At 40.9% G+C, this 57,386-nt stretch overlaps 2 protein-coding genes across 12 annotated transcripts; one reads left to right on the forward strand and one right to left on the reverse strand.

The window, feature by feature from the left end:
• The first annotated feature begins 493 nt into the window (after window positions 1-493).
• ECHDC1 (ethylmalonyl-CoA decarboxylase 1) lies at window positions 494-42,792 on the forward strand. 7 transcript variants are annotated; one of them, XM_066179225.1, is made up of 6 exons: window positions 494-576; window positions 8,386-8,607; window positions 13,423-13,565; window positions 18,520-18,572; window positions 20,519-20,599; window positions 39,492-42,792. In XM_066179225.1, exons 2-6 carry the CDS (start codon window positions 8,388-8,390, stop codon window positions 39,895-39,897), a joined length of 903 nt encoding a protein of 300 aa, XP_066035322.1. In that variant the 5' UTR covers window positions 494-576; window positions 8,386-8,387; the 3' UTR covers window positions 39,898-42,792. The 7 variants fall into 7 exon arrangements, with proteins under 7 accessions (XP_066035322.1, XP_066035321.1, XP_066035325.1 ...); XM_066179224.1 differs by lacking the exon at window positions 494-576 and adding an exon at window positions 703-1,215; XM_066179228.1 differs by lacking the exon at window positions 494-576 and adding an exon at window positions 703-976.
• A 1,987-nt stretch (window positions 42,793-44,779) lies between these two features.
• Window positions 44,780-55,845, reverse strand: RNF146 (ring finger protein 146). 5 transcript variants are annotated; one of them, XM_066179234.1, is made up of 4 exons: window positions 55,734-55,845; window positions 50,998-51,102; window positions 50,103-50,260; window positions 44,780-46,554 (listed from the first exon to the last, which is right to left on the reverse strand). In XM_066179234.1, the coding sequence occupies exon 4, from the start codon at window positions 46,551-46,553 to the stop codon at window positions 45,495-45,497; it is 1,059 nt and encodes a 352-aa protein (XP_066035331.1). In that variant the 5' UTR covers window position 46,554; window positions 50,103-50,260; window positions 50,998-51,102; window positions 55,734-55,845; the 3' UTR covers window positions 44,780-45,494. The 5 variants fall into 5 exon arrangements, with proteins under 5 accessions (XP_066035331.1, XP_066035330.1, XP_066035329.1 ...); XM_066179233.1 differs by lacking the exon at window positions 55,734-55,845 and adding an exon at window positions 55,199-55,318; XM_066179232.1 differs by lacking the exon at window positions 50,998-51,102.
• Window positions 55,846-57,386: the final 1,541 nt, after the last annotated feature.

A 57,386-nucleotide genomic window follows, 5' to 3' on the forward strand; every position in this document is an offset into this window, starting at 1 on the left:
ATACAAAGTTGAAAGTATCTGTTCAGCGTGAAAAACTTTTGTTTATCCACATAAATGATTAACTGAAATCCCCTTCATATTCAATCATAATTTTTAATAAACCGGGCCAAGTTTCAAACATTTGTATTGACAGCTGGGTTGAAAAACAGCTTTAATAAAGGTGGAGAAGATGTATTTCCAGACACATTTTTCAGTCATGCTACAAATACCTAAAATTGAGCCATCAGTTGATGATGACATCACATGTATGTGTCTCAACAAGGACACGGAAAGAAAGTCTGGCTCATATTTGCATATTGCTTTCAACATGCAAAGTACTAAGTGATCTTCATTGAAACGATTTCTTCCCCTTGGTCTGGCTGCTGGCGAAACCGAGGGCAGGGCTGTGTGTGACCGGGCCATTTTATGCCAGCCTCAAGTTTACACAATTACAGTTTGATGCCAGGGCAGTTTGTGGCTCGCTCAGCACTTCGGCCCAGCTGCAAGAGCTGGGTACAGGTGAGCGGCACCTGGAGCAGGGGAGGCACAGCGGCCAGGAACAGGACAGCTGGAAAGAGCTTCTACTTAGGCTGACAGGTAAATCAGATGGATGTGCAAATGGGGAGCCCAAGTCTCTCCTTGTGGCGACGTGGACAGGAGCTAACATCTCTCCTGCCTGCTGCGCAGCACCAGGCACAGCAAGTGGGGCCGCCGCTCCAGGCTGGATCCTCCCGGCAGTGAATCGTACCCTGAGCCACCCGAGGCGAGACCTTGTCCCGAGACAGAGAAAAAACGAGGATCTTTAATTACCCTGACTTGGATAGAAACACAGGGCTTGGTTTTTAGAGATGGAGGCGATCGGTGCGGAAAACAACAATAATGACGACCTGCTGATGTAGTATTTAGCAACCCTGGAGCTGACAAGAGTCGTCTGCTTCAAAATTGCTTAAATTCAGGCAGAGTTCTCTGTGCTTGGGGTCATCTCTTCATGGATGTGGTACGAATGCCTTTCCTGCCGGCCCCAAGTCAGCCCCGAGCTCCCTGGGGGCTCAACAGGCTTTTTCCATCCCCTTGGCTCGGCGCGGGGCTGCCCCGACACCGCGGGGCCCCGACACTGCGCCCGAGGCGCGGGCAGGCGGCTGCGGGCCCGGCCCGGAGGCCGCGGCAGCTGTTCCCGGCGGGGCCCTTTCCCCGCAGCACCGCTCACCTCCGCTGCTCCGCCGGCGCCGGGCCCAGGTCAGTGCCGGGGCCAGGCCAGTGCCCGCGGCCCGTTGGGGGAAAGGGGCCCTCTACGGGGAGCCGGGCTGCCGAGGCGGCGCGGGCCCCCGGCAGTCCGGGGGAGGGACAGGCGCGGGGCGTCCCGCTCCCCGCGAGGCCTCGGGGCGCCCGGGGCACAGGCGAGGTGTCTTCGGCGGTGCTGGAGAAGGTGTCTTCTTCGGCGGTGCGTCTGCTTGGCCCTCACACCTCGAGTCTCGCTTGGGGAACAGCCGGTCACCGCCCACTTCGGCGCTGCTCGGCACTGAGCCCTGCCTTGACGGTTGATCTAACATAAGCAATCTTGGGGAAAAAAAAAAAAAAAAAAAAAACAAACAACAACAACAACAAAAAACCCCCACAGCTTCCCTAGGTCAGACCACGTGCAGCAGCGCACTGGTCGAGATTTTGGCGTCGCAGGTTAGCAGCAAGAAATGTCTGCTGAGGAAGTAGCTCCCACCCCTCGGTCCCTCGAGTCTTCACGTTCCTCCCAGGATGATACCGTGCAGGGAGGTTGCTTCCTGCTTCCCGAGCCAAGGAAGCAGGTGACAGGCTGTCCTGGTGTGGTGTTATTGAAAGTTAGTTCCCAGTGCTGTTAGAGGAGGACAGGAGAATCGTGGCTGCGTGGCCAGTTCAGACTTTGGTACATGATTTTTGGTGTTGCTTTTGCCAGGAGCATTTATGGGTGGTGGTGGTGGTAAGGAGAGAATAGTAAAGAACAGTGAGTTAAGTGGAATTCAGAATACTTCTTGACTACAAAAGTTACATTTTTCAAGGCAACCATTGGGAAAGCATCAGTATTAGTGGTTACAGCTAGAATTGAATTAATGCTTTTATGGTACAGGATTTGGTGAAGGAAAGGCAAATGGTGGCTTGGTTGTGGTTGTTTCTGTTCCCGTGAAGTTGTGTGTCTGCTCTTCTTAAAGGTCTCTAGAACACACCTAGTAGGCAGTGAACTTAAAAGTTTTCTGTCACTGCTAGAAAAAACTCCTTTGATGACAGGTGTGAGGAGAACCGCTTCGGATCAAAGCATTAAAAAATAAAGAGCCCAAGTGCTTTTTGCAGATAACAGATTCTTGCCCTCTGCTGTGAAACTCAAAATCTTTTACTCACCATGGGACCAAAATCAAATGTTTTTAGATAGTAGTGTCATCTGTATTTATGGAAAGGCCTCCTTTGTTGTCTGTTTTGCATCCTTAAATGCCATTATTTTTCTGTGGACTTCAGTATGTTTCTTTGTGATTTGTATACTATTCTTCAAAATAATTAAAATGTGATTAAAAGAGAATGTAATTGTTTAGGGATAGAAAGACAATTCACATTTAAACTCTAGCCTACAGAGATCATTTAAAAAAATACAAAACTAAACAAAGAACAAATAGTTTGGAAAGCTATAGCTTGCTATCCCCAGAATTGGGCCACTCAGAAACAGTGAAAATAACAAAAAAAAAAGAGAGATAACGGCAGAAATGAGGTGTAAATGGTCCGCTAGCTTAAAACTGAAACTACAGACAAGGGTTTATTTTACTTACAGTGTTAAAAGGTTTTTCTTTCCCCGAGTTAGTTTTTATTTCCCATGTACCTTATTTGATGCCATTTCAGTTAGTTAATTTGGGCATGTTCTCACTTCTTGTTCTCTCAGCTTCTGGATAGATAAACTTTGTTTCTTATGCTGGCATCTAGAAAGTAGGAGGCCCAAATCATTTGTTCTCTGAACAGTAATATAGAGGCTAAAAAATTGTCCTTTAAAATACCAGCTACTTTTAAAGCCTGTTTTTAGAGGAGTCTTAAAGCTTTTAAAGTAACTTGCTGAACTGGAGGGACTTTTGATCCCATCTAACTTGTTTACAGTGCAGGTACAAGAGACAATGTACTAAAAATTTGAACAGGGCAAGTTTGAAAGCCATGACATTTTAAGAAAGGCATGAGTCTCCTAGCTGGGGAGGCAGAATCTCCTCAGCTCCCCAACTTTGTTTAGTTTCTGTGTTTTCACATCATGTTTTCTCAGTAGGTTTTCTGCTGCTGATCCCTTAGCATGCTTATGATGTGCTCACTGCTTGCTTTCAGCAGTGAGAAAGCTGGAGAAGTGATTACCCTCAGCTTGCTTCATCTGGCAATTATTAGAGTGGGAGAACCTGTTGGACAAGGCGTTTAAGTTAACCTAACCCACGCATCATGGAAGGAAAGTAGAGAGATGTAAGTGGATGAGGTGGGTGGAGGGCTCTGTAACCTTCAGGTCAGGGGTGGTGACAAGCAACTGGCAACAGGAATCCTGTATACGTCCTCCCTACTACACCTTTCTTGTGTCTGAAGGCAGGGTCTAGTGACTCCACTGTGATGCCAAGATGGCCTCCTTTTGTTTTTGAATCTCTTCTCTTTGTCCAACATCAGAATTCTTTTTATATTCCCCATAATCAACCACCAGTCCACTGTCCAGGGTTACAGTCAATTGTTGTTTTCACTCATTTTCAACCTTTGTTTCTCCATCACTCTGCCTTTTCTTCTGCTTTCATACTATAGGGTCAGTTGTGCTGACCCTCAGTACTGGTCCACCACTTGCTTTCCATTGATTGTCCAGTGCAGGAACCTGGTGAGGCATCTGCCAGTCGTGGTCACTGCTCCCTAGTACAGGTGAATGCCTTCTAAAGTGACCGGTAAGCCACCCATACAGCATTGAGTTGTGAGTCATCATCCTCAGTTCACATCTTCTAACCCTTCTTCCCTGCCTTTGCACTTCTGTGCTTGTCACTGAAATTGCAGCTGCCAAAGGTCTTCGTCAAGTCAGCTTCTCTTGTTCTTCTTCACCAAGTGCCTGTGATGCCTTTGGCAGTGTCACAAAAGTGCCTAATTGGTTTTTTATAATGCCATTTGAATATTTTCTCCTCCCTGAAATGTATTTTGTGGATTTTTTGTGTTGAATCCCTTTTTTTCTGTTATGCTTAATCTCAGTATACCTTCATCCAAACCCCAAAATTCAGCTGATGGGGTTTTTTTTTCCAGTATCTATAGCTGCACATCACACCTGTCACATTCTCCCCCAGGTGAAAGGGCCTGCTTATTTGTATTGAAAACACATCCCTGCATCTTTTTTCCCCATTTTCTTTTTCCCTGACTTGTGTCAATAATTCAGGCACCATTTTTGTACTGGAGTTTTCCTTGCTCATGTGTTTTAACTTGCTGATTTAACTTGCTATGTAGTGCAGTGTTTCTTGTTTGAGCATACAGCTCCTAAGATTTAGTTCTCTGGTTTGTCTTAGTTCTTCTGCCCTTTCTTCTAGAAAGTTGCTACCTACAGCAACTTTGGCCAGATATCTTTATGTTCAGTGACAATTGCAACTTGCAGCATTGCTGGAGGATGCTGTTTGATACGTCATATGTTACAACACAAATTTGGGTTGCAACAGAGTAGTGGTAAATGACAAGGGCAAGCACCCTTGTTCAAGACTTACTAATTTCCCAAAGAATCTACCCAGTCAGGGAGTACTGATGTTGGTGTCCCTATTGTTACTGTGTTTCATTAACATTATGAGGTCTGAATTTTACCTAGGCAGTCACCAGAGGCTGTCAGAAGGCCTCTGATACATCTCTGTGCAAAAAAATACATAGACTGTGAGTGCCTGCATGTAGATACAGGTACTATCCTTGTAAATACATGTGCTGCTCTTGCATAATGTGTGTCAGTCCTTTGTCCTGAGGTGCTGGCATTCGATGTGTTTGTATGAACCCACAGTCTGCTACCCCACAGGCAAGGGTGTTACAAAATCACTTGAGTGTCAAATGGGATTTAAAATGTTGCTTTATGTAAGAGGTACAATAACTGTGGAGTGAACAACTATTGATGTCCATACTGTTGGCTTCTCTCTTAGTTGTCACCAGTGATATATAAAGCTGTAGCACTTAAAACATATGGAAGATGCTAATTCACCACTTTTACCTGTACTGTCAGGGGTTTTTTTGTTGGTTTTTTTGGTTTTTTGGTTTTTTTTTCATTGTAGGTACTGTGCATAAACTACCTTTGCTACAGATGCTAATGGGAGTAGCATGTGGCCTTAAAATTAGTCTAAGACTTGATTTCTGTAAGTATTTATAAATGTGATTATGTTAAACTGAAAATCTGAAAATTTTGGTGTTAATAAATATCTCTTGTCTGGTCCTCCAACATCGTAAGTGTTACTGCAAAATCTTTCTCTCACTTCTTTCTTGGAAAATACAGAAATAATCAATCTCGGTCATGCAGTGGATTGTGAGTGGTCCATACTGATTGAAATTTTGGATGTTGTTTGTCACATATCAGCAAAAATCTTTTTAGACTGAGAGAGCTCTAGCTCTTCCTATTATGCTTTTCCTGAGTGGTTAGCTCAGTCAGACTGAACTGTTAAAACAATCTTATTTTTATTAAAAAATAGCATTGGGCACTGACCAGTGCTGTAGGAGATGGTTGTAAAGAAAATAACTCAAAGATTAAACCTTGCATGAGTCATTAATCATGAGTCATGATCAGCAGGCAGTGGTGTCCAATTTGTTTTCTAATCCCACACTTGCTGCTGTTCTTTATTACCATAGTGATAATATTAAAGAGCTGTTAATGCACATAACCACGCAGCTGAAAATGACAGACTCTTTTTTCATTGGAATAAAATTTCCATATCTTAAGCCTGTTTTGTTCAGTATATTTCTTGTCATGAGAAATTCAGTAGTGTATAAAAGTCATGAAAGAAGTTTATCATCAAGTGGTTAAGTTAGCAGAACTGCCTTTTTTCCCCTGCTTTTCTTTGCTTTCAAGCCAGTCACTGGGGCTTCCTAGAGAATTCCAGCTAGTCTGTTTTTGTATGAGAACTTGGGGTCACTTTGTAATCATTAAAAATTGGGAGCTGATTGTTCCAGATACACTTTACATGGAAAGGCTACACTGTCCATGTATTTCATGTTTGTTCTCTGCTGAGCAAAAACTAGTAGCTGGATGGAAAGTTTTGTTGCATTAATGTATGCTGAGGAATGACTACTGAGGTTTTAGAGAAAAGAGAAGGCTGTCTCTCTCTTGAGAGCCTGAATATAAAAAGAACCAATTAGGAGAAATGAGCCTTAGAAACCCATTTTCACTCTTCAAATAAAATTTTAAAAGCTCTGCAAGGTGGAAGCTGAAGTGTTGCAGACTATTAGAATGTGCGTAGATGGAGAGTGTTTGGGTGTAGCAGCAGGCAGGGAATGTTTTTTATGAAGTAGTGAATCTTCTGTACTATTGGATTTTAAACTTGATTAAATTTTGTAATTAGTTTTATTAGCTTACACTTTGGAAAAGTTAATCATGACAGATTAAAGCCTTGTTTGTCAACAGGTATTAAAGAAATCATCCCTTTCCAGTTTCTTATGTAGATGATTTTATAATGCATAGATTTGTGTAGGCCTTACTAGTTTCTTTGTGTTGAGCTTATGGGATCCTGTTGTATTGGTGGGTGCAATTTGGCAGGACAGGTATGAGTCTACTGGCATAGATGGCTCAGTTCACATTGCCCAGTATTGCTGCATGTTCCTTCACATCCCATGGTGTGGTTGCTCTGCAAATTCCTCCTCCCTTTGAATGAGGACTATACCTGCACCAACAGATGCATCTTCAAGTTTAGTGTAGGATGGTACACCCACTGACAAGATAAGTGTTCACCTGACAGGGCTGTTCACTTGTTTTATTAGGAGCTAATTGTGTGTGGTTTTTAATGTGCATTTACTTGATCATGTGTAAATAATAAAGGTTTTCAAAAATGTTGAGTCTGTAAACTATAAGATACCCTGAAGAGAGCACACAATATAGCTGTCACAAAATTCTGTCTCAGTGAGTGTGCTTGTTTTCTGAGTTCACCTTAGAAAAACTTTCCAATAGCTGCTTGCCAATTCTGAAAGTATCTTGTTTCTGCCAAATATGATTCAGAAACAAAGAAGGTCTTTTCTCAGTTATCAAAAAAATGAGCATCTACCGTGTCTTCTGAATGGCCAGGCCCATTAAAAAGTAGGCTGGGGCAAAGGTAGGACTACTCTATCAAATTGCAAAATAACAAGCCTTTTTTTTCCCCCCATGTCCTGTGGGTGTTCTTTTCATTCTCATTCTGATTGGTTTCTAAGATGACTTTATTTCCAGATCAGCTGTTTCCAGTTCAGGCTTTACTCAGTTTCTTTCAGGTCACTTGTAAACCACTTTCTCCATTTCTAAAGGGAAAAAATTAAGGCAGAGATGCAGATCAAGTGCATAATATGTGATAATTACTTTCTTGTTATTTCCTGATCTACAGTCATACACTGTAGAGCAGAAATAACAGAGGAGTAAGCCATGGGTATGCTGGTACACAGAAATAGTTTACAAGTATTATTACCAGTATAAAAGGCAACTGTGGCACTCAATGCATAATAATGTTGCACACTTATCATCCTTTGGAGCACTGCACAGATTCTGTGCCCAAATGAGGTCAACTCAAAGTGCTACTGGGATGACTGGGAAAAGCACAGAGCAGTCAGGGGTTAGGCAGACTAATTAGTTTTAAGGTGGGATGTGACACCTGTGTTAATAGAATTAGGTGATGGGGAACAGACTTCGATATAAGAATGATCTTCAGTTCTTAATTTTTAAGTTCCTCAGGTGTTTCTCTCGGGAAGGTCTTGCTTTGATAGTTGCTTACAGAAAAGCAGGACATCTAGATCTTGAAAGCTGTGGGATTTGGTAGGATTTTTCCTCCATTATAGGTGTGGTGTTTGGGGGGTCTTGGTAGTTTTTTAGAGGGAAGGGGGAGGGAAGGTTTGGAAGATTAGTACAGGGTAAATTGGTCTAGTGGAATAGATATGAGTCTTACTGTAGTTCTTGAGCCTCTTTTACGTTCTGCGCACAAATACTCCTTTGGTGAATTTTACAAAGAAATCTTTTAAAAGGTGCTAATATCTGTGTTAATGACTAAAATCACTCTATAAAACTCCTTCCGTTTACTTTGTGGGGGTAGATTCAAACCAAGAATTTTGCAAATATAGTTTGCAGTAATTTCTGTCAAGTGTTACAATTGTATCACCTTTATATTAGTTTCTGCTATCGTACTTCCCTTTTTCTCAGAGGTCTGCAGTGGATTTCAAAGGAAATTTCCTGATTTTTTTTCCCCTCACTCCATGTTTTTCCAGAAATGGCCCTTGCTCTGTGGAAGAACTTACTTCAGACTACAAAGAAAAGGATACTACAACAGAGAAGGTTGTCACTGTATAATGGTGCTCATGGCTATGAGGAAGAATTGATAAAGAAGAAACTTCAAGAGTTTTCTGGTGGATCCATCAACCTTTCCAAAGAAGAAAATGGCATTGGAATACTTACTTTGAATAACCCAAAGCTAATGAATGCCTTTACAGGTATTAATTACTTGATGGGATTGCTGGTTGGTTTTGGTTTTTCTCTTGTTCAGTTACCCTTTTTGATATTGTGCCTAAAGAAAGTGAAACACTCTGCCTTACTTTGCCTTAGTTAAATGAATAAATGTGTAAGTTTTATTCAGATGTGGAGCGAATGTGTCTGGTGTTTTGTGTAGTAACTTTGCTATAAATGTCATAAAAATCTGAGAAATTCTCAATGGCACAGGGACTGTCCTGCAGAACATGCTTCTTCCCATGCTAAGTGTTAGCACAATTCTGCCACTGAGCTCTTTCTCGCCTCTCCTCTCATTTTGTCATCACTGCTCTGGAAATATGGAAGGCATTTTTGTGGGCATGAGAAGATGCCACCTCTCTTTTGTAGTTGGTGTAGAAAGAAAGAAAGACTGAGTTTACTTCTTAGTTCTTTACCTAAAGCCTTCCCTGTACCTGTATCTCCTGTAGTTTGGTCTTTTCCACTCACCCAAACTGGCTTCCATTTCTTCTTCATTTGCCTTATGTCTTAAATATCAGTAACTGGTTAATTAAAGATCAGATGAGCTGGGTATTCTCTGCTGTTCCAGGTCAATGATCTATTTAATATGCTTTTACACTGGAGAATACTTAGCTGTCAAAACCAAGTGCCCTAGATTTATTAATCTTGTATTATGAGAGGTTTTTGTTCTCCGAGTTGAGTTTATTTGCTGTGTCTTCTTAATTATCTAGATTATTCCAATTTATGCCACTCTCTTCAGATATGAGTGGCACAGGTTCAGGGTGTGAATCTGCCTGAGCTGGAGCTGTGCATAAGCCTTTACTGTAAGAATGTTTTTATCTGTTAGTCTTTTGAAATGAATGCATTTGTGTAATCATGCTAATTTCTTTGTTGCTGTTCTGTCTTCCTGCCCAGTTCTGGCTGTTCTTTTGCTCTGAGCAAACATTTTGCAACACACTAGCAAAGTATGCCCTTTACATGCAGAATGTCAATCTACTCTTTCCACTAGCGATTGTTAGCTGAAAGGCGCCTAGGAGAGCAGCAGAACTGGTGGTAATGCACCTAGATGTTTCTGCATCCTCTTTTGTTTAGCTTAAAAAACTCATTACCTTACTTAAATCATAAAATCATTACCTAACTTAAGAAGTTGTAGCTAAACGATGTTAGCATAGGGATTGTCTTTCTGCATGCCACCCTGTCAGCATATGTGCTGTTATACAATCATAATTACATAGTTGTTTCTCCTTCTTCTACAGATTGGGTTCTATTTTTTGACTCAAAACAGAACTGTGCAATGTACACCTTGTAGACTTTTAACTTATTTATTGTTTAAGTTGAAAGGGGCATGAGAATTGAGCTGTAACAGCAAAAGGAGAGAGCAGACTGGGGGGTTTTTTCCCTTTGAAGATGAGGGGTAAATAAAGTCAAATTGCTAAAACCAGACTTTCATAGAAATTTGCAGATATGTTCACTGTTTTCTGTGTGCTTGGCAGGAGGGGCTGAGAAGTGATTGGTGGCAGTGCTGAGCAGGTGCAGCTGCCATTTAGGCAACTGATAGCTGTTATTTGCCTATACAACGTTCTCTTTAATGTTAATGTGCTGAAATTATATCACACATCTGGAGTCAAGCACCTAAAATTAGCATTTTCTCCCTGGCTCAGTTAGTTGTCTGTAAAATAATCTCTTCTCTCCTTACAGGACTGCTGTGAAATGACTTATTAGTATATGTCAATTAGATGCTCTAGTAGCAAAGAGGAGCTACAAAAACCACTGAGGAAATGAATAGCTTTTTTGTTGTGGATCCTCATTAGCATATAACAAATGAGCCGTGGGATCAGGCAGTTCTGTTTTACAGCAGCGTTTAGAGCCCTGGAGAGAGCTGTACTCCATTTTCCTAGGCAATAGTTACAAAAAATTGTTCTGGGAAATCTTACTGGCAGTTCAAGAGATGCTGCTTCTTTGTCCTGTACACCTCTGCTAGAGACTTTTGTTTTTATGGGAGGGAGAGTAGAAGCAAAATCAGGCTGAGCCCTTCACTGTTGCAGTGAATGGTGTGGCATCTTAATTTTTACTGATCTTAATTTCATTTTTAACATTATTGTCTGTAAAATGCAGTTACTGAGAAACTTTGCCTTCAATTGTGTATCAAATGCTCTTCAAGGGGCAGGATTGAGTGTGCTACCCCTGAATTGCCTCAGAAGAACCTGGCTGACTTCATCAGCCAGAGCCTGTAGATACAGCTACCTCCCCATTAAATTCTGTTGATTCTGTGCCTCAGAGCTTCTGAATAGTGGCAAATGTGAATTTATATATCCATGAATGCTCCCTCTAGAAAGCTGCAAAACATTAATAAACTTCTGAGAGAAATTCTGTTTTCCAGGCATTTACTTTATACAGCAGTTTTTTTATCTCAAAGGAATTATGTTTATTCCAAGCTTGAGCAACTCATGAAATCAAAAACAGAACAAAATTGTTGGCAAATTGCTAATGGGTGATATGGAGATTGTTATGCCTTTTTTTCTCTTCTTAGTTGGAGTCTGATAGCCACCTGTTTGAAATGGTTTCTTTGGAAACAAATGCTAATAATGTCAGTTTAAGCTTGGTAGAATCAATTTCAGCAACCCAGCTTCTCACTGAACTAAACTTGAATGTAGTTTGAAAGAAAAGAAAACCAGCCTGTAGGAATTAGAAAATAATGATGATAATTTTTATTTTCTACAATTTACTTGAAAACATTTATTCTCAGATTATAGTTAAGATACAAACAAATTATTATTTATTATTAATTCTGTAAAGGGCATGAATTTAGTGGTATCACATACTGAAAGAGTAAGACTGGAAGAATGAGGATTTAGTTTAGTATTATGCCCTCTTCATTATATCAAACATCAGGAACTGTATCTGTTGGTAAAATAATAGTTCAGTGTTGTCAGGAATGGAAAAGAACCACTTGCAGGAGGACAGAACAGGCTCTGGCCAGTGTCTCTTGTCCCTTGCTGTTGCATGTAGCAGGCTCATATGGATCCTGCATTTTTCAGTTAACTGGATTCTTGGCTTGGAATACTCTGTGGAAAGACTTTTCAATACCTCATTGCTTTGCCTGTTAAAAGAACCATAAGCAGTGGTTCTTCTGTGTTTGACTGTAGCAGAGGTTGGATGCCAGCCCAAATACCTTTCTGTTAAGAAGACTAAAGAAGGCAGGTATGCAGTAAGTGAAATCCACAGGGTTAATGCACACCTGTTTGAACAGCAGCATTTGCAGAAAAGTTGTTGAGTGTGCCATAAGGCTGGAAAAGCATTGCAAGTGAAGACCCACAAAAATCGCATCCAGGCCTAGTTCTGCTCAGTATTTTCATTCCTGGCTTGGATGCTGAAACAGAAGATGAACTGCTGAAATTGTTGGGTGACCCCACATTAGGAGAGCTTGCAAGAATATTTGTTGGAGTAGAGGCGAAGCATTCAAAGTGATCTTGATTAGCTGCTACAAAGAGTTTGAGATCAACAGGGTGAAATTTAGTGAAACCAGATGTAATGTGCCACATACAGAAAGCATGACCATATTATAAATACAGAAGGGAAAGCAACTGGCAGAACTGCTGGGACTTTTTAGAGGATCATACTATGAACTTGACAGTGGGTAAAAAAAAAACCCAACCCAATGCTATTCTGGTATATAATATGTAATGTCCCCTTAATTATTGACCACCTCAGAAACATTGTCAAACTGTGTTATTTCAGTGGCTGAGACCAAGCCTAAGGGGTTAGTGCTTGACTGAGTGTTCACTCTTGATGTGATACTGGGAAGCTTACTTCATAATGAACTGTAAGAAAAAAAAATAGGAAGAAAACATAAATGTCTCATGGATTGGCTGCTAATGGGAAATTTCAGAAGAGGATGAGTCCTGTGCATGCAGGCGTAGAGTTAAAAAAGCAACACTGTTTGCAGAGGAGAGTCCTTGAGAGTATGAATCGAAAGCACATTTCTATCTGAAGAATGTAGGCCTGTCCATCTAAATTCTTGTCAAAGAGGGGTAAAGCTGGGAGAGTCATCAGCCTGTATGTACCCTGCTTTCTGAAATTGGTTTCTATAAATGTTTTCTCTTAAGTATATAACTGGACAGAGTCATAGGCATTCAGAGAGGAAGAGCTTTGAATTAATGCAGATATGGTCCATTGCTGTGGCAGATGCTGCTGTTGAGGATGAGCTCTAGAAGCAGGAGTTTGTGGAGTTCCATGTCAGGAAGGGTACTTAGGCGAATATGATGTTTATGATATTTTATGATGAATTGGGTGTTTAAACAAGAAATGAAAAGCTAGTGCTCTATAATGATATACTTCGTAAAGAGCGTCTTTTTAGAAAGGAGCCTTTGTTATCTGGTTGTGCCTTGAGCCCACCTTGACCATGATTCTTTTCTATTCTCTGCCAATTGTTTGGGCAGGGAGGAATGTCAGTGACTTCAAAATGGCAAGTTAGACAGATCTGAATGGATATATATAAATTCATCTGTCCTGAATGTATGCAATTGCAAGCAGAAATAAATCAGGTAGAGGGTTTTTCTTTGTTGTGTTGTTTTGGGGCTTTTTTGAGTGTAACACAAATATCCTTAATACAGAATATCCTTCAGAATTTTAGGAAGTGCATCCTCGGAGAACAAATGTATGTCGGTGATTGTGTGCAGGATTTAAAATGATACTTACCCTTGTGATTTTAAGCCTTTCAGTTATTTACTCTAACTCAGTTTTGCTGGTGGAAAATGTAACAAAAAACATGATGGTGATAATAATTTCCTGTTAAAAATTTTGTTTCTCCCCTCTTGTGGCAGGTACTATGATGGTAGAACTCCAGGACAGGGTAACTGAACTGGAAAACTGGAAGGATGGCAAAGGTCTTATAATCCATGGTGCAGGAAACACTTTTTGCTCAGGATCTGATTTAAATGCTGTCAAAGAAATATCCAACTCCCAGGCGAGTATTAATACACATTAAGGCTTTGGAGAAAAATTAGTTTTTTGAGATTCTTTTGAGACAGAAGTGTTGCACTATGCTTCTGCAGCAATTTTACATGCAAGTCACAGAATGGAGCTTTAATGGTCAAAAATAATGCTGTCAGCCCCTTCAAGCCATGATTTAAGTGTTATTCTAAGTGATTCATAACTCTAAATTCCTACACTATATGTTCTTTTTAGCCTTTTCTTTTAAAAATGTCGTTTCATTTTCTCACAGCAGTTCATGGTGAATTTACATGTCAGACAAACTGTACTTCTGTAGTTTGACCTTTAGAAACAGATAAAAGTGATAATTTCTCATATTCCAAAGTAAAAAAAGGAAATTTAACTAGCATGGCTGCTATTACAAAAAGGTTTCTATTTTACCAAAACTGTGTTTGGACCTGCATGAAATGGAAGAACAGGTGCAATTCTTCTGCTGTACTTGATTCTTGTGAGCTTGTATGTAACTATGAAGTTGAAGAGGTTGGTGTTTGATGGCAACTATTTGCTCATGGCACCCATTTGGACAACTTTCACATGTGATACAGTTCTTTCTTTGGACTAATATGTGGACTTGGCAGTGTGTGACATAGGGCTTTCACAGCTGCCAGGGAAGAGGATCTTCCTGTGCGGCTCTTACTCCTGGTTTGCAGTTGTGGTAAGTGCCAATCCTGGTGCTTTTTTGTGGCCACTGCAAGTTTCAGGATTTAACCACATAAATGAAACATTTAATTTTCATTAAATTAACTGGCCCTTTCAGTATGAGCATGAACACAAAAACTGGTTAATCTGATATTTATCTTTAGTGATGATTTTTTTTTCTGTTGATGAAACTAAATCTGAATCATAAACCCCACAATGGCTAAGTTTTTGGGGTTTTTTTGGGGTTGGTTGTTTTTGGTTTTGTGTTTGTTTTTTTTTTGTTTTGTTTTGTTTTTTGTTTTTTGTTTTTTTGGGTTTTTTTGGCCTGATAAAATAAATAGGACAGTCCAGTTTTCAAAGGGTATAGGACACTTTGTTTCCTTTCTGGAACACCATGATGCTTTTCTTAATATGGAAATGTAATGCTTTATAGATATAAATGGATTTGGGGGAAGTTTTCATCTGGATATTTTATAAGCACTGGTAATTTTAAGAATATAGATGTATATGTGATTTTTTCCTAAATTGATTTTTTAAAAAAACTTTAATCTGCAATTCTCAACTTCTTTGGGCATTATTCCAATAGAAAAGGAGCTGAAGCCAGGCAGGGTCAGTTATTTTCTTATTTGCAGTCTAGGCTTTCCTTCAGAGTTCTACATTTCTATTCTCTTTATATGCATATACAAATTACTTGGTGCCACTGCAGAGAGGGCTCTTGCAAGGATTAGGTTTGATAACAGATATACTGGGAAGAATGAAATGTATATGTGTTAGTTATAACTTTGTTGAGAATTCTCTGCACAGAATCTAGATCTCATGCTAGTATTGAAATTAAAGCCTAACAGTCACCAGAAATGCTTCAAGAATAGTTAAACTTAGTTGCTTTTCTATTTCCTTTGGAGAGTTCAAGGTCTTTATCTTTTACTGAGAGTTTCTTTATGATAGCTCCTAAACCATCTGTTAGGTGGGTTTTAATAGTCTTCATTAAGTAAAGCTTTACTAGAATATGGACTAGCATTTTCTGTTCTTCAGTCTTACAGAACTCTTCTCTCTAACTTGATTCAGATGAGAGTGTTTTGCCTGGTTTCAGGTTAAGTTTTCTGTCCACAGGCATCTCCAAGGCAAAAATAACCCCAAAAGTGAATAACTTCATGCCTGAACTGGTATGTCTTTCACAGTATCACAGAATATTCTGAGTTGGAAGGGACCTACAGGGATGATCCGAGATCAACTTTTAAATGAACATATTGAACCCGCAACCTTGTTGTTACTAGCACCATGCTCAAACAACGGAGCTGTCCTTTACATTTATATATATGTATGTATATTTAAGGCTGCTTTAGCCCATAGCTTTCAGTAATTGCAGAACACGCTTTTATTTTATCCAGTCAGTTGGTTGAGGAAGGACCATATTTTTCATAATTTTTGATTTTGCTTTTCCCTGTGGTGCAGAATAGGCAGAATAATGGCCAAGAATGCTGAAGAATTTTCGTGCCCCCTAGTGGCTCTGTCCTCCTCTTCCACTTCATTGTTTTCCTCTGTCCACCTCCTCCCATGTTCATTTGCTCCTAACTCTGAAGCAAACCTAGGTCCTCTACCTGTTTTTCTTTTCTGAGGGCTAGCATTACATAACCAAATCACAGAAGGTAAATGAATAGTGGAATTTAAATTAAAAAAAAAAAAAATTTCCTTCTGTCTTTGTGAGGCTTTGTAAGCTGTTCCCAGAGTGAGAACCTCATTCTGGAGTGAGCTTTGAAATATTGCCTACCTGAAAAGCAAGAATAGCTCTTGAAATAACAGCTCAGAGGAAGAAGCACAAAGGAGGATTTTGCTTTCCTTGGTCCTTGTCTAGAAGCCCTAGGACAGAGGTTCTCAAGCATAAAATGTGGAGGGAGGACTTCGGAGCAGTTGGAGATAATCTGGAAATATTGTTCTGTCTGTAGTGAAAATGGATTTGAAGCTCTTGCAGCTATAAGAGCCAGCGTTACAGTTTTCCACTCTATGAAGGTGACTTTCTTCCCTGCCTCTCCTAGGCCCACTCCAAGCTATTAATCCTTTTTTTCCATATGTAGTGCATTTTACTGCTTTTTACCTCCTGTTCTCCTAGTTAGACATCTTCTTACTTCAAGGACAATATTAGAGCTGCGAATATAATTATTCTACTAGACTCTAGCGAACATTTCTTAGTCAGAGTACTTTATCTGAATAGTAGCCTTATTTTTCTTGTCAGGAAGGTTTGTAGGGTTTATTTGCCAGGACTCAAGCAAGCAATTGCTTTTGGTTTGTTGTTTTTTTGGGTTTGTTTGGTTGGTTGGTTGGTTGGTTGGGGGTTTTTTTTGTGTTTTTGTTGTTGTTTTGTTTTGTTTTGTTTGTTTGTTTGTTTTTTGTTTTTTTGGAGTGTTTTCTGTGAAGGCATTTTTTTCCCTGGGCTACTCAGTAATCTCTCTACCACCTGAGAGAATGAAAACTTTTCTTATTGTCTGCTCAGACATAAACATGTTTTTCAAGTTTGTCTGTTCTGCAATGAATCTTTAATTACCATTTTGGATTTTGTCATGAATTGAGAAGGGCAGTTTGAATGAAAGGATTCTGCTGTGATGAAGTGAAAAATCATGTTCTCTGAAGAGCTTTTGTGCAACTTCATCCTGACAGTTGTAATATGGGAATTGTGCAAGTCTGTGTCTGAGAACTGATACCAATATGTTTTTGTGGGCTTTGAACTTAGCTACTAAGGCAGCTATCATGAAGGGTTTGGATGTTCTTTAATTTGGTATGAAAATATTGCTACTGTTCTTAGACAGAGTAGATGGCTGCAGTGAAAACTAAAAGCCTCTTTATAAATCAACATGCTAAAATTTTCAAGCAGCCTTTAGTGAAGTAAAACTAAATACACTGGTTCTTTTGCAGCAATTGTCATAGCACTTAAATCTGCCAGAGAACTGTGCCTAGACATCATAAAGCTGGTTGTCTTTGGGCAGAATAGCTCTTGGGAATATATGATTAAATGGACAATAAATCACCTGAAATTGGCGAACCGTTATTTCAAGGTCCTCTTCCAAATATGTACTAGAGATTTAATGCATATCTTTTCTTTCCCTGAGGTATGAGTCAGAGGCTTTTAATTCAGGCAGATTCTCTAACTTGCCTACTTCTGTAAAACTGTATTTTAGAAGTTAGTGAATTCTGGTAAGGAGATGTTTCTTTTGGTTTGTTTGTATTTTTTTTCCTTATTATTTAAAAGATGTGCAGAAATTTTTGCACACTGTTTTTTTATTTCTAGGGTGTCCAAACATAATTCTTTTCTTTAATCTGGGATAAATAATATGTGTGGTCCAATTCAGTATGTATTTGAACGTGGTGATTCTGGATCATTTAACCCAGTTATTTGTTAAGTTCCTGATCAATTCTTGATGTCTGAGAAAGAAGATAATAACGATTTTGTCTCAAAATATTTTCTTAGCCCCCAGCAGCTTGTGACTAGGACTTCTAGAGGTGTTGCCTTCTATGTAATAACCTTTTGTTGCTCTTCCTGTTGTGAGTTGATGTAGTTGCTCTTGAATTCATGTAGAGGGTGTAATGCCCTGCTGCCAAGTGTTCCACATTTTAGCGACACGTTGTAGGAAGATATATTTCTTTTGAGCGTATTTTTTTTGGAACCCTTTAGTTCTTCTATTGGATTAGAAGGAAACAATTTTATGTTTTTCACTGTTCATTGCAAGTAGATGTAAAACATAAAGGATGAGAGATGAGAAGAATCTTCTTTCTGATTTGGTTTTTTATTTGTTTCGATATTTTGTGGTCTGGTGTTTTTGGGGTCTTTTTTAGCTGAAATGCTTTTGGCCCAAACAATAAAAGATTAAATTGCTAAATTGTATCTTGGCTAAAACTTTATGGATTTGGAACAGTAAAAAGTATGTAGCACACTATGGCTTTGTACAGAATTTAAAAATTCAGATTTATGGGTGTTCAACTTGAAATGAGAAGAGGAAATTAAGAGGAAACACTAAAATTTCACAACATGGAAATTCAGTATTGAAATTACTTTAACAGTGGCTTAATTATAACTGAAATTTATATAAGTCAATTTAGTTCTGATTTTTTTAACCTGATTTGTACTGGGTTTTCTATTTGTGCATAATGGACTTGGGCTAGAATTTGAGCAACATGAACCAGAGACAAAACCCAGATGAAGTAAATATAAAGAATGATTACTCCTGTCTACTCCATTTGTATGTTTAATTGTTTCACATTAAGATCACTTAACATTTTTAATTTCCTATTCATTGTAGGATGGGATGAATATGTGCATGTTTATGCAAAACACCTTAACCAGACTTATGAGGTAATATATTTTATTTACCCATTTATGAAGTAATTATAAGTATCAGAATGTATTTTGGCTAATCCTTTGAGATGTTTAAAGTTGAATACATAGTTTTATATATGTAATTTTGAATCCCAGACCTTGTATTCACATATGTTAATCAGGTAGGTATTTATGGATTTAAATTAGACCTTAACATTTTGCAAGTATTAGACTTTCCAGAGATTGGAACAGGAAAAAAACCCTAGGCTTGTATGTGTAGAGCTAGGAGATACTCAGAGTTAAGGAAATCTTAAGGCCTTCAAATTTTCTGAAATTCGACCTCTCTAACTCAGTGGAAATCAGTAGCTCTTAAATAACAAGCAGCAACAGGTTATGCAGCCTACATAGGTAACATTTATTTGATATATTTTTTTAATCTTCCCACTTCACAAGAGGAGTGTAGTCAGTTCTACCATCTGGTGCTTCTTTCTTCATACCTTTCCTGTAGACTTAGCTTCCCTTAAGAAGTCACGTTTCTATTAAATCCATTTGTGGTAGAGTCTGTGTTTTTCTGCTCAGAGCTCTTTGAAGGTGAATACACTTTGTTTTCAAATATTCTTTGTTTTCAAATAATATGTATGAGAAAATGTTATGAATTAACATTTTTTTCTGTAAAATTACCCAGGAGATTGGAGACCTATATTAGTAGTACTGTAAGGAATCCTTGGGATTGGAAGCCATTTGCATAAGCTGGTCCCCATATAATCAAAATGGATGGGGCAAAGCTAAGAGGAGGAAGATGTGTGAAGATTAAGCCCCCACCTCGGCTGTGTAAACTTAGTGTATCTTTAAGCCCTGGTTAAGGAGGGGCCCTGAACTGCTGTCTGGGGACATCTGTTCTAGATGGGATTAGTCTCCCTCAGAACTGAGGCTGACTGTGATCCTGAAGGAGGTGCCTCAAATGGATTAGCGTGTGGATGTAGTGTCTTGGACCCACATCTTCTAGTGTCTCATAAACCACAGGAAAAATGATATTGCCCTCTTCCAGTGGGTTCTGTTGTGCCATGTATTGTATGAACTGTGCTGCAGCTTGTAAGTGAACTTGGGCTGTAAGAAAGTGTCGATGCTTCTGTCAAAGGAGAACTAAAACCAGACATGTGGTTATGATTAAGATGCTGACTTCTGAATGTGGTTTGTAAACTGCTCAGAAAGCTAAATGTCTCTTCATAGTAAAAGACAAAACAGCTGTAGGAGTGTGCAAATTCTGTGACTAACCAGCTGTCTTCATTTCTTCAGGAACTTGCCTTATCCTAAGTCACTGCTCATTAGTATTCATTTCACATCAGTATTCATTTCACATCAGCAGTGGGGAAGCATACTCTTCCTTCCCTCTGTCCTTTAAATTACCTTGAACATGATTAAATACCTTGAACATGATTAAATACAACACCAACAAAGGTAACAGATTGGTGCTTTCCTCAAAAGGTTTTGTCTGCAAAAAAAGTTTTGTTGATGACTGAGATAGTAGCACTCTGTTTGAAGAAGGTGCTGAAGCTGTCATGGTAAATCTCATTAATTTTAGATAACCCAGCCCTTCAGTTCTTTGTGTCTTTTTCTGCTGCTTTCTGTGGTGTACTGGCTTAGAGTAGAATCTTGTTTTGCTATCCTGTCACTCCTTGCAGGTAGTCTTTTTAGGTATATTCTATAGCAGGTATTTTTCGTAATGTGTGTTTTTCAGTACATGATATTTATTTTGATTCCATTTAAAATATCTGTCTTGCTGCTTCATTTTGGGATTCTGTATCAATTAACAGAAGTGGAATTGGTATTGTGCTGATTGCCCACAAAGGTGTCGTTATTTGAATAAATTTGAACAGTATATTTTTCTCAACCAAATCATTTAGAAATAGTTTGGTAGAATTGTTTTGTAATTTCTGAAAGGCTAAAAGCGTGAATTTTGCTTACTAAAGTCTCTTGTGTAGGTTGCCTTTGATCAGTGTTGCACTGGTTCAAGGAAAAGCTTTTGGAGGAGGAGCCGAACTTACCACAGCTTGCGATTTCAGGTAAGGCTAACACGTTGTGTAGCTGTTATGTTGGGTCAGTGATTTAATGATTGTCCAGCTGAAATGTGAGAAGGTTGAGGTACCAGTTCTACCAGGAGTCATGTTCCTGGGTACCAAGGCATTTGCAACAAGATTTTGTCATCAGACTTCACAGGAAAAGAAAAGTTGTTGTTTCTGCCAGGTTATGTGGTTTGGATCACTGTATAAAACAAGAGCAGTAAGGAACTTTAGCAGCTGACTGTGTTACACACCAAGTGGGTCCAACTCACCCCTGAGTGAGAGGTAGGAGGGCTGCAAAATTGTGTATCTCCCTGTGTCTCTTTATGTGAATGTCATAAGTAAAAAAAAAATAAATCTCTTCATTACTCTTGTATTTCTTGTTCTGGGTTTATTACTTGTAAAATAATTTTGTGCTTGTCTCAACAACTATTGAGACAAGAGTTTAAGGTGCAGAGGAAAACAAATGAGGCTTTATCCCTGGGGTTTTTTTTTTCCATGCAGGTGCAGGGATTTGCTAGCATGAAACAACTGGCAAAAAGAAGAGGGCTTTAATTAAACAGCCAGAACAGGAATGGGAAGATACGAAAGTAATAAAATGTCACTTTATATAAATCATTGCTAATGTGCAAACAGCCTACAGATGTAACAGGATAAGCACAGTGGGCAGCATCTCTGAAAATGACGAGCTTTTAGTGAAGTTTTCATCTAAGAAAAGGAAATGTGCTCTTGAAGAGGGCCTTAGTGCCTGAAGTGGAAAAAGGATTGCCTCAAACAACCTGAAAGAATGTACATTCAAAAGTAAAGTAAACTAGAATATTACAGTGCTGTTCCAGGTATCAGGAAGAGGCTTTGGATAGAGGAGATGATATCTGCATTTTCTGAGCCTCTTGGAAGTAATCTTCCTTTGCTTTGAAAGTAGCTGTGGCTGGATCTTTCTTTATATCTGCTCAGCACACAGTGAGCTGATGCCCCAGCTGTGATGTGAGGCCAGGCTGTGTTACAAATGCCTGGGAAACAGTGGAGGAGCTCTGTGTTTGACAGCTGCATTGCTGGCAGGAGAGTGCACCTGGGAGACTCAGCAGACCTTTCTCTATCTGTGAGCCTGTCAACAGAAAGTGCTTCTTGTTATCTCTAAATAGGCGTTTAGGGAATGGGATTATAATGAAATGGAAATCTTTTGGCTTTCTAAAATATGTAGCCTCTACTTACACTCCAGCTATGCTGTTTTGACATGCTGTGTAATTATAGGCATTGTCAAGTAGCTCTTATTTGCATGAATTGAGCAGCTGCAATTCCTCTCATGCAGTGCCATAATTTTCATAATAACTACAGCTGTTGATCCATCTTCCATTACTTTCTACACACCCATTCAGTGCAACTAAATAACAGCAATTCAGGAGCAGCAAATGGGACTTAATTAATAACAGCAACAAGACAGAGAAACATACTCTTTGCTGTTATTGCTCTTGAATTTGAGGATTTCTAATACTGGTGGACAAAATTCTGGGTGTTTTTTTAGAACTATAAGTAGATATTAGTGGAATAGGTATTCTGTCCTCAGTCAGAATGACAAAATGACTAAATGACAAAAGATGAACTTGAGACAGAAATCAGAGATTTGTTTTCTTCCTTGAATAAACTGTTTGGACATTTTATTTTTTAAAAACAAAATAAGTTTTTGTGGCTGCTTTTATGTCTAGATTTGCAAATACAGTTCTGTTTTTCACAGTCTCTGTTTAAACTACCAAACCATTTTCACCTGAAATATTTTCTTGTTTTTATCTCTGCCGCTTTGTACTACATTAACTATACTGATACAGTTTGAGCAACTCACTTGAACTAAAATGACCTAGGTGCCTCCTCTGAAATGTAGTCTGGCAGCATGATACACATCTCTACTAAAGTAGAGGTGTGAACAAATTTAATTTTAAAATAGCTGAGGTGGTTTAAGATATTACTGATACATTTTGCCTGTAGTGGTTCTTGTGGCTAATTGTCTCACTTTGTTTTAAGATGGTTCATTTTAAATTGGCCTGGGGTGGGGCTTGTGTGAACTTCGGCACGTTTATTGCTGACATAAGGACAGTAATGAAAAGTGAAAGCATCTTAGGTCAGTCCACCTTTAATCTGGAGGAAGAGGTCTTCTCAAAACATCTTCTTCAGTCTTAGCTGTTTTATGTGTTGTTGCAGTATTACTCTCCAGAAGAGCAGCATCCTTATAAAGGTAATAAACATGTTGCTAGTGGAAAATAAAAAAATCGGACCAGTCCAGACAAGGGCAAGGTAATTAATTTCCTTTCAGACTTTTTCAGATATGAAAATCAGAAAGATAAAGCTTCTGACACTATAATTATTTATCTCAATTATTACTGTAAAACTGAGTAATGTAGAAGGGTGCAAGTATGAAACTTGCTCAGACAGCTGAGCATTTTAGTAATATTTTCAAGAAATACTGACTTTTTTTCAGTGCACCACAGCTGAGCCCGTGAAGGTGGCTCGTGGTTTCTGCTGCCAGATGTTAATGTATTTTACGGTGCTATGTGACACTGCAGCCATTTCAGTGAGGTGCAGAAGTGAATGTGATGTGGATTTAGAGATGGAATTTTAAAAATAACTGAAGTACCTGCTTTGGGTTCCTTTATGCAGAAACTTGAAGTGTGTCTTGTGCTTACACAGTGTGTGAAGGTAAGGAGAGCAGATTGGGCAGGATTATTTGAGGACTTTGGACAGGAAAACAGGAATTTTGGAAAGTGGATTATTGGGCAATAAGCTAACATACAGGGAAGAGACAGTTGGTAATGAGCAATTAGCAGATCACAGTAATCTCTGAGTGCCGTCACTGCAGTGTGCTACTAACCAATAGCCAGAATAGCTACCTTGAATTCTGAGCTGTTTTGTCTTCTACTTCATGTTGGTGCCTTTGAGAAATTTTGCTGGGGCAATGTCTGCATAGATCTTTTACACACATCTACAACTTTGAAAATTTGGTTCTACATCACCTGGCAAATGGACTTCCATTGTATCTGAGTGCTTCTGAGACAGTGTCTCTTTTCCCCCAGCTCCTTTTTCCTCTCTAATGCTGCTGCAGTCCAAGTAGAGGTGTGTCCCTGCCATGTCAATCAAATTTAAATGATGGTGTCTTGAGGCAGAGGACGAAAGTGCAGAGATGGAACACTCCCCAATTCTCATACCATTGATTTCAGAATGGGCTTGTAGGTAGAGACAGAAGTAATTTCCTTTTCTTCTTTAGAAAATAAATTAATGAACTATAATTCCTTCACCTGTAGTTGATGTTGCACGGTTAAATTGCTAAGGGCCAGTTTCATTACTGTTTTAAGTGCTGAGCTAACTATTAGCTTATGCTAATAACACTGCATTTATCAAAATGGTCTTTTTTCATTTTAGCAGTGTGTTATCTATATTTCTGTGAAATATGTAGGCATACTTAGTGTTACATTTTAAGGTGTTAAACATGTTCCATGAAACACTTAGTAAGAGATACAATGAAATGAAACGTTATTAAATAGTTTTTGGTGTGTGTGTGTTCCTCTGATAATTTTTGTTTATTTACTTTTACAAGTTGTATTTAGTGCATTAAATGCAATTTACAGGAAATCAAAGGAGCAGTAGACAATCTAATTTCTGCATGGATGTAGCTCCACTTTGACCAACTTTTCAGTTGTTTTACCTTTCAAAAAGGAGAAGTGGAGGAAGCCATAAAGGCTTTAGTATTCTATAGTAAATTTTTTCAAAAATAGATTTCAGAACATCAGAGCACAGCACATGAGCTTCTTAGGAAATCTGTAACTCCGTACAGGGATTTGGGTTTTTAATTTTATCAGGAGGAGCATTTGGGTGCACAAGATGAAGCTGTTTGAAATATGGGTGCCTCAGTATATAGTAGCATTTTTCATTGGGCAGAGCCTGATATGAATGTAGCAGGATGGGGTTCATGTATTCATGAGTTCTTGCAGAGTCCAGGCTGAAAAGCACTTTTCATTCATGTGACTGTAAGATTGCTCCACATCATCAGAGAAGAATCAGTAGTTAAATCTGAGAGTGGATTCTCTTTAGAAGCCTAAAAGATAAGGGAGTAAAATGGGTACGTTTCAAACATTGATAGCTGGGTAGCCATGGAGCCAAACAAGGATTGTTGGTAATAACACACTGTGAGAAAGAACAGGATGTGAGTGGAGAAGGGGCCATATGGATGTAGAGCAGCACTTTTCTGGGGCACATGTCCTTGTTCTGGTGCCTGGAGGTAAGCACAACACGGCACAGAGCAAGTGCAGGAGTGAGGTGGAGAAGCAGTCATGCACTGTAGTGGGGCTTGAAAGACCATCAAAGACCCTTGAAGCCTCCAACCCATTTCCAGAAAGATCTAGAAGAAAGGACTGCGCATGATAAGTAATTTGCATAGAAAGTGAGAAGGTTTCCTCCAGGACAGGGTAAACATATCTATAAAAAGGTATTATTTTGACATGGTACATTTGACATCTGGTTAAGTAAGCACTGCTAGAAATGGGCTCAAGAGCTTGTGTTATTTGTCATGTATTTATGGGCTGGTATTGGGGGTCTTTTGCCAGTTTTCATTTGGGATTGAATTTTGTGTTTTTACAGTCTTCCAGGCAGAGGATTTTTAGATGTAGTATACAATTCAAATTTACCACTGTTTGATTTTAGTAGAAATTTAAATATCAACAAAGCATGAATTTGAGTTGATGCGTTCTTTCTGAAGTTGTCTTTTTGCAGGGATTTACTTCATTCTAGGTTTTTTAGTTTGTTTGGGGTTTTTTTTGCCTTTGGGAGGCCAAACCGTCTTATCCTGGATAAGTGAATTTTTTGTTATCAGCACGTGTCTATGTTTTAGACCACTTGTACCATGCAATCTTACACCTGTTCCGTTGAACAGTCCTGTCTGCAGCTGATAAAGTGTGCTGCATGATAATAATAAACAGAGATAGTCCAGATAATGGAAAACTTAGATAAGTCAGATTTTAGAGAATACAGGTCTAGACCCATTCTGATAACTTGCTGATACACTGAGCTGTTAATCCATCATGGAGAAGTATTTAGGTTTCAGAGAGAATTAGAGAAAAACAGTACAAATGCACTGGAATTGTCCATTCTGCTTGCATCTGTGAAGTGGCCATTTCCCAGTTTAAACTGGTAGTTGAGGTGTTTGAGTTGTATGCATCATTTCTGGTCTTCACTATTATTTTTAAATATCTACTTTTTTATATTTATTATCAGATAGCTCCGCAAATTGGATAATACGAAGTGTGAGAAGCACTTACATATTCCAATCTGCTGATTTTGAGGTGAGGTTATACTTAGCTGTGGCTTCGTGAAGATAGAGTGCCTGAACAGCTTCCTTGGATGTGGGAGGAGGGTGTCCCTGTTGCATATTCCCAGCTCACTTCTTACCACTGATTTGACAAGCACCAGTGAAGATGCCTGTATGAGTCAATTACCTCACTGAAAAGCAACAGAAAGCCTGGGGTTTTCCTGTTTTTACAGTTAACTAGAGTGACTTGTGAGGGAATATAATATTGCCTGGCGCCAGCGTAAAGGAGGAGCTATGTCTCTAGGAGATGACAGAGAACTGTAGGGGATGAGAATAAAATCGACACCTTTTAGCTCTACAGAGATGTTAAATACCCTTGAAGCCACAGTTTTCAGCTGCCTAACTTTGCACTGGATCAGCTTCCAGAGAATGTCTTCCTGAGTCCCTGTTAGCTCTTTCATTTTTGAGTCCTGTCATGTGCTATTGAAGGACTAGGAAAAGAATTCTTCCTCTCTTTATCACTCCAAGTAGCAATATAGTTAACATTGTATTTCTCTGAAGGGTAATCATCCACATCAGGGTTACATCAGGTCCCCATCATTGAAATGACCAGATGTTCCTGAAATGACTCAATTTCGCTGGGTGTAAGCAGGCGTTGTGTGGATCTCAACCTACTTTCACTGTAAACAGTGCCTTCAAATTGCAGCTTCCAGTCTTCCTCTTCAGCCCTCAGTTTTAATTTTGTTTCTGAGCCAAAGCAACCCAAGATCTAAGCAAAGATTTGGAGCCCTGCAGGCTGGACCTTTGTGGTCTTCTTGCTTCCAGATTTATGCAAAATTGTGTGAAACAAGTCTGTAAACTGTTTGAACTTGTTAACCTTGGTGGCTTCAGCTTCCTACTTCCTGGATTCTGTAGTCAGTAAGAAATTAATTACTGTGCTGTGACTCAGCAGTCTCAGTAAGAATAAATCAAATGGTAAATTCTAATGGTTGATAGATTCCTATTGTGTTTAAACAGTTGTGTGTGTAAGAACTTCTGCTGTATCCATGGTCTGTTACTAGGTGTTATCTTGCAGTCCTATTTTGTGTGCTGATGATTCATATTCATTAAAAAAAGCAAATATATAGACCAAGGAAACCCCAGTAATTAAAGTTAACATGGATTTGCATATGTGTGAAAGAGACAATGATTGTAAATAAAAAGATAGCAGGGGAAATGATACTTTTGGCAATAATTGGTCACACGCTTAGGCATATTTATTGGGGATCTGTTAGAGTTTGCTGAAAATGTGCCTGCTTTTTGTCCAGGTAGTCTGAACATGACATCAGTGATCCAAAGCTGGTTTGAGATCCCCATCAATATAACTAATGTTCTATATTAAAAAGTAAAAAGAAGAATCAGCCGGTTACTGCTTCAATGTAGAATTTAAATGTTGAATTATCTATCTTGTTTAGGCCTTTTTGAGTTATATCATTGTGCTCTTCCTCTCCCTCCCAAAAAAATCTCTGAAGACGTGTATCATATCTGGAAAACTTAGGTCACAGTCACCGTGATAATTCAAAAAAAATCCAAACCACAACAGTCAGTATTTTTTTGTTTGAAATTAACATGGTATCCTGACAAAGTGGCAACATTCCATTATAGCTGAATCACTAGTGATTTCAACTAAGTATATGATCCGTCTTTGCTTTAGTCAGAAATTGTGTAGGAAGTGCAAATGCAGCATTGGTAGCACCGCATGCAGAGACAGCTGAATTTCAAAGTGCGTCTTGTTACCCTGTGTCTTGTGAAAGGCTGTGTGATATTACGTTGTATTTTAAGTTCTTTAGTGCTGTGAGTTGCAGATACCTGATACATCAAATCCATCATAAAGTATCAGTGCAGCTTGAATCTTTCATCTCTCAGGGCTGATGTTAAGAAATGCTGTTCCTTTCCAGTCAGCTGAATTCAGGCAACTGAGGTGGTCCTTGTGTTTTTGACATTTTAGATGCCAAGCTCAGACACTTTTGGGAAGCCTCTCCTTTGTGTATCAGCAGTAGAGATGAGCAGAAAATGTGATTGAAATGTTCCTGCCTTAAGAGACTCTTGAATTTGGACTGGGAGAATTTTGTTCTGTTTTCTAGGGTTTTGATAAACATACATGATGAAAATAAAGATGTGGGAAGCCAAAATTATAAACATGGTTTGCATTTACTGCATGAAAATGTGCACATAATTTAAAAAAATACGTATTTCCTCTTTGAAAACAAGCTCCACTGTACTTTTTATTATTATTATTTTTATTTCTAGAGGGATACTGTCATTTAAATCTGACTAAAAATTTATTATGAAATGCCTTTGCTTCCAGGTGGTCTTTTTCTCAAAGAATCTGGTAAAAATATTCACTGGATCTTTTCTGACAGAAATCTTTGCTTTAGTCTAAAAGACATATCTGTTGTTGAAAATGTTTACTTGAACGTGATTCAAATAACTGTAATTTCTTTTTTGGGAAGGAAAGACTCATGTAACATTTCAGATGTCCAACATGAGTAATTCTTCTGTGAGCATTATTTTGGCGTTCACTCACTTGTGCAGAGGCTTTGGCAGCCTGTAAAGAATAGCTAAAACCTGCTTCATGGGTAAGACCCAAGTGCTATGACAAGATGAAAACTGCTCTGAAAATAATTTTATGGTAACTGAGGTGCCTGGGACCCACTGACACCAGGGTAATTCAAATATGGTCATAACTGGGCATTAGAAGAAGAGAATTTTAGTAAAATATTGGTCATTAGCAGAGGAGGAGAAATAGGGTGGTAGCCAATGGATTGGATTGCTGTTTTACATCTGCAGGTAGTAAGGAGGATCCAGGCACTCCATCTTGAATGATGGGACATCGGTCCAACTTTATGGCTCTAGGTGATTCATGCCGTTTTTAGAGTTTATACTGCACACTTCAGGGGAATTAGAGCTCCCCAGTGTAACTATCTGCTTCATTCTCTTATTTGTATGTGTTCTTAAATTGTGATCTGATCCCTGTGTGTGTTCAATAAACCTTTGTAAAACTGTGCTGCTCCTTGCCCGTGTGCACACAGAGGGTGTTAAACGGGTCCAAGGCGGCACCTGTGGGCAGGGCAGTCTTTATTGCTAACTATGTAATTGTAAAAAGTTTGTCTCTCCTATTTAGGAAAGACCTTTTAATTTACTTTTTCTGCTGTTTTCTGAAACTACTCAGCTCACTTGGACACAAGATGGGATGTGGGAGTGATATGTGGCTCACACAGCTTTTATGTCACTTCGCAGAATGAGAAGGGGCCACCTGATGTGTGTGTACAGCACACAGGGCCTGGCTGCATGAGCCAGGATAGGGCTGCATGTGCCCTCTGGCCAACCCTATCCGCATCTCCACTGAGCCCTCCTGCATGGTGCTGCCCATCTCCAGCACCATGGTGGGGATGGAACCTGTGGGCATTGCGTTGAGAGGCTAAAGTATCATCCTGGAAAATGAGACAGATTCACTTTGTGGTTTGGCCAAATAATTTTCTTTCCTGTCAGTTTATTGAAAAATGACTGGGAAGGGGAAAACAAAATAGAAAGACTCATCTTACTTCTTTTAATACTGCTCGTGGAGTTTTGATCAGTCATGCTTTTTTGGGGCCCTTATTTCTTGCCTTGTGATCTGCTATCTAATTCAATTTTTCATTCCAGCTGCAGAAAATGTCTTTCTGCAATTTCCAATACCCAGCTTCATTTATCCCTTTTAGAAGAAATGTAGCTTTTTACAGCATGCTTTTTTCTCTCTGGCTTCTGTGAAGCCATGGGTGAGAAAGTGTCAAGCCTGAGGTAAAAAATTAGATTTAAAGCCCCTAATCAAGGTCTGCTGTGTGAGCCTCCATCTGTACCTGACTTCTGGGAGATTCTGGTCCAGAATGAGCTTGAAAGTCTGTGTGTGGAAGGCAGCCTGTGTGACAGCAGACATCATCTGCAGGAGACTTTGGGGGGGCCTTGCCTACCTTGTCTTGATTGAGACCGTGCTACTCCCCTTGCAGGGTATTAGCAGCAGACTTTACCTGTGTTTCTTTCCTTTTATTATCCCTCTCTCAAACTAACAATCTTTCTGGCCCTTTTTTAGCCCCTCTCCTTAGATCAGGGAAATGTTTAAGAAGTAGACCCTATTTCACATCTCTGGTTGTTCTTACACAGTCATGTCTAGACCAGTTTTAATCTGGTTCTTGTCAGGGCACTCTCCCAGAGGGTCTTCTCTTCTGTCATACTGAGCTCCTTCATGCTGCTGATCGGCCTTTTCTTGATTTTTCTCAGGGCACGCTTTGCTACTGATGAGATGCTCTTTTTTGTGGGACATGCAGTTCTCTTAGTCTGCCTATTATAATTTAATTCTGGTTATCCAAGGGATCTTTTTCTAGTAACGGTGTTATTTTTGTGCTTCTTCCCTGGAATGGTTTCCTTTAGAATTACTAATCTTGCAGTCTCTTTGAGCTGACTTTGTTGATTTTGGAGGCTCCTCTTACATTGAATATCCCAATATTTGGGCAATAGGTGGTGGTTATCCACACTTTAAGCTCCTGTTTATTCCTAGAGACCACATTCCTCCTAAAATGGCTCATGTCCATTTAGCAATTTCTGCACTGGTGTCTCGGTGTTCCAACTCTGCCTCTAACCCTTGTTGCTTGCTACATATTCCATTTTTTAGATTCAGGACTCCACTTTTCAGAATTTTAGCATCAACCAAAAGTTCTGGGCTTCTAGATGAAAGTATGACTTTGTCATTTGTTCTTCTGCATTTCATTTAATTTTGGGTGATGTGAAAAAGCGTGATAGAGTCATGTTATAAATTGCTGTTTTAAAGGTTCCTTTGAATAATGCAATTCTCATTGTTTAGGTCCCTTTCCTCTGCTCTGGGAAGTGCACTCAGGTTTCCCAGACAACTCAGAAGAATGTTAACTCTTATTTAAGAAAATACTTCTGTAATTAGGAGTCTATTTACTCAATCTGATTTTTACCCTGATCGTTAGAGTTCCATAACATGCATTGGAAAATCCGACTGGAGGACAGCAAAGGTAGTGGGTAAAGGCAATATGTGCTAGGGAGACATGAGAGATTTTTCTGGGCTACTTTGTGTTAAGTTTGATTCTTAGCTTTTGTGGTGAGTGGGGGGAAAATGGATGCACCAAGAGTGTTACAAAATAATTCACTAACCAAAAATAAAAGTCCATATAGTCTCTGTAAAGCAATTTGAGAAGAGCTGTGAGAAGAGCTAGCTTTTGTGTTAGTGAAATTTCTTAGGATGGCATTAAGCCTACTCCTTTGACACTGCGATTTAGAGTGTGCCTAGAACACTCTGTGCTTGGGAGGCTTGGTAGAATTTTTTTTGTTGTTTTGCTTCTTGGGCATCATTTTAATTTATTTAAGCCTCAAATAAAGAAGGTTTTGTGATTTTAATTGGTGGAATGTTTTTAAGTCACTGAAACGATTTGAGAGAGGTGACTTTCTGATGGGCTTGTTAAAATAGTAGCTGAACCTACTTCTTTCCATTGCTTTCTTCTAGAAAAGGTTATGGCTTAAAGATGATAAACAGAAAGATTATTGATGTGCACATTCTTCTTTTAGCCTTTTGAAACTTGAAATTTCAGAGCATCTTTTAGCAACTGTATCTAAGATAAGCACAAGACATGCAGTTCCCCCAGACTATCTTTAAACTATTTTGTCTTCATTTTTATGTTCTTTAGTAGTTACCATTTGGCAGCATCTGTGAAGTGAATATCTGTGACTAAAGGATTTTCAAAAAGAGCAAACATTTGCGGGGGATTTGCTTTTATGATGCCATAGTGCTCTGCATAGACCATCACCACAAGCAGGTAGCACAAATCCTTACTTTCATTGGTTTTGCAGTATTTTCACTTTGGAAGTCTCACTTCGTGCTGTTGCGGGTCTGAAGTAGTAACTGCTGCAATATCTAATTGCCTTATTATTTCTCTGTATAGGACAGAAACATGAGAAGCTCTCAGTGAGAAAGAAGATATGGGAGAGATGCAGAGGGAATTAATACTAGCAAGCTGTGTTGGGAAAGCATGTAACAGTTATGGCTTGCTAATATTCACTGCATTGCTCCAGTTCAAAAATCTGCTAAATAGAATTAGCAAGGAGTTATTGATTAAATGTTCAATCTGTGTTTTTTTTGTTCTTTAAAGCCCATCCAATTAATCAAGTGAGACTGAAAGATAAGTGAAATTATGACTAACATCCCAGGGTCAATCCACTTGTCAACATTTTTAGAGAACTAGGGTGGGGTTTTTTGGTGATAGAGGGTGTAGTAAGATGACTTTCAGAAAAATCTGTAGCCATTTTGTGTAGATAATCCACTTGCAACGTATCTAGGTAGTTATTTTATGGTGTAGTAAGAAAGAGACTGCTGAGACACTGTACTGGATAGGCAGAGAGGGATTAATTAGTCTCAGCTTGCTTTTTGGAGGAGACTATCTTATTCTTAAGGGTCTAATTCTAAAAACATCTGTCATGAAAATTGAAGTAAGGACTGGAAGCTGCTAATCAGCAACTTTGCTGACTGCCTAAATTATTTTAGTATAGTACTGCATATTTCTTCTGCAGAATATTCTTCCCACAGTACCTTGCTGCTTCAAAATTCATTTTTACTGCAAAAATGACTGGTTCATACATTTGTTGTTTTAAGATGAGTTTCTGTAATAACTGTGGAAGGCTTGTGTACGGGAATATTGAAAAAGGCTTATGCAAGACAAGTTGTCACTACCAGAGCACAATGTTGTCATGTAATTAACTTATTGGTGTTTAGGTTTCCAGGTCAGGTCTCTGCAGGCACAGACTGCAGCCTTACCTTTATTTGTTTCAGGCTTTCTGTGGCTTTGTGAAAATATCAAGGTAGTGGTTCATATTCAGGTTTTGTTTTCAAGGTTGTACTCAGGAATTACTTTTGTTGTTAAACATTCTGGAGAAGGTAGGGATTAGTTTTGCAGCAATTACCAAGGAGCTTTCATATATAATATGTGAAGAATTTGTATCTTATTGCTAAGGAAATTCTGTAGTTTCTGACACATGCTTCAATATCTGTCTTTCCATGCTAGGGAGAACAGGTATAAGACATTAAATGGGAAAGTGCATGATATCTGGTATATCTTTCTGACTCTGAGATTTGGAATACAGATACTGGAGGTGGACTGAGTGCAGGTACAAGTTAAACCTTGCAAATCCACAAGGCATGTTAAAGCAAATGGGGAGAAGGCAGTGAGCCTGGAGGATTCCAAACCCCTTGGTATGTGCTACATGAACTGTTCAAAGAAGTGTGAAGTTCCACAGTGCTTGACTGCTTAAGAGATTATCTTTGCCCAAACTTCAGGTTAACAGCATTTGCAGCCCCAATTAATTGCTCCTTATGGTCCAGCTTTCAGAGCTGCCACTTGCCTCTGGCATGATCCCTGCCTGATTGAAGGAACTGAAGCTACAGAATTATCTGGGTGCATTTGCAGCAAAGGTGATGTTTCTCTCTTATGGAATTGCTTTCCCATCCAACTCTCCACTTCTGCCTTATCTGAACATTTATTGCATTTCAGCCATTCGGTTTAAAGCTGCTTCCCCCCCCCCCCCCCCCATTTAAGAAGCTTAGAATGCAGCCTAGAAAAGATTACTTGATTTGTGTGGTGCACTGAACAAACCTGAAATAAAGGACTTCTGTTTAATCTGAAATCAAGGCTTTTGCTGTACAGATAAAAGAACAGGTAGTTTATTTCTTGCTCTGATGCTACAAATTCAGCAATCACAACCCTCTCTTGCTTTGTTTTAATGTATCAGTTATTTAACTAGAAACATACCATCACTGCATATGTTCAGCAGCACTTTGTGTGTAAGAGCAGCACTTTATTTTTGTTGGATTTTGTGTACCTCAGCAAGAGAAGTGAGATCAGATTACAGATAGTACCTGTGTAACTCTGCTGCCTGAGTCCCATTACTAACTTTAGGAACCCACCATCTCTCCTGGGATCTGCTGTGTCTGTCCCCTGGGTTGCTGAGGATAATGGAGTGAGATTATGAGGTGCAGTTTGCTTGTGAAGTGGTGGGACAGTGACTGTATTTTTAGTGTTGAGAAGCTGCCACTGGAAAAGAGGGAAGAAGTGGACAATGGACTGGCTTTCTTACTCACTTAAGATCCAGCATGCATGTGAGAGCTGCTGCTGTTGTGAATTGTCCTGGTAGCACTCACCAAGAAAAGTTATAAAATCCTAAACCAGTTACACATGAGCTTTTGTCCACTTGCCAGCAAGGTCATTAAATTTTCATGTCCACCTGGCAAAGGAAGTTCAATTTTCATGATAAACACCATCTGCAGATAATGTCATGCCTGACCTCTCAAGAAACTCTTGAACTTGCACTCCCCAGCAGTGTGTATTTTAAAAAGCTCTTTTGGCCATGTGTCAGCATAACACTTTTGTTACTTAATTTAAAAAGAGTTAATTAAGCTGATGCCATATTGATGAGTGTATTAGAAAGGCATACGTGTTGGGCAAAGTGTATGGCAGCATTGTACATCAACTTTGTTCTTCTGTTCTTTGCTGGTTAAAACAAGTGTTTGACTCTTGATAACCTTCCTTCTGTTACCATTTTCCTGGTAGCTTCCTTTTTTTTCTTTAATAGCTCTCTTTCCTTGTGCCTGCCATAGTTGTATGTGTGGTTTGGGTGGTGTTTCAGGTTTGTATGGCCAGGTTTTGGTAGCAGGGGGGCTAGAGGGGTAGCCGTAGGTACAACTTCTGTGGGAAGCTGCCAGAAGCTTCCCCCGTGTTGGGTAGAGCCAATGCCAGCTGGCTCCAATATAGATGGACATGCTGCTGGCCAAGGTTGAGCCAGTCAGGAATGATAGTAATGCCTCTGTGACAGCATTATCTGAGAAGGAGAGAAAAGTTACTGCACAGTTGTAATTGTGGCCAGAGAAGAGCAGGGTGAAAACATGTCAGAGCAACAGCCCGGCAGACACCAAGGTCAGTGGAGAAGGAGGAGGAAGAGGAGGGCAGGAGGAGCTTCTGGTGCCAGAGCTGAGATTCCGCTGCAGACCATGGTGAGGCAGCTGTGCCATGGGGATGCAAAGATCCACCTGCAGCCTCTGGAGATGACCCACACCAGAGCTGGTGAATGCCCAAGAGAGGGCTGTGAACCTGTGGGAGGCCCATGCTGGAGCAGGGTCCTGCAGGGATCTGTACACCTGTGGAGAGAGGAGCCCATGCTGGAGCAGCCTTCCTGGTAGGACTTGTGGACCCACACTGGAATAGGCTGTTCTTGAAGGATGGCACCCTGTGGAAGAGTGAATCACACTGGAGAAGTTTGCAGAGAACTGTCTCTGTGTGAGAGGCCCCATACTGGAGCAGAGGAAGGACTCTTCTCCCTGAGCAGAGGCAGAAACAACATGTGATGAGCTGACCATAATCCCCATGCCCCATCTCCCTGTGCCAAAGTGGATGTGTGGCTGACCACAGACATTGTTTTTTATCTGTCTGGCTGTCCTGCATCTATGTTTTGCAAAATATGTAGCTCTACTTGAAGATTTATTATTATTTCTGTAACTCTTGCTCTACAGCATGCTAAAATCATGGATGTCTTTTAATTGTACCTCAAGGCCTTTGACTCTTCGAAGAAGTTTCCACTTGGTGTTGGTTCAATCACCTCGCAGATAGGCATTACTGAAATTTATAGAAGGTAGTGGATCTGGTGAGGGAACTTACTGTGACCCAAAGACGTAAGCTCTGTTTATTATTTATATTAATATTGGTGGTTTGAGAGCAGGATGCCAAAGTTTGTGTGGGGGAGATAAAAGTCATCTCCTGCAGTTCTGGCTGCCGTGTCTGGGTACAGCCATAGCTGCGAACCAGGTGCTGCAGCACTGCGTGATGCCAGCTGCCTCCCTCCGTGGTGTGCCAGTCTCACGCCAAATAAAAAGGGAGGATTGGAAATCAGAAGCTGTGTCCTTATGTGACACTGGGAGTCAAACAGGGAACAGGAACAAAATTCAGGTTGCTGACAGCACATATAATGTTTTAGGTGTCTTTTTTTTCCCTATAATGGCTTTCAAAGCCATAGTTGTAGGAGCTTTTAAAAAGCATAAAATAGAGGGTGGTATCTCTCCCTCCTTAGTAAACTTGATTAGTACCTTTGCCTTGTCAAAATGCTGAATATAACTCAAACCTTGAAGTCCAGGAAATTATGAGGTAAGGGCCTGCACAAATCTTAGTATAATTTTAGTTCTGCCAAGGAGCTGATTATACCCATTGGAACAGCTCTGTAACATTAGTATTTATAATAAGCTGGTATGAAAAATTGAGAAAGTATATATTTTTGTTTGCATTTTCAGCTTTTAGTATGCTCTGGCTTCAGGTAGCTGGGAAATACTTCAGCAAAGGAAAGCATAGCTGTTAGCTCACAGCAAGTGCTGCCTTTGGGGAGCAAGTGTACCTTTATAAGGGTGGGATTTGTTAGGCTGCAGTGTTAATAACAAATAAGGTTTCTTCTCACGTGCATTGCCAGTGATGTGATGAGATGCAATGTGACAGTCAGTTGTTTGTGGGTGCAGTGAGATGTCACAGAATGGAAGAATCCTCAGATCAAAGGGGGAGGATTTGTAACATTTAGTGCAGCTGAGAACATTTTAAAATGTACAGCAGGAACATTTGCTGTAGCTCGTTTGCTTTAGATGACTAACACAAAATTGGATGTGGCCCATGGTGACTATGCTTTCTTCCTAGGGGGGTTGCAGTGTTCCTAACATAGAAATAAAAGGTTCTCAAAGAAGGTTTCAGCTGCACTTTGGGGCTTATATTACCTTAACCTCTTATTTCCAATTTAGATTGTGAAGATTTTGCTTCCCTTCACATTTCTGAAGGATGTTCCCCTTACTGAAGGATGTCCCCCTGCTTACTATAAGGTCTTCTGTCACTTTGCACACTAATTACATTGAATAAATATTTTTTTCAGTACTGTCATACAACAGATTTTCTTTATTAGGGCAGGGAAGGCATATGTGTAGGAGTCTAGCAACATGACCTTCCCCTGTGATACAGGGGACCCAGATTTTAATTCCTTACCTGTGAAAGACAAGAACTGGCATACTGTTGAAATTAGAGTTAATTTTATATTCATCTACTACTCTGTCTCAGGCAGGGCCAGTACTAGACGAATAAGGTATAAACAGCTCAGCAATAGTACTCTGGTCTTTCTAGCTTTTTCCTGTCTGCCTCTTTATGTTAAGTAATGCTTGATGTACTTTTCTTACATAGATTCTTTTAATGGGAGATCATATCTGTCATGTTTCAGAAGGTAGACTCAATTCTTTTGTACAATAAAAAGGGAGATATGTGTGCAAGGCTGCAGCTGGTGGTGTTCAGAGGCTGATCCCAGGCTGGCTTGGCAGCTGCTTCCACCTCTTCAGGCATGAGCTCATGTCCCCATTGCTTCCTGGGGCATAGGGACTGCAAGTGAGTGATGAATCTAACAGAGAGTATGATCGGTGGTTTCTGTAAGAAATGGTGTGACTTCAGGAGAGGATTCGTAGTTGAAAAGTCTGAAACACCAAAGATACCTTTCTTAAGCCTGAAGGCAGTCCTATACTACAGTTAAACCTTCCACCAACTACCACTTATCTCAGTATTTTCTGTGGAGCTTGTTCAAAGGAGCATTGTGGGAAGAGGTGAATCCCAGTGAAGTTCTGGAAGCTGCAGCCTCACAGTCTCTGTGAGTTAAGCTGTCAGTGATTTACTTTCCTTTCGTTGTGTTTGGTTCCATTTTCTCTGAGGGAAGTGAAGACTCTGCAGGGAAACAGAGCCCTTGCCACATACTAAACATTGTCTGAAACAATCTCAGATCCAATATACAAGTGCAACATGGCCCCCCTGACCTGTGGTGGCTGTCCTGTGAGACTGCCTGCAGGTTGTCTAGCATCAGATGCCCAGCTGCCTATGACCCTTTCTTTTCTAGTGCCTCACTCAGCACAGCTAGAATTAAACCTTTAATAATGTTTTCGTTATTGCATTTCCAGTGAGACACTGGGTGTGAGCAAATTGCAGAGTAAGTTGAGCCAGTAAAGGAGTTCTAGAATATTGCAGAATCATTCTTTTGAGAGAAGAGACCTGAGTTCCCTGGGATTTGCTGGGTCTGGGAAGCACTTGTTAATGTTAGCTTAAAGCCTTTCCTCCCCTGCAATACTCTGCTTTCTTCATTTTGTCACACAACCTTCCCCTGCTATCTCTACAAAAAGGCTTTCATGCAATCTGGCCTGTCAGCTGTTGCTTTTGTGCATTGTGCTGCATCTGGGATAAAGCGTAAGCTCTTCAATTCTGATGCTGTACAGTGTGGCTTGAATGCTGATGGTGCTCTGGTTAAGAATAAGGCAAGCAAGCAAACTTACAATTAACAATAACTAATCAGATGTGAGAACAGTGAGTTCCTAGAAGTAGTTGCATTTTTAAAGATTTTCCTTTTATTTCCCCTTTCAAAGCTGCTTACCTCGGTATTTTCACTATGGAAAACTGCATGGCTAGGAAACAGACTTGTGTATAGACCTCAGTATTACAAGATTTGTCTTCAAAAAGCCAATTAGTGCTTGAAGTAGAAGCTAATCTACTTCACAAGTGTAATTTCCATTCCTCGTCTTACAATCAGCAGCAAGCAACCAGACTACTGAACATCACGTTGAGAAAGAGCAAGTACTGCTCTGTTTCTGTACATCTTTTCTATGTGTTTCTATTTCTAGAGGTTTTTTCCACTAACCTAACGTGTGTCAGTGTGACCACTGTGTGAAGACAGAACAATCTGCTGCAGCAGAGCTCCTCCAGGGAGATAGCTTAATGAGCCCCTAGGATGAGTTCTTAGGTAAGGGAGGTGAGAAGCTGTAGAAAAGAAACATAGAAAAGAAAGATGTGATATCTTTGGAAAGAGGAATGTTACTTATCTTGTAGAGGGGAGCAATTCTATTACACATTGCAAGCATAAATAGAAACCAATTCTGTTGTGCATTGAGAAACATAAATTGAGCATCCATGCTGATTTCCCTCTCTGTAATGAGGAATTAGGAATCAAACTCACGTGGATCTCTAAAATACGGAGCAGAAAACCCTGCCCGTGCTGTAATCACCACGTTGCTGACAGAACCTCCCCAGTTCAGATCAGTACTAAGACCACATTCATCCTCTTGAGAAATGTTTTGTACATTAGTTTGCTTGGGTTTAACCCAATACCCTCTTGGTTTAGGCTTGCATTAGCAGGGCAGTGCCACGCTGTGAATTAATGTAACATGTCCTCTGTCTGCAGTTCTGTTTTCTACACTTTTTAGAACTAACTAGAGGTATCAGTACGGGCGTTAAGAATCTTTACTTGTAGCGTCACATGTATCTAATTTTGAGAAGGGCCAAAAGCTGCAGTTATGGCACCATGTTATGTAAAAATTAAGATACTCCAGCTCTGGCTGTAATGAGCACGCTGTCAAGTTGTATCAGCCTTTGGTAGCAGAGGGGAGGAGAAAACAGAAAATTCAGGGCCATCGAGTCGAGCTGAAAACAAAAGTCAGTCATGGATTGACCTCTGTGTGTTTTTCATTGACAGGTTGATGACGCCTGGAAGTGAAATTCGGTTTGTCCACAAGCACATGGGGCTGGTGCCAGGCTGGGGAGGAGCAGCCCGGCTGGTGCGGATCGTGGGCAGCGGGGCCGCGCTGCAGCTGCTGTGCGGGGCTGCCCGGGTAGACCCCGAGCGAGCCCTGAGCCTGCGGCTGGCCGAGGACACGCTGCCGTCCTCCGAGGAGAGCGCAGCGCTGGGAGAGGCCCGGGCCTGGCTCAGTCAGTACACAGACGGTCCGGCCGCTGTCATTCGGGCTGTGAAGAAGGTGGTGACAGCAGGAAGAGAGCTCCCACTGGAAGCTGCCCTAAGGACAGAGAAGGACATTTTTGGAACTGTATGGGGTGGGCCTGCCAATTTGCAGGCATTGGCTAGAAGACCAAAACATAGATAATGGTTTGTGCATAAGAAATGGGCTTGATCTTTTTTGCAAACAGAGGTTTCAGTAAAGCAACCATTATACGGAATCGTTTAAGGACTTGTCCATTTAAAATGGCATTAACATTCCTGCCATTTAGGTCAGGCAGGCATATTTGGTGTGCAGCCACAGAGAAATCCCGGGCAGATTCTCTACTGTCCTAATCACCCACTGAATCGAGATTAGTGAAATTAGTATGTAAAGGTAAATACTGTGCTGAAAATAGGACTATAATTAATTTCGAATGAGGCTGAAGATTATGTTATTTGGTGTTTTGGGTCTTTTTGTTTGTTTGTTTTAACTACTAAGGAAATTAATTGCTTGAAAGTTACGAGGTTTATTCATTTGTGGAACAGGTACATCTAAAGCTGCAAAATATGGGTTCCCCAACATGAGACCAGTATCTTTAAACAGCTTGGAAAAGATGATTACTAGTGGGAAGTTAGCTTTATTTTTTTTTCATTCTAGTTCGTTCTTTGTGTAATTGCTGAGAAAGTATCCTTCAATTTTAATGGTGCTTTTACAGGAGAAGCTTTGAGTTAGTGAGAAGTTTTTAGCACTCATTCACTATCACTGATTCAGGTTTTTAAATGTATTTTGGCGTCTTCTCACTGCCCAAGGAATCAACTGCCCACACATGCATCTGCACATTCCCATATCCTGTACCTGTGCAACGCTGCTGGCCTGATTCCTTACACAGAATCTAGTTGAAATCTTGGAAGACCATGATGTGTCATGCCCTAAAATGGCTTGTCCTTAGGTGACTGGGTGATGTGAGCACTTCAGCATTCTGGTAAGATTTGAGTGGATATGTCTACATCTTTCTTCAATGTGTTTTTACTGGTAGGGCATATTTGGGCTGACTAGAAGGTTTGGAACTCAATTTTCACTTCATGCCAGTGACTATGCAAGTAATTGGATAACTCAGCAGTGAAAGTTTTCCCTTTAGAAATTAGAAACTGACACACAGTGCCTGCTTTAAAAATAAACATCTGTGAGAGCAAAACCATACAGACATATCTGACTGAGAGTTTCCTATACTGTTGGTTAGGATGCACTTGTCTCTAATTCCAGCAGGAACTGAAATCTGAGCCAAGGACCTAAGTACTCTGTGGGGGCATGTAAAGAAGAAAGCTCTGGGCTGTGTGCCACTGACGTGCATTCTTGCTCTGACCAGACATAACTAGCTCGAGATCATGGAACAAGCTCCCTTAAGAAAAGAAGGCAGTGTCTTGGATGGAAATCCATGTTACAATTTCTACAGTGTGGCAGGAGTCCTGAGTTTTAGACAGTGAGGTAACTACATACGTTTGAGGTCTTGGGGACAAATCAATGTTGGGAATTTGGCTTGGATTGACTGTTAAGATTCCACAGGTTTTGAGCAGATTCTGTGATCTGCTGGGGATGTTTTACAGTATGGTTTTCACAGCAATGAATATAGCCTGAAGCAACCAAGGGAAATGCTGAGGAAAGGGATGTGTTTTGAGTTGGCATCTCAGAGAAGGAACTTACCTCCACCCTGTTGATCCTGCACCTTTGCCTTAATATCTGAAGCCATAATGGAAGAAGATTTCAAATCTCTGTTCCCCAAAAATAGTTCAATTTTTCCTTTCAGGTTAAGAGAAGAGACAGGACTGAGAACATGGGGAAGAGAGCAGTGTTTTGGTTTGTGCCTTTCTTCCCTCAGCTCCTTTTTATCCAGTAGCCCAGGTGTTACTCCTGTGTAGCTGGATTCTTTCCCATGCCCTAAAGAACTTCAAACCTGTTACTTCTCAAGTGTGAATGCTTTAGTATAATCAGGCAGCAGTTGACTGTTTAGTAGTGAAGCTGTTCTGCTTTTCACGAGGTTTCTCAAGACTCATGAGGGATTCCAGACTGCAGCATCACTGAACCTTCAAGGCACACTCCAGTCCATACTCATCCAGCTTTTTGAAGCAATAGCACATGTTGTTGTGAGTCAAAAAAATTATGCTTTAAAGGGCAACTGGTTATGTCTTTGCTTTTAGCAAGAATGAATGTGCCATTACTGTTATTGTTTTTAAAATTGCTGTGAAAATTACTTAGAACCTGAGTAAGACCCTTGAATCTTTTTTTCTTTAGTATATTAGGCTCCTAAGTGTATTCTGTGTACTGGGTTATAGAAATTTGAGAGGGAAGAAATTGTAGGACAAAGGCAGAATCTGATTTCTTTCACATTTTGAACCTGATCTGTGCTGGCAGGTAGTGAATGGTAAGTACACCTGTGGGGAATCTCTTTCCATTTTGATTTATAGACAGTGAGCTTAATTCTCATTTCATGAAATGTATTTCCCCAGCCACCCTCTCTAATTTGTATCAAAGGCCAATGTTTGCTTTTAAGAAAACAGGACAAATAATTAACTAGCACACACCAAGACACATTCAGAGCACCTTGAGAGGGTTAAGGAAACCCATTTTGTTGGTATCATAAATATACTAAGTATAGGTACAGGACATTCTGAAGATCATTACAGGTTTTGATGAAGGTTTTTGTGAGTAGTCTAATACCATATTCTCTAGTTTTATTTTCTTCTAAAAGTAAGTAGAATCCTTCATACAAAAACCAGCCCAGCTAAATTACCATGAGTGGTAGGAGGAGAGTTACAGACTGAGCTGAAATGGAATCCCATTTTACCCACTTGAAAGCTAAATACTTTATTGCACAGAATACTTTCTTATAATCTTAAAGTGACAAATACCTTTAACCAGCACTTGATAAATGTTTATATTTTCTTTAAAATTATTAAAGATATCAAGCCTCATCTCAGGGTGGGTTTTTTTCCCCTTCTGAAATGGCTTAAAAACAAACAAGTACTAAATGCGCAAAATCAATTAGGAACATCAAAACTGATAGTCCCAGTCTCCTAATTAAATAGCATGCCAGCTCTTGTACTTCCTAGGGGCTAGTTTGCCAGCTTCCTCCTCAGCAAACTAAGTTTCCTATTACATTGTGAAATGTCTGTCTTGTTTCTCCTCTTGTGTACTGAGAAAACCCACGGGTTTAATGGGAGTGGGAATTCTGTACCAAGCATGTAAAGGTTAGATACTGGAGATCACTTTTAACAATACAGATACTTCTATCTTATTTGCTGCTGATAAAAATATATTTATCAGATGGTCAATCTGCAAGGTGTTCTTGCAGAATGCTTGGTTCCCTATCTGATTTATATTTTTTTTAGCCATGAAATAAGATTCCTGTATCTGTGGTTATCTGTTCTGGAAATGAGGAGATACTGTAGGTTTTACAGTATTTAAATTTCCTCTTTCATTTTCCCTTCTGCTCCACTGTGCATTTCTCTGGCTATGCTATATAAGTTGAAAATCACTTAGTGCATGGAATTACAGTCAACCACATAATGCAGTGTGGCTGTGGCTTTGCTAAAATGGACAGAGAACACACTTCCTACAGAAAGTAATGGTTTAAATATAAATGGGAAATATCAGTTACTACTTTTCCCTAACTTGATCTCAGGAGTGCATTTACTACTCTGATGGCTGGCTATTAAGCTCTCATCATCCTTACTTTTACTGATTTTAGTGTTTCACACCTGCAGTCAGCCAGCAGGAGCCAAAAGCAGCATCATGGGTGAGGGGCTGGACTCTCTACTTGGGTCAAAAAACCCAAGGATAATCACTGATAGAATTAGTTGTAGGACTGCAAATCCTAAAATTAAGTATATGGTAAGTCATGTTCCTCTATTTTGTTTCTTGGTTTTTTTTCAACCTCTACATGAAGTGTGTGCACATAGCTGAAGTGTTCTTAGTGAAGGCTTTTGCAGCACAAAGGCATACTTTGGTTAGAGCCACTGTATACTAGCTCAAACCAGAGAAATAAGACAGCTAGCAACTAAGAGAGAAAAAAGCATTCCATCCAGTTTCCTTCCTAAAGTCCATGTAATTGGCTTATTTCCCTATGGGACTGGAAGATGATAGTGAAAATCTGTGATCAAGAGCATCTACTCCTAGCTGAGAATGAAGGGAATCTTCTTTATTCCATCCTAGTCTCATCTGCACTTTCCTGACCCACTGATCTCACCTGTAGGCAGAGGAGGGGGGGCAGCTTTGTCCAAGATCAGACATGTCATCCACCATTACACTAAGAACATTAGAGTTTAAATCTACCATTTTTAAAAGTCAGCCCTTTTAATTCCCTGCAAATGGTTGTTTGCTTAAAGCAGCCTTTAAGATCAGTAGTACCTATGTATCAATTACGGTCCCTTTCTGTTCTGAGATGTACTAAGAATTGGAGTTTAAGTAGCTTTATTTTAAAGACTGAGTCCAGAATCAACTGATGCTGTTTCTCAATCTGAAAAAATGTAAAACAAGAACTGCCAGTGAGATAAAAGACAAGCTGTGTTTCTCACAATCTAGCTTCTAACATTCATAAGTCTGTAGAAATGCAGCTCCTATACTGCTAATACAAGCACAAAACTACCCTTTCTGTGCTGCCACCAGTTTTGCTATGAACAGATGGACAGCACTATCCTTAATATCCATGTCCTTTGTTATAGGGTCGACTTTGATAACTTACACTCTTTAATTTCAACATTTCTGCTGTTTAAATAAGGCTGTGTGTGACACTTCTGCCTGCCATCAAGACTGAAGTGAGTTAATCAGCTCTTCAGATGTCTGAGTATTAAGCTTGCAACTCTTGATTTTTCAGTAAAAGATGATACTCCTACAGCATTGTGTTTGAGAGACAGCCAGTCAGGGATGCAAGAATGTCAGGATGCCACTCAGAGCTAGTCCTCCCTTTTGGTAAACAGAGGAAGCTGTTTTATGATAATTTTCTTTGAAATTCCTTCAGTGAAGTTCAATTAAACTGGAAACATATCTGAGATTGTTACTGATAAAATGTAGTTTTATTAAATTATAAATTCTGTAACAAAAACAAGACAGATCAAGAAAGATCTCAAAAAACAAAACTACAAGGACTAGATGGCAAAGCCAGTGAAAAAGCCATGGAGAGTGTAAAGGTAAGGATTTGCAACACAAGTTAAAAGCATTTTTACATTTCCATTGAAAGAAGGTAAATGATTGCTCTTGTCTAGTAAAAACACATTTTTAACTCCAAACTCACATCTATTTTCTCACATTAAATTAAGCATCCTGCTCACACCCAATACCTTGCCTGATTCCACATAGCTTTAGTGTTCTTTTCGTACATCAATCCATGCAGAAAGTAGTAAGACACTTAATGCAACAGTCAGATAATGAAGACAATTCAAGTGGTACAGTAGATATACATTGGCCAAAAAGGGATAGAGTATCTTCAAGGGGAAAATGCTACAAAATAAACACAAGACATTTTCAAGAAAACTGGGCATTGCTAAACAGCTTTCAAACCATTAACAGGACAACCCAGTTTCCTAGAGTTAAAGAGTCTTCCAGCTGAGACATGTTAAGAGACTTAAGTTAAAACAGGCCAAATCTGTTTTCTCCCCTTCACCCCACCCTCCCACCAAACACGCTGCTAGGTTTGAGTGCAATGCCAGTGTGGACAGAAAATTTACAGAAAATTACAGCTGAATTTTTTTTTTCGCATGGCTCTAGATTTAAACTTCAGTGACTGTGCACTGTCCATCTGGCCTTCTAGATCTTACATTTGTGCTTGCCACCCCACCCCCTGCCCCTGGTCTATCTGCTCCTGCCTGGCTTGCACCAGCATTCAAGTGTCTCTGCTGACCAGAGGACGGGTGTTGCTGAATGTGGGCAGACACGTCCTCACTGTCGCTGCTGGCATCCGATTCGGTCTCCTCAACAGAGGTGTCGGGGGCTGGCACCCTACCAGAAGATGATGATTCGTGGTCTTCTTCTCCCTCTCCCCTGTGACTCCTCTCTGCCATACTGTCTCCATTTATTTGCAAGTGGGCAAAAGAGTTCTCTAGAGAATTGCTTGCATCAGGTGACGGCGTGGAAGGGCTCACGAGCTGGCCATCAAGTGCTGGCAGGGGCCGCGCAGAAATGGCTGTGAGAGGCTGCACAGCTGCAGCCCCTGGAGTCAGTGAACTGTCCGCACCATCAGCAGAGCTTTCTCGTGCCAGGTTGACAGTGGTGGTGTCACAGTCCAGCCTCAGCCCAGCCACTCCCTTCTTTGGTATATCTATTATGTCCCGTTTTATTTTTCTGCGACGTCCATGCTCATTTCTCCTATACTGAACCATATTTTCAAGGTCTGCTACATATAAAAAACCAGCAATTAGCATTTCAGTGCTTTTTTTACCCTTGGAAAAGGCATCTTCCAGCTCTCTGCTGGTACGTTCATCATACTGCCACCAGCCATTTCTACCCTCGTAGTACCAAGCATATTCTCCATTGCCTCTGCTTGCTGCTTTGAGTTCTTCGGGTGACAATAAGGTTGGCTTGTCAAGAAAATCCTCAGGAATCTCCTGCCGGCAGAGTGCACATCGTTTCCCAAGCCAAGAAGCTCCCTTAACACACAGATAGCAGAACACGTGTTTACAGGGCAGACTTACTGGATGGACACACGTTTGCAGACAGATAGCACATTCAGGGACTTGCAGGGAAGGTGCTGCATTGGTACATGACTCATTTGTCTTCCTGTTTGTGGGAAGCATGTTGATCGAATGATCTATTTCACCACAGCCAGCCATCCTGCAGAGGATCAAAGAAATTTAAATCAGTTTATTATGTCAACTTAAACTAGCACTTCACATCACATTTCACCTCAACATCCACACAATGAGATGTTTATTTCAAATTAAGGTAATGCTTCCTGAGGTGACAGACTACACTGAGTACTGGGAACATTTCTTTTGCTGATCACCAACCTTTTATCTGTTTAATTTTCAGCATGTTAACGTACCAAGTTAGAAAACAAATTTTGGAATTTCTTCTGTTCATTCCCTGAAGTAGAGCTGATTAGTGAAGCTTCAGCCAACCAGTTACTTTGGTGCCTCCTCAGGAAGTTGAAAGAAATTATGGTTCTTTTCTCAAGAGGTGATGTGGCTGCAAACTGAACTTAATCTCTCTTCAGATTACAGGTTATCTATCATCTGTTTACTTAAGGGACTGCCTGAACAGTATCTCAGACTAGGTTTACACAACAGAAAACATGCCAACAGCAGCACCCAGCTGAAGAACTCCCCCACTTTGTTTCTTAGTTTCCACGCACCATGGTACACCACCCTCAAACTGAGCTCAGAACAACACAGGGCTGCAGAAAGAACCAGATTTGAAAATTGAGGTGGCCTTTTCAAAAGATACCTTGGACTTCTTTTTCTTAAGCATCAAGTGAACACCCTGATATATGCAAGTGCCTCTCGAAAGGAATCACTGCAGACCAGCAGAAGTAGCAGTGTATTGCAGAAGACACACAACTCTGACTTGACTGGCTTGGGAAGTCATTGCCTTTACTTTCTCTGGCCATATCATGTTTCTGTTATTTTGTAACTGTAAGAGAATGGGGAATGCAAAACTGCATCACTTTGGCATCGTGTAGGATTTAAGTAGTTGAAAAATTCTAGCCTAAATATGCAAATACCTTCTCAACTACATTTTTACCATAGCAATCTTTCACAGTCTGTTTCATGGTAATTTTCCTTTTATTTATTAACAATCAAAACCAAATAACAGATACCAAATGAGGGAGAATGGGCTTTGGGGAATGGGGCCTAAAAAGGTGCCTTTTTAAATTTTAAATCCCCAAGAAACTTCAAGACTGATATTCAACAAAACAGCCTTTCAGTGAAAGTAGTCTTTGTTGTATGGGCAGCTAGGAATAGTTCATGTAAAACTACCACAAGCATGTGGGACAAAAGGGACCTTTAGAGGTCACCTAGTCCAGTCTCCTGCTCCACATGGCACCAACACCATACCAGATTAGACCAGCTGTGGCTTTGTCTATCTGAGTCTTTTTGAAACCTGCAAGGATGGAAATACCACAGGCTCCCTGGACAGTTCTAATGTTATACACATTTCTAACAAAATGTGCTACCTCAAGAGAAAATGCCTAGTATTACTGTAAAAGCTTCCACTGTTTTAAAAATCTCATAAATATATGCCGGGATTAAAAAAGAAATTATGCTCCATTATCTATATTTATCTTTACAATAATATATCATGTGCTGTTTACTTAGACTATTTTTCTCTATGCTGTCTGTTCCCTTCTATCACTAAAATTTCCTCTTGAAAGCCCAATGCCTCTTTAATCCTTTTTTAATCAAATAATTCTTTTAAAAGCTCTACAGCTCAAATACTTTTTCCTAAAGTAGCACAGAATTGTATCCACCTATGTTTCAGTTTCATATCTGAATTTCTTTTTCTGAGATTGATGACCAGTCTGCATAACAGTTCTTAAATCAGTATGCCAGATATAGATAGACACAGCCATTACCTACCAGCTGGGAACTGTGATTTTACTGCACAGCACACATCTGTGAGATCCATTCTAACAATGTTGCGAACAAGTTGCTTTTTCAAGCCTCACACTTCTGAGCCTGTATTTTGCGACAGATTTTTATAGCAAATGTAGGGGTTTATACCAAGAAACTTACTAGAAAAAGGGGAGAAGAAAGTCTATTGAGATTTCAGAATACCCACAAACACAACAACCCAATCATAATTTCACAATGGAAGAGCTGAAAGAGAAATCCATTTGTTAATTAATTTGTGCTAACCATGGCTGAGGTAAAGGATCTTAATTTTCAAGTGCCTCCATGACAGTACAATGCAAAAAAGCACAGCAGCAGAGATTTTTACTTCCATGTTATTGTTTTACAAACGGATGCTTCTTCCCGAATATCCTTTATAAAATTAACCTTTTCAGAGTCAAGGAAAAGATTAAAACAACCTGTAGGTAAGTAACTTCTATAAAAGTCACCTATTATAATTAAGATTTTGAAGGTGATAAAAATACAATGCAGGGATTAAAAAGGCAATGCACTTTGCCAAACCAAATTGTGATACCGTGAGCTAAACTAAAGGGAGTTTACCCTGAGGTAAACTAAAAGAATTGAAAGTTCTCACCTGTTCACTGAAAGCAAAAAATGCTAACATTTGAACTGTGCTCAGTAGGTCACTCATTAATTTGAGGGATATTTGATTCCTTACTAGATCAAGATAATAATGAAGGATATGAAAAGGAGTAAATGTTTTTTCTTGAAATTCCTATTTGATTTTTAATGATTCTAAGGAAAATGTTACGTATAAAATGAAGAGAGCTGGAGGAGCAAACCCTTATCTCTGAAAGTGCTACCCAGGAACATAAAACTCTGATAGGATAAGCACAACTGCAGTTGCATGTGCTCAGAATGCAGGACAATTATGCACTTGAAGATTTATATCAACTACACTGATGCTGTCTCACTTTTTTCTTTTAAATCGTGATTGTAACTAATCTTTTTTTTTTTAATTTACCTTTTAAGTAACAAATCTAGGAGTTTGTTTATAATCTGGTAGGAGGATGTACACATAGGTTTTTACTGAAGAGGTAATGCTTCAGAATTTAGGAAAATATCTTGCACTGCTATTCTGCTACGTTATGGCTGTGGAAGCCCTTCCACTGCAACTTCATGGTATTAAGAATTTAACAAAACTGAGCACACAGTATTTTCCCTGAAATTAAAAGGAATATTTTATAACAAGGTTCATTCAAAACAGGCTTTATATCAGAACAGTAATCAAATAGGAAATCTCTATTTTTTGGAGGATTGGGTTTCCTTTAAAACATTCCTAGCATCACGGGAAATCATACTCTTGACTACTGACTACTTGACTAAAAACTAACTAAAATTATTTTTAGAATTATTTCTTGAGTTCGTTTTAAGTATTTCGATCCTCAATTCAGGTATAAATAAGGGAATAGTAAGAACCTGAGCTCTGCATTTTAACATAAATACAGCCTAAAACCAACTGAGACAGAATTTGTCCAAAATCTTGCGAGATCCCACCTCCTGTGGTTTTTACTTTTAATATTAAATAATACAGTTAATTTCTAAGCTATGGGGCCTTCATAAATACCTGAAGTATGAAAGAGTGATGTGTAACAACTACATGGAAGACCCCAGGCCTTCTTGGACTTTAATGGAAGAAAATGTAAATTCTCACAAAACCACTTCAAATTCCAGGTCAAATTCTAAGTGCAACTGAGCAATCCATCAAGGAGCTGACATGTTTAAGTTCATCAACAAAACAAACCTTACTTTTTCTGAATAATTTCTACTGAAGCATGCCACAAGACTGAATTGTCCTCTCTTCAGATGTCTCCAGCTAGGATGGCAGGTCCTCCTTCCCAAGGCTGGCTCATTCCTGACTTGTCCTGCTCAGTGGTACACTACAGCGTTTCAGCTTCTCTGCAAAACTAACAGAAAGCAAATAATACCACTGTTACAATGTTGTCCAGAGGTACAAGCAAGCAAAGTACAATGCCATGGTTCTGTTACAGAAAGGAAATTACTATGCTTTTATTTCCTTGATGCATGTTACTTTCAATAAAACTATCACTGGACTTCTGTTTCATTTTTTGTAACCATCAATTTTGATCCAAAGTTTTTATTTTGATGTCTGGCTTAAACAAATCATGTTTTTTAAAGCATTATAAAAGGCAATTATTTTTGACTATAGAAAGTTAATTGATCATTTCCATACAGTTACTTCACAGAAGAAGAAACAAGACCAAAGTTGGGAGCATGTTATGGTTATGCAAATTTAACCTCTAATAAATGATCCCTTATATTTAGTAAATTTAGAAAATCACAATGGCTTCCTAAAGCTTTTTATAAAACTATCTATATCATACCATTCCAAAGGACCATCTAGCCTTGTGTCTTGTCCTGACAGACTATCAGATGCTTGAGGAAAAAGCAGTGCACATGAACAACTGACTTCCCCCCCAGGTCTTCTCCACATTTCAAGCAGAAATTTGCCTCTTCATATTTCAAGGCTCAGAGCCTTGAACCCTCATCCTCTTTTACAGAGATCATTGCATCCGTTTAATGAACCTCAGAACGATTCAGCACTTTCTTCTTTATAAATCTACATTTGTATGTCCTCATACCTGCTTATAAACAAACTCTGTGACCTACATTTGATACTTACTGAGGTGAACAAACAACAGCAAAAATCAATTAGGACCTTCCTCTATTTCTTTAAAATGTCCTGATGGGCTCCAAGGTTCAACAATGGAAAGAGTGCATATCATCTCTAAAAAAAGAGGACAAGGATGCAACTCAGCCTCCACACCTCAGAGGTAATATACCCCTCTTCAGGCTAGCAGATAATGTCAGTTGCAATATATTTGGTGAATGCCACCAACCAGAACCTGAGGCAAGTCATTTCACAAATATGTAATAACCACTAAGTGCCTAACAAATACCTAAAAAGTTCCTACAGCAGGGAAGTAGGAATCTGCAAACTCAGAAAGGGAAGGGAAACCATCACTCTTGCATTCTCACAACCTAAACAGGAAGATCTTGACCTAAAGAGAACCACTTTCAGTGAATCCTCTGTAAAAAGACTGAGCAGCCACAGAATTGCCTCTTCCTTCTGGTCCGTAGCTTTCTGGATGATTCTCAAACATCTTGAACTACAGTTTCCAGTTGCTGCAAAACATTATATATAGGAATGATTTGAAGCAGACCTGAGAATGTCACCTCTTTGTTTTCAATTTGTTCAAGGAAAGAATCATTTCAGCATAAATACAGTGCAGAGCAGACATGTAAGGGACGAGTAAAGTCAAGAGTGATGAGTCCCTGAAAGAACATGGAGAGCATTATAGTGTTCTGTGCTATAGTCCTTCACCAAATGATCGAACATTTATCATTAATATCAGTGTTCAGATTACTTCAGTGCATGAAGCATTACTCAAATATGTTGTTTTCTTTACAGCTGATCTCCATGTAACATTCTGTACAGCTATTTTTAGAATGAGCTCCAAAGGAAAAATGCAAAAATTAACAAGCCTATCCACACCTCTTCTCCCCTCATAGTTGTAGCAGCTTTCCTTACTTCACACATCAATCTGAACCAAGAGCAGCAATTGCGTTAAGAATTGTGGCTCTACTAATCCACTGAGACAAGATACTATGTTTTCTATGATCAAAGAGACAGCTGCAACAAGCTAGATGCTCTGGGTGTGGTATTCAGTCCTTCATCTTGGGAGCTGGCTTTCTGTTACTTCAATAGGTATCACTGGAAGGCTTTTATCTACTCCCTCTCATAATCCACTACTAGAGGTAGCACATCATAAAACCAAATGCTATGTGAAGATTGCAGAAAAAGGCTGGGTCAATCCTGGGAGATTTCTTAGAAAATAAAAATGCACACACATATTCAAGATATGTAATTATACCCAGAAGAATGCAAGGAAGGCATAATTACAGGATTGTGATAAGGTAACTGTACAACTGCTGCAAAGCTCTTGAAAAGAACTAGTTCACACACTGACATCATGTAACCTGTACATTTTATGACACTGCTGCTTATTTAATAAGCCAGTCTTGAAAATTCTACTGAATGGACTGACACACACAGGTTGGATGATGACTCCTCCTTTGAAGTCACTGGGGTAAGGGCCGTGTTCTATACTTAGCAATTAATTTTCTTTTTCCTGTAGTATGAGGAGTTATGCTATATGTAGCAACCTATAGGTACCCCTTCCTAAACCCCTGCATCCTGTCAGATCCTGATTTTGAAACTTTCAAGTTGCAACAGACAGAAGGACAATGTCACTGACCAGGACCATCCCCATCCAAACTGAGGCTCAGCCAGCATGGAACTGTCCTCTTTGTCCCCTTGAAAGTCTCTCAGGATGCTTACTGGGAGACGTCATGTTCACTTCTTCACTGCTTTAAAAATTGGAAGTGGTGAACTTCCTACCAGGCCTATCTCCCAAAATGACTTCAGGTTCTCCTTTAAGAAAAATGTTAAGCTTTTATTAGGCCAAGATGGAACAAACCCATTTCTTGTCAGTTCAGTCAAGTGTGCTCATTAAATTATGAGACCCAGTAAATTATCAGGCCCAGTGCAATTTTTCCACCTTCGTTCCTCTGGGGGAAAAAACCAGCAACAATTACAACAAACAAACAAACAACCCACCCAAACCAGAAGTATACATACTTAGGAAGCCAGCTCCTATATACTGATGAAGAATTACCTACAGTCTTAAGCTTCCTCTCTAAGTAAAATCTTAGCTTTTTAAAAACACACAAGTGCAACACTGGTGAATTCAACAAACACCAGCCAAAGACTATTACACGAGTCCTACTTCAAATGACAGAAATCTAGAAATACTGCAACTCCATACAGGTGATTTTAAAATAGCTATCACAAATTTGTCATTTCCCCCCTTGAAAACTCAGCAGAGTTACAGGATTAATTCACAACAGTAAATGCTCTTCTGTTGTTAAATACTTGGATTTTTTTTTCCATCAAGCTCCCTAATTTGTAACTCAGCTGGGGGGCAGAAGAGGAAAAAGATCCCCTGAATTCTGCTCTTTCCCACAAGTAACCATGAGCCAGACCATGTGGGAAGAAAGAAGGTGGCTGCTTTATTTAACAGGAAAAATCACTCTCCTGTCTGAGGGTCTGCTACTGTCAATACATGACCAGCTCAAGGTACTGAGTCTTTTCAGATATGTTTAAAACTGTCCCTGGCACTGAATAGCACAACAGATAAATAACCTCACTATTTCCCGTGCTTGCTTACTTTTTCGTACCTGTTTCTTAAACTTAGAATATTCTCAGGAACTGCTGAATGTGATGAGGCTTCAAGTTGCCTGTCATTCCTTATTATTGGCTACTGCATATTAGTAAAACCAGAACATTTATATGTACACTTGGAACTAAATCATAGAAGAACAGTCGAGTGCAGAACAGTCAGCCATTTCGGTATTAAAATGGTACATGTATTGAAAATGAGGTTGCTCTCTCTGCTACGAGTGGAGCACTAGTCTCGAATTTTGAGCATATATCCTATTTCAATCTACTTAACAAAGAAAAATGTTAATTTCTCACTCAAAGTGTTCAAAAAATGAAGCAGAAACTGGTTCATCTTAAGTTACCAATGCTTCAGAAACTCAAATAAGTATAGGGACATCTCTTTGTGAATATAGGTATAGACTTGATTAACATGCACAGAAGAGAGGGGAAAAAATCAATTTCAATATGTGGACTTTTCCAGAGCCTCGCTATTCAATAGACTATAAAAATACTGCAGTTCCAGCTGTTTAAATAAATGACAATTCAATTACATCTAAATTGATGCAATATATTTTGAAGGAAACAAGAACAAACTTTTTCTTTCACTCACTACAGATTTTGTATTATAGCAATTTAAACAACTGGCACTTCAACAGACGTGGAAAGAAACTACAGCGTTAACCACACAACACTATAAAGCAAGTTCTTGCAAAAACATTCAATATTTAAGATGTATTCAAAATTACCAAATGAGGATGCAGATTTCACCATGTCTTCCATACTACTACACACTGTAATTTTTGGTGCCGTATTTTTAGAGATGCTTCAGAATCTATTTTTAAGTAGCCCACCGTCCAGAGGCAGCAGCTAACGAAGTAAGAAGGATTGGATTTTTAGTATTACAAACCTGACAGAAGCAAAACGTTATGAAGCTCTGCTCCATATTCCCCCCTGTAATTGTTCATATATAACTGCACATTACACACCAGTAACAAAATCTACAGCGTTTCTCAGGCACATCACTGAAAAGCTGTACTAAGATGAAAACCCCCACAGTTTCAGTTTAACTATTTCACCATTCCGATCGACTTGTTCGTACAAAAACCTCGTATTTAGTCAATATTTTACAATTTTTCAGCGGCGGCAACACGCCCCGCGCCAAAGGCGGGACCCGTTTTCACATTTCACGTCCCCTTTCAACATTCCGAAGGGACGCAAGGCAAACACTTGAGCCGAGGCCGTCAAGCACAAAGAAACAAAAGCTCTTCCATTAGGAACACTTAGTTACTTCTGTCTGGGTGCCCCGTGACCGCCGGTGCCGCTCCGCTCACGCCGGTGGGGCACAGCGGTGACATCGGCACGGGCACAGCCACACGTTAAAGCGCTGCACACAGCCCTGGGATTTACAGCGCTGCGCCGCCTCGGCCAGGGCATTCCGCCACGCGTGACGCCGCCACGGCTAATGCTCCTGACCTATTTTACTGCCCAGCACAACGAAACCCCCGACTCACAGAACCTCACAAACAATTCGGTTGGAAAAGACCTCCGGGACCGTCGAGTCCAGCCTAAGTCCGGGCCCGGTCCGGCACTCTGCGCGCACCTCGCTCAGCACTAGCGTCAGGGCGCCGCCTCCTGCAGGGACACGGCTCCGCGGAAGGGGGCCTGGCCCGGCAGGAGGGACCGGGCGGCTTTGCCGGCGATCCCGGCTCTCCCTGCCCGCCTCTCGGCGCGGGGCCTGGGGAAGAGCTCCCGGCAGGGCTGCGCCGCCGCGGCCCCGGCAGCCGGCACGTGACCCCGCGGGCGGGGCGGCGGGCGACACCCCCACCCTCCCCGCCGCCAAAACAATACCGGGCAGGGCTCTGCCCGCGGGCCGGCTGCCCCTGGCTCGGCTCAGCCCGGCCCGGCCGGCCTCCGGTACAGGGCACTCACCCGCGCGGGGAGGCCGCGGCGCCCGCTCCAGCTCGGTCCGCACCCCGCCGACGGCGGAGGGGCGAGGGGAGGCAGCGCCGCCCCGGCCCCGGGCGGCCGCGCAGGGGGCGCTGTGGGAGCGGCCTTTGGTGGCCGAAGCCGTCGCCACCACCGCCTCCCCCCGACCGCTCCAGCTGGGGCTCGCCCGCACCGGCGCGGGGACTCACCCGCCGGGCCGGGCCGGCCCGCGCCGCTTGGCTCAGCTCCGCTCGGCCCCGCTCCGCTCCGCCCGCCGCCACCGGCCCCTCCCTCCGGCCCCGCCGCCGGGACCGCGGGACGCGCCGACGTCACGCGCGGGCCGGGGCGGCCGAACGCGCCACTGTGACGCCACGGGGGCGGGGCCAGCAGCCAGGGGCGGGGCCGCGCAGCCGCGGGGGCGGGGCCGCCAGCGTGATGCCGCGGGGGAGGCCCCGCCCCGGCCCCGCGGTGGTGTCACGGCGGTGTCATGGCGGCTTCGCTCTCCTCTGGCCGCGCCGCGCTGAGGGGAAGGGGAAGTGCCCGGCGGCCGCGGAGTCCGCGGATGCCCTGCAAGGCAACCTGCCAGGCGCTCAGGAGGGCCCCGCTTGACAGCTGGGGATCCCCGACCCCCTGCCCAGGTCGTGCCGCCTTGTGGCGGGCTGACCCTGGCTGAACGCCAGGTGCCCTCTAAAGCCGCCCTCGCACTGCCCTCCCAGCTGGGCAGGGGAGGGGGAACATAACGAGAGGCTCGTGGGTCGAGATGAGGACAGGACGAGATCGCTCTCCAATTGCCGTCATGGGCAAAAAGAATCTTGACCTGCAGAAATTAATTTAGCACCAGTCAAATCAGAGCAGGATCATGACAACCCCAAATCTAAAAACACCATCCTTGCCTTCTCTTCTTTCCAGGCTGATTTTTGGCTTCCCACTCCTGATTTTTGGGGCGCAGACCTTCAGGAACAGCCTGCTCCAGCAGGTCCCCCCTCAGGGTCACAAGTCCTGCCAGCAAACCTGCTCTGCTGCGGACTCCTCTCTCCATGGGTGCACAGATCCTGCCAGGAGCCAGTTCCAGCACAGGCTTCCCACGGGGTCACAGCCTCCTTTGGGCACCCACCTGCCCAGACACGGAGTCCTGCATGGGCTGCGGGTGGATCTCTGCTCCCCCATGGACCTCCCTGGGCTGCAGGGGTACTGCAGCTGCCTCACCATGGTCTGCACCAGGGGCTGCAGGGGAGTCTCTGCTCCGGTGCCTGGAGCAGCTCCTCCTCCTCCTCCTTCATTGGTCTTGGGGTCTGCAGGGTTGTAGCTCTCGTTCTCATTCCGCTCTTCAACTGAAGTTGTTGAGCAGATTTTTTTCCCTCTTCTTAAATCTATTCTCCCACAGGCACTACCCCTGACACTGACAGGGTAAGCCTTGGCCAGCAGGGGGTCCATCTTGGAGCTGTCTGGCATCGGCTCCATCAGATGGCATGGGAGCCTTCTGGGAGCTTCTCACTGCAGCCCCCTCCCCAAGCTCCCGCCGCTACCAAAACCTTGCCACACAAACCAAATACGCCAGAGATGAAAGGTTTGGAAGTGATGGGAACCTCAGTGTGTGTATTCCTTGGAGCTTTCTGACCAGAAAAAGTCCCTTCCTTGGGAGTCGTTGTTCAAGTGCCTGGTGGCAGTGCTGGGGAGATGAACTTGTGCAGCTGCTTTGGTGGTCATCCATAGCTGGAGATGGAGCTGGGCAAGACCCAAATGTAACTGCAGGGGGTCAGACTATCCCAAAGCTGAGCTGCTCCTGTGGATGAGGTGCAGGGAGGAGAGCTGTGACACCTGCTGTTGACAGTTGAGAAGCCTGCTGTATTAGTATTTTAATA

The sequence above is a fragment of the Chamaea fasciata genome, unplaced genomic scaffold (genome assembly GCF_029207755.1).
Source record: "Chamaea fasciata isolate MVZ Bird 193981 ecotype frontalis unplaced genomic scaffold, bChaFas1.0.hap1 SCAF_3, whole genome shotgun sequence".
In the NCBI taxonomy this organism is placed as follows: Eukaryota; Metazoa; Chordata; class Aves; order Passeriformes; family Sylviidae; genus Chamaea; species Chamaea fasciata.

Bases quoted from the DNA above. Each gene is read 5' to 3' on its own strand.
- ECHDC1 (XM_066179224.1), top strand. From the start codon at position 972: ATGTGGTACGAATGCCTTTCCTGCCGGCCCCAAGTCAGCCCCGAGCTC. The intron at 8,608-13,422 runs GTATTAATTACT...CTCTTGTGGCAG, and splicing joins GCTAATGAATGCCTTTACAG to GTACTATGATGGTAGAACTC. The intron at 13,566-18,519 runs GCGAGTATTAAT...TATTCATTGTAG, and splicing joins AAGAAATATCCAACTCCCAG to GATGGGATGAATATGTGCAT.
- RNF146 (XM_066179232.1), bottom strand. From the start codon at position 46,553: ATGGCTGGCTGTGGTGAAATAGATCATTCGATCAACATGCTTCCCACA.